The sequence below is a fragment of the Eutrema salsugineum genome, unplaced genomic scaffold (assembly GCF_000478725.1).
Source record: "Eutrema salsugineum unplaced genomic scaffold, Eutsalg1_0 scaffold_17, whole genome shotgun sequence".
Classification (NCBI taxonomy): domain Eukaryota; kingdom Viridiplantae; phylum Streptophyta; class Magnoliopsida; order Brassicales; family Brassicaceae; genus Eutrema; species Eutrema salsugineum.
In genome coordinates, this window is record NW_006256852.1 from 1,266,451 (window position 1) to 1,320,747 (window position 54,297).

Genomic DNA, 54,297 nt, shown 5'->3' on the forward strand with positions numbered 1-54,297 from the left:
CGGAAAATTTACCGGCGGTCCTTATCAGTTTTGCAGCGGCATCAAGCAAGACTTATCTCTTTAGACACATGTCTGGTCTTCATGCTTCATATGTTCATGTTTCTTTACATGTGTTTAATATAATTGGATCGTTACTGGGCTTCGTTTGTACTATGTACCACCTTTAATTGCCCTTTCGGCTTTCCAATATATGGAATTGCAGAAAAAAAAAAATTATATATCTGAATGTTTCAAAATTGTTAACTCATCTGATTGGGAGATATATCAAATCAAAGTTAAAAAAATAATAAATTTGATCAATAAAAAAATTTAAAATTTGAATAATTGATTCAGAATCAGTATATACACCTGAATGTTTCAAAATTGTTAACTCATCTGATTGCTAGATATATCAAATCAAAGTTAAAAAATTATAAATTTAATTAGTAAAATATTAATAATTGATTCAAAATCGGTAAAATACTAAATTTATCCTAACATAAAAAATTAATATTAAAAAAAATCTTAGTTTTTCTATTTGATCAAGGAGATTAATCCTAACAATAAAAATACTCAAATTTTTTACTTCTATATAAACCACCACAATTTGATAGTATGTCAATCACACATCACAAAATTGAAAGTTCAATAATTGTATTCAAAACTATTTACTTCATTTGTTTCTTCAAATATTTCTTTCAAAAATATATATTTTTTCATCTAACTTTGTTTATAGATTATGTATTATATATTTTTATAGGTAACTTAATTTTTTTTATAGTTTACAGAATATTTAATTATAAACCTGCATACATGCGAGTACTTATCTAGTTTTTGGTAACGTATATGTATGCCTTATGGAGCAGATGTACAATAGTTATGGAAACGATTATTGGGCTTTGATTTTTTTGTATATAATTGACATTCTATCAAATTGTTTATATAAACATGAGAATTAATTTTATTTTTTATTTTTAAGGTTGGTAATTCATTGTTTAATATTTTTAATCTAAATAAAAAAAAATAAAGAAATTTTTTACTTTTTTAATTAACTTTGTATAGGTAATTTTTTTTAATTTACTAACTAATTTATCAATTTTTCTAAACTTTTAAGTTTTTGAAATGTTAATGATTTTGTTATATTGAAATTTTTTTTCCATTATTAATTTTTTTCCTATGTTTATTAACTTTGGCTTTAGGATAAATTTACATTTTTATGTTTTTTGTTTTGTTTAGTAACTTTAACTTTTTAAGATGAGAAATCAATGATAAATTTAGTTTTTTTTTTATTTGTCAATCAATTTTTGCTTCTAAAATTTACATGTTTTATTTTTTCTATTTTAATAATTTTACCTTTTAAGATTAATACTGATTATCAATTTTGCCTTTATCGTTAATAACACGTGCCAATATTTAATTGAAAATTTATTAAATACATGTTAAAATCTGTGTGGCAATAGTTAACAATTTAAAATATGTTTTTTTTTATATAATAAGATCAGACTCTGAACAGATCACACTTTGACTAGCTCTTCGAACAATAAAAAAGTAAAACAATACCTGAGTGACCGAAAGATTCAAGAATTTGGCATCTCCACAAATAATTGCTTGGACATGCGTTGGCAAAGAAAATTGTTCTGTATTTTAAACATATCCAACTTTATATAAACTTTACATGTAAATATTCTAGTAAAGTATGGTGACAAAACTAACCTATCATAAAGTAATTTGTAAATATATATTAAAAAGGTTTTATTATTATATTTATTTAAAGTTATATAGATTGTTCTTTATATAATTGAGAAAAAAAAATTTAATATTAAAATTGATTTTTACACAAGTTACCCCCAAAAACAAGTACAATTTGTTTAACAAATGTCTAAAAGCCTAACATCTTTCTCTGCTGAATTTTCCGACTAAGTTCCTCTGCCGATGGGATACCGTCACCGCCGTCACCACTTCTTCGGGCAATTTTTTCGGCGCTCCGCCACCACGCCTTCAACTCCTCCTGCTCAGGTAAACAATACCAAAATATTCAGATATGAAAACATATAAACAAGACAAAAACAACCAGTTAAACTCATAAGTGATAATACCTCAAGAAAGTCATGGTTTGAGATAAACTGAGACTCAACAAAGCAAGTCATCCCTCCAACCTTAACTGAGATTGAGCTGTTCTCTGAATGTTTCCTTGAGTTTTGTCCCTCTGTAGCACCTGGACATGTCGCCAAAACCAACATTGAGTCACAAGGATTCAAGAATTAAGCGATTTCAAGAATTGATTAATATGAAAATTTACCATCTATGCGGGCTACATAGTAACCGGTTCCTCCAAGCCCTTCTTCCCATTTCCCGAGCCTTAACCGCAAGAAGAACCCTTCCAGACCCGATACAGACTTCTTGGTGTTTATCCATCTAAAATGAAAAGTGAAACATCACAATATGGCAGGTGAAACGGTCTTTGAAGTGTGAACTGGACCTTACTTGAGAACGTCTGTGCGGGTCAAGCGAAGCACTTGAACAGCATCAAAGACCGCCTTTGGTGCGTCTGTGAAACCACTTAAGGGCAGCTTCGTGCCAGAGGTAGAAGCTAAAGCGTGCTTCATCGCTCTGTCTTCAGCTCCTGAACTGTAAGGTGGAGCATTCGGGCATGTTGCAGCCCAGTGACTTAGCTGAAAACATCTAATGCACAGACTTGACCCTTCCTCTCTTCCGTTGTGAGAACTTATGTTCTGGACTAGATCTCTGAGCTCGGTGTCAGTTACTTCCAAACAATCCTGTAAACGATGACCCTTTTTCCCGCAGTAGAAACAGACTAGATTCGCTTGTCCCTCCTCTTCGTTCTCAGCTAAAGAACTTGAGGGCATGATGTGTTTCATTGCTTCTAATCTTCTTGCAAACAAAGAAGCCATTGCTTCTGAAGACTCTATTCTCAGTGAAGAAACTATGGGAAGGATAGTGTTGGGATTATTGTCAATCAGCATTCTCTGCGAATCACGGGTTTTAGCCGCCTCTGTGGCTGAATCATTGGCCACTTTAGCCACTTCATTGGTGATTCTCTCATGAAGATTCTTTTTCTGAGGGGAAGAACTTTTAGAAGAAAACCGGCTAATCCACAAACTTTCAAGACCAGAGTTTCTGTTGGTTAAACATTGAGTAACCTTTTCATCAGCTTCACCACAGGCCTTAAGCTCTCCATTAGTCTTAGACTTACTAAGAGACAACAAAGAGATGTTTGGCTCTTTGTCCTCATGTTTTTTCTCGGAAGAGAAAGTTTCACTTGTCTTGTTAAACCCAACTTTTTCAGATGAAATGTTGTGTTCAGTCACTGGGCCAATCTCATTACCAGATGAAGACAAGTGATCCCCTTTGGTAATGAGACACAGTTCCTGCAAAGAAGCCACTTTAGCGTCATCCGTGGAATCCATCTCGACGGCATCTTGACTTCTTTTCTTAGGACAGTATATAGAATGGAAAAAAGACTGGAAACCGGTGTTTCTGCAACCACTGTTTTCCTTGAGACTCAGTTGTTGTTGATCAACAATCGCATTAACTTGACCATTAGCATCTGAGGTGGTGGTAAGAGCTACAAAAGGAGAATTATCTTCTTCTTCATTACCTTTCCAGATTCCTTTTGTCATGTTTGATATCCAATTCATGAAAGAACTATCTTGCTTGAGTTTTGAAGTTGACCCCAAACATTCTTGGCTTAGCGTTTTGAGCCGTTTGCTTCCAAGAATCAGCTGCTGCTCAAAGCCTGGTCTTTTCTTTCCTCTTAAGAGCAAACCAGCACTGTTGCAACTTTCCACACTCCCAAAACTCTCATCATCATCATCGGCATCATCAAAGTTTCCATCAGATAAAGCCTTTTCTTTCCCTTTAAGCTCTTTGGCACGACGCCTGTAGGAACCACTAGGTCCAGCCTTCTCGACATCTGTCTCATCTTCCGCCAAGCATTCCTCTTTGCTCTCAAATACCACCAGATCCTTACTAGCTGCAACAGCAACAGTTTCCAAGTTGTTCTCACCTGTTGCTTCTTGAGATCCAGCACTTTCCAACCTCAACTGTTCATTAGCCAACAAAGCTTCAGCTTTTCCTCCAATATCTCTCGGGCTATCTACTCGGTATCCAAAAAAAACAAATAAGAAACATAAATCTCTACTTCTCATAAATGAAATCTGATGAACATTATGTAACTTCATGTAATCATTTTCACCTAGAGATCTTTTGGAACTTCCTACTCCTCTCCCGGCTTCTTCACTCTCTACATCATCATTGGTTTCAACCTTATCCTCAACCATCTCTTCTTCTCTTTCAGGTTTCAAATCCTCAACAGAATCACCAACCCCTGAAAACACACAAGAACTCTCATTACCTCAGGGGCCATCAAAAAAAAGAACGCTCAATATCGAAAATCGATTTGGTTATATATCATTTAGTAACCTGACAATGGTCTATTCATTTCATTGCTCTTCACTTCATTATCTTCATCTTCTTCTTCTTCTTCGATAGCTGTGCTTTTCGAATGAACCTCCATGTTGTTGGTTTGTCCTATATCAGCAAAGAAATTAGGAGAGAGTAATTTTCCCTTTCCCGTGAAACTGAAATCTGCACATCTTAGGCTTAGACCGTTGCGAGGAGACCAGACTAACTCTGATAAAGCATCCACCGAAGCAAATTTCATCCTTGCTTCTGCATTTGCGCTACGGCTCGAAGAAGAACGTCTTAGCCCTTTACTTTGCTCATCTCCATCAACCATATCTCCTGAAACCAACCACCCTGAAGACAATAACGAACTAGGATCCATACAATAACTGACCTAAACGACCAAAAAACTAAACTTGCTTAACTTAAAAAACAAGAAACCACAGGCCCTTAAACCCATCAATAATAAAAAAAAAACTAAAAATTTAATCAAAAACCCAATATTGCTTCTTGAGATCAAAACCCAGAGAACAAATGATTACCTCTAGTTCAAGCAACCACTCTAAACAAAAAAAAAAGAGATATCTTTAGAGTCAAGTTGTTCAATTTACTGAAACCCTAAACCTCAGAAATCCAGAGTTCTTAAAATCAAAACCCAGAACAATCAAAAAGCAAGAATTTCAGAGTATTATACCGAGAACACCAAAAAATAAAGCTTTTAATCGAATCCAAGTTACCTCCATCGAGGAATCGATTTTCTACTTCCAGCGAATTCTCCACTGAGAAAAAAAAGAAAGAAAAAAGAGAGAGAGAGAAGACGAAGACGAAGACGACAGCGCCAAGCGGCTATGGCTAACGATGTGATTTTAAACTTGCTTCAAAAAGCTTTTCATTTTTACTACATTTTTGTTATAAGGTCCCTAGACCGCCACGTGTATACATTCCTCTCCATACATTTCACACTTCGGACATGTCATATAAAAGAAAAAGTAGTATACTTTTTTCTTCTGTTTCCGGCTATAAAACGATACAAATGTTTTAGAACTTAGCGTATGTTGTGTAATATAACGATAATAATCATCTAAAAGATTTTGTAGTAATGCGAGATATTTTCAATTGAAATATTTTATTCAAATGCAAGCAAACAAACTACAGTATTTTATTCAAATACAAACAAAATACAAATAAGAAATAATTAGTGTATCAGATAAATCGATAACAGTATAAATATAATATATGTTTAAGGTTTGAGACACTCTTTTTAACTGGAACTAAACTAGTGATTTACTGATTTTGGTGGACAACAAAAATAACTAGTGGTTTTCAATATTTATTTTCAAAACCACATCCTCAACTTAGTAATTAACTTTTTTTTTATCTAGAGATTTTTTTTAATCCTAAAACCTATATTATGAAAATCACATAAATATGTTATATGTATATATATTTTTTGTTTGATAAAAAAAAGACACGGTGAGTTTAGATCACGGTGTGGATCTATTTTGAACAAGTGATATCCAAGAAAAAGCCATTCGTTATCGACATCAGGAAGTGTTTTCACACCATTGACTCATCCAAATTTTGAAGGAAGAGATCGACGATCCCAAATTCTTTTATTCCACTCAAATATATGCATTTCGATTAGGATCGTATTCTATGGTTACGATTCAGACTTTCTATGGCAGATCCGACAGATATGAAATTATTTCATTCAGTCCATAATAATTTTAAGCGGGAAATATAAGGTTTTGAATCTTGGTCTGAGAACCTACAGAGAAATATTAACTGGATATTCAATCTTAATACGTTATGTAAATTATGTCTTCGACTAATACGTTATGTTCTCTTCCGCTGCATATTATTTTTTACTTAGCTTTAGTAAAATGTATAAATACTATATATATATATATATATATGTAAATTCCATTAGCTAACAAAAAAAAATTCTTCCAATGTGTTTGTTTTTTTTTTTGAACAAAAAATAGCCCAATGCTGATAGTATAACACTGATGTATACATATATGCATATGACCCGCGGGTTCGGCCCAAGTAAAACCGTAGTGGTGCGGGCTTGGACACCATAAAATTTGTCCAAATAAAAAGCGGGTTTTGCGGTCCAAACCCGCGTGGACGTTGGGCTTTTGCGGGTCGGATCAAAGCGGATCCGCGGGTTTGCGGGCCAACCCGCAAAATTTGATGTTTTCTTGTAAACTTCGAAAAGTGAAGTATTTTGTCATTTTTGATTAATAGATTTCGAAGTAGTAGTTTCATAGAGTGAATCGAAGCCTAGTGGAATTATACTTCAGCTATTGGGCTTTGTGATAGCTTCATTTCAATGAGATCAAAGAATCATCAAACTAGTATATGTTTTATATTCGATTCAATTCAGATTCTGTGATTGGATTTTTGAATTTGAGAGAAAATCTGGTCATTGTCTTCAACTAAAAACAAGTAATTTTTTTTAGAGTTTTAATTAATTTCAGTTTAGTGTCATAAGTTTGCTTGTTTTTTGTTGGTTTTGCTCATCGACTATATCACGGACGTGGTTTTATTTTGTCTGCAGCGATGCAAAGGTAATTTAGAATCGCTTAAATCTTGAATTGACAATAAATAGTTTTACTTGAAAATCACATTTGTTTGTACGCTAGACTAACAAATAAGCTTTGTTCATATTTTTTATTATTTATTTTATATGTGAATGTCTTGTTGCTTGTATCTTGATGGTTATTTAGCTTAAATTACCAGTTTTTATGTGTATCATTATTTGTAATTCATTTATTTGCTTTTCAAAACTAAGTGTCTATTTTTACCGTTAAATTGATTTTTCAAATCTTATGGTATCCTAGGGTTAGGAGTTTTGTATAAGAGGTTTATCGAATTCATTTGTTTGTTCATCGAATTTACTTAGACAAGAATTTTCTTTAGTTTTGTTTCTTATGCATATTGTAATTCAGTTACGAGGAAAATTTTATTCTCCTCTAGCAAATTTTCTGGTACTATAAATCTAAATGTCATAAAAACTTTAAGATGAAGAAGAAAGTATGAATCCGCAGGCCAGCCCGCAAAACCGCAGAATATAGGCGGGTCGGGCTTGAACACATCAATATGGGACCGCAGCTTATGATGGGCCAATCCGCCAGACCCGGAAAAAAATTAAACCCGCATCGGGTCGGGCTATTTGGACGCGGGTTAGCCCGTTTGACATCTCTAATATATATAGGCCACAAGTTTAGTTTTGTTTTGTCCAAATTGAACCGTTCGTATTCGTATAATGTACATAGTCTAGAAAATATCAATGGTGACATCGATCGATTTTTATTTCTTTTATTTCTTTTATTTTACAATTGAGTTCTTTCTTTTTTGTGTAATTTTATGTTTTCAATCTCATTCTCGACTATCCAAAACAGGGATCTCGTCCAAAACACTATCAGATTCCCAAATTTGGGCTACTTTGACAAAAGAAATTGAAATACTACTACTTTTTTTGGACGAATCGAAATACTATTAGTCTATTAGACAATTACTATATTTTGAACTATGTGCTTGACTCCAAGAGTCAATAAAATGAAGATTTCTCAGCTTTCATACCTTTTTATAAGATATGTTTGGTCTCTCTAATCTTTTTCGAGTGTGAAATTGTTAATAGTATCTACAAAATGATTTTTTATCACATCCTTTCTGGTTTTGGATTGAATATTCATTTGATTTTAGTGGAAGCTTCTACCAAGTAAAAGATTTATAATTTTTCATTTTAAAACGAAATTCTCATGATCCTCAATATTTTAGTTTTTATAAAGTGAAAATTCTAACGAACAAATTTATTCATGCCGAACATAATTCGACAATGAAATGAATAACGTATGACTTTTTAATTTCTCTCCGTGTCTTTTTAAAATTTTTTGGATTTTCAATAATACTAGAAAAATATTTTGAAGTGATCTGAGATGTATATTTAAGTGTTTTCTTTGTGTTTGTGTGTATCAGCTTTGTTTACTAAGATGTCAAAAAGTGTATATATGTTCCAAGCTTTACGTATAGAGTACAGACATTCCACATGCCAACTCTAGACATAAAGTCACTTCAAAATAGTTTTCCTGAACAAAATGCATATATTTCAATCATTCAGCTCAAGCCTAAATAATGTGTAGTTAAAATCCGGTTGAACCAATTAAGTTGAGATATTAATAGATGAATCTAATTTCTCTAAGCCAACCCTAATAATAATTTAAGAATTTTTGTGTTAAGACCTGTAGAGAAAAAACGGCTAGTGTTTTTTTTTTTTTTAAACATCTATATATTGTCTTAAACCAAATCGAAATTTACATTATTGTCAATGAAAATGACAACTACAACCAAAACATTATTTAAGAAGAATTTTGTAACGAAATAAGATTTGCTTTCTTTTTTAGATAAGACATCACTTAAATATATGGGTCTAAATGATAACAGTATTTTGAGTTGTGCAGGAAAAACGATTTAAGAGTGTGGTACGGATCAACTGCAGTACGTGCGAAAAAATATATTTGCTAAATAAGTGTAGTTTGTGTAAAACCAGTGAAACAGAGACGTATGTAACACACACTCGGGAATGCAAAAACCTTTTACTCTTTTATTAGAAATCACTTAGACAATCTCTTTAAGACTTGTCTAATCAGGATTACATGACCTTGTATACTGCAATTCAAGACTGACCAATTCCTAATCTACCCAAGTCCCACACAACAACAGTTGTGTCACACTAGCCTAGTTCGCTCACCAAGAACCCTAATTTCTCTCTCTTAGTTTCTTGTAAGCTCTCAATACAATCAGTGAACGGCCAACCTCTCTCTAGGTTTCCTTCACATATATATATCCCATTCCTCTCCTGAGTTGGCGAATATCCTCTTTCCTTTGTTGAGATCTTCAACGATCTTCCATATCTTCCACCTTGTGATTCGGTTTGCTCCTCACGTAATCTTTTTCTTCAACTCCAATCAGCTGTTGCCACGTTGTTCCTAATGTTCTCCCTCTTTACCGCGTCTTCCAGTTGTGTTACACATCGCGTCTTGATGTGTCACACAACCTCCAGAATCCTGATCTTACATTCTCACCCTTTTTGTCTGAATGTGTCGCTTCAAGCCTCCTGCAACAACACAGCCATAGAAACACAAAGAAGACCCACAAAAGGAACTAGGCAGCAAAAAAAACATAAGCACATGTCATTCCAAACACGCATAAGACATTGTTCAAAGCAACTGACACACCAAAAGAAACAAAGTTCACAAAACAAGTGACATGCTTAACACAGTACTAAAGCTAAACAGATTCATTCAGTCCTACACTCAAACACTCTCTTCGCTCTCTGTCTCATCTCCCTGCAGCTCCCCTTCAGTGTCCGACTCCTGCTCCTTTTCGGCATTGTCCCGTGAGCCATATTCTCCCCCTGCTTGAATGCACATTCAGATCAAAAATCATTCAAGAGGAAATACACATCCTATCAGATTACTTACCTCTAAGACGCAGTTGGATGCGCTTAACCCAGCATGCAAGCTGATCCAAATCAGCATCCAGAAAAGGGAGAGGCTCAGATTCTTCATCATCGGAACCTTTTCCAGCTTTCTTGTCCAGCGTGATCTTCAGAGGAAACCCTTGGAGCGGCTGATCACCACGATGACCTGGAATCATCTTCTGAAATTTCAACATCTGAAAGATCAGATTTGGAAACATCAGCTTGAGATTGACATGCTCAGGCGTACGTGCGATGGCAATGATCTGTTCATACACCAGAAGACCAAGGTTGAACCGTCGGCCTAGGATGAGGGAAGCCACAAACTTGACTCTATATTTCACCATGGTGGTGTAATTAGTCGTGGGGATCCAATTTCGACAGCAAAGCTTGTACAGAACCCCATACGTGGGTTGAAGATGTTTGGACCCAAAGCCCTCCCAACGATTCTTCCGGCCTCCGGACACAATACGAACAGCCTTATCAATATTCATCTTATCCCATTCACCAGACGACAGATCTTCCTTGAGCAGGAACATGCGATTGATGATGTCAGGTGTGAACTCGTACATCTGTCCTCGGACATAGATCAGATTAACCCCATTGCAATATTTCAAATCCGGCATATTCGCATAGAATTCGTGAATCACAGTCGGACAGTAAGGATCCACATATAGCACCGTGTAAGTCAGGTCCACTTTGTCCAAAATTCCTCGAACCTCATCCAGCTTGTGGTCATCCAGTGGAAAGAACTTCTGGTCATGAAAGGAGCGAAGACGCAAGGAGTCATACCTTTCCCGAGCCGCAGCAGAAGCAAAGTTGTCTCGCGAATAGCGCAGAGGACGAGTCAGCTCAGGATGCATGCGCTCATGAATGACAGTGGCTGCTTTGTTTGCACGGTAGCGAGTCTCCTGATCCTCATACAACGCACATACTTTAGCTCGATCATCATCGGAGCCACCACCCATCTTCTCATCACTGGATTGTGCGAACGGATTTGAGAACAGATCTCGAGGGTCCTCAAAGTGCGCCGGAGCATGGGAGGAAGCACCAGTGTGGTGACTGTCCTCATCGCTGCCAATTTCTTCATCGGAGATGACAACGTGTTCCTTTCCGGAACGCTGAACAGATTTCTTCTTCGCAGATAGGCGACGAAGAGCAGAGGCAAGAGTTTCCGAGTCCGCAGGTTCCCGGCGAGACGCTTCAATGGCAGAGGCCATAAGCTTGGAGGATTGGAGTCTGGTGGTGCGCGGCATTGTCGTGGAGATTGAATTCGGCGAAGTGAAAAGAGGTTCTCGATGAGTCGCACACAGTTAGGGTTTTGTGGCACACCAAACGTCAGCTGACCCTAATAAACCAGGGGGAAACCAAAAAACACAACTGAACAAACACATTAGCCCACCAACGAATGGGCTGAAAGCCCAAAAGAAAACTCATAGATTTCACACAAACTTATAAGCTACGTTACACACGCAGATCAATTTAATACACGTCAAGGCAAACACAGGTCAACACAAGGAGAGTCTCATTAAGGGACCCATGACAGAATCCAGCAAGCACATCTAGGCATCACAGACGAACAACGGACAAGACAATTCACCTATGTACAGAGAGATCGAGATGAAGGCCAATGTAGAATCAGATGTGAGCACAGATGAAAACATCTACCTGAGAGCACAATGGTGCAGCCAATCCTTCAGCCAAAGTGCTTTCACACCATTAGTCATTGACAATCTTCCTGCGTCAGCCCGTGTGAAGACCCATACATCCTTAACTTAAGTCACCCAAGAGTTCAAACCGAGTGTCTACTCCTCCACCACCAGACCATGAGACACTATACCTTGATGGATACACAGGAGTAACACTCTCCACTCTGAGACCTTCTACTCTTTTTGTGCTGCATTCCCTCATCTGAGGAGCATTCACACGTTTCTTTCAGGAGATAACAATACCATTTTTCTTTTCACATGTTAATTTGGGTCTCTAGAGTGTGATGTTAATCCGTGTTGTTATGACCATTGTCTATCCATTGTGCTGCCTTCCCTCAGCTGAGGAGCATTCACACACTTCAAAAACGTTCAGACTGGTATAGTGAAGTATCTCGCATTGCTCGGTCCTTACTCATAGGTGACTTTGGCCAATCCTGTCAGTGATCAGTGCCAGATTTGAAATGTTTCAGCATCTCAATCCCGCATGAGTGACAATCCTTTTGGCAGGATATCATAGCTCTCCATCAACTGGCATCGACAACCAAGATTCCCTGACACAACTTGCTCAGCAGGAAGTGTTAGTGATATATATATGAGACCCGATTATTTACATTTCTACATTAGGTATCACCTCGATTAGAGAGTTATTGCTCACACACACCCAAAGTCTTTCGCAAATAGAGAAAGGTATTGAGATCGAGCGGTTTGGTGAATATGTCTGCAAGTTGATGCTCAGATGCTACATGCTTGATAATGACAAGTTTTTCCTCAACTAAGTCTCTCACAAAGTGATGCCTAATGTCTACATGCTTAGTGCGTGAATGTTGTACCGAGTTTTTTGTGAGATCTATGGCACTTTTATTGTCACAATGCACAAGAAAGGGATCATTATGGATACCGTAATCCGCGAGCATTTGACGCATCCACAACAGCTTGCAACAACTTCCAAGAGCTATGTACTCTGCCTCAGCCGTGGAGAGTGACACACAGTTCTGCTTCTTGCTATGCCACGAAATCAAGTTGTTTCCCAGGAAGAAACACCCTCCAGACGTGCTTTTCCTGTCATCAAGACATCCTGTCCAATCTGCATCACAGAAACCTGCAAGATTTGTGTTAGTCTCAGTGGAGTAGAAGATACCATAGTCAAGGGTACCTCTCACGTATTTGATGATACGTTTGACTGCGGAAAAATGGGATTGTCGAAGGCTTGCTTGATAGCGTGCACACAACCCGACACTCAGACACAGATCAGGCCTGCTTGCGGTCAGATACAATAGGCTCCCTATCATGGCACGGTACAGTTTTTCACTCACTGTTTGTCCCTCTTCATCTTTTGACAGCTTGCTGGTTGTGCTCATGGGTGTTTTAGAAATATTACACGTTTCCATCTCAAACCTCTTCACCAGATTGCGAGCATACGTACTCTGTGAGACAAAGATTCCATCTCCCGATTGCTTCACTTGAAGTCCAAGAAAATAGCTCAGTTCCCCAACCATACTCATCTGAAACTCTCTTGTCATAGTTTTGATAAATTGGTTCACTAGCTCTTGATGTGTTCCGCCAAAGATAATGTCATTGACATAAATCTGAACCACCAGCAGCTTTGACCCTTCGTTTTTGAGAAACAAGGTCTTATCAACACTGCCTCTCAGGTAATCAGCATCAAGCAAGAACTGAGTTAGACGTTCATACCACGCCGTGGGAGCTTGTTTCAAGCCGTACAAGGCACATTTCAGCTTATAGACATGGTCTGGAAACTGCGGATCTTCGAATTCCTTGGGTTGGGACACGTAAACTTCCTCCTGTAAGATGCCATTCAGAAAGGCACTCTTGATGTCCATCTGGTAGAGTTTAATCCGCAGCCTGCAAGCAATTCTGAAGAGCAATCGAATGGACTCCAAGCGAGCGACTGGTGCAAAGATTTCATCAAAATCTATGCCTTCTATCTGTGCATATCCATGAGCGACAAGTCTTGCTTTATTCCTGATCACGTTCCCATCCTCATCTGTTTTGTTCTTGAATATCCACTTGGTACCAACAACATTCACATGAGCAGGTTTAGGAACTAAATCCCATACATCCAACCGAGTAAACTGTTCCAGCTCCTCATGGCATGCTGCAACCCAGAACTCATCATCAAGTGCCTCATTCACTGTGTGTGGCTCAGTGAGAGATATGAAGCATGCAAATTTTGCCAGTTCCTTGAAGTCTATTTTCTTTCCACGTGTGACCCGTCCATCATACACATTCCCAATCACATCGTCCAGTGAGTGATTCTTATGCATGTGCGGGCGTGTGTCTTCCACATCTTCTTTGACCGAAGTGTCCTCATCATGTGTCTCCTCTGTCAACTGAACGTCATCCTGGATCATTGTGTCACACACAGATGTGGGAATGACTTTCTCAGCTGAGTAGCTACTTTTATCGTCAAACACCACATTGATTGCATCTCCAATAAGTTTGGTACGTTGGTTGAAAACTCTGTAGGCTTTGCTGTTAGTTGAGTATCCAAGGAACATGCTGACATCACTTCTGGAATCAAACTTACCAAGATTGTCTTTATCATTTAGAATGTAGCACACACACCCAAACACATGGAAATAGCTTACATTAGGTGTGTGACCATTCCAAACCTCATATGGTGTCGTCTTGGTACCTGGCTTGACATACACACGATTGATGATATAGCACGCAGTGTTAATTGCTTCAGCCCAAAATCTTGTGGCTACATTGTTCCCATGCATCATAGCTCTAGCCATCTCTTGCAGAGTTCTATTCTTCCTTTCAACCACTCCATTCTGTTGTGGTGTTCTGGGTGCAGAGTACTGGTGCCTGATACCTTGACTGTTACAGAATTTTTCAAATACTTCATTCTGGAATTCACCACCATGGTCACTCCTGATCTGAACAATATTCCCTTTCTCGGTCTTTAACTGCAGGGCGAGGATCTTGAAGCTCTCAGCTGCTTCTGATTTCTCGCGAAGAAACCGTACCCACGTATACCGAGAGAAGTCATCTACCAACACAAAGATATATCTTCTGCCTCCAATACTCTCAGTTTGAACAGGACCAATCAAATCCATGTGAATGAGCTCTAGAATTTTGTTCGATCTGATTTCTGCGACAGCTTTATGTTGCACTTTGATTTGTTTGCATTTACTGCAGGCCTCACAAAACGGTGTTACCTGGAGTTTCAAGGTCAGGGATACCTCTTACAGCTTCAGCCTTTACCAATCGACTCAGCCCGTGAACATTCATATGTCCCATTCTCTTGTGCCACAGTTCAATCTGAGATTCCTTTGCTGTCAAGCATTTGTCCGAGTGACTCCACAGATAGTAGTTATTTCCAGACCTTATTCCCATCAGCACAATGTTACCATTCATGTCAACTGCCTGGCAGTCCACCTGAGTAAAAATGACTTTAAGTCCTTCATCACATAACTGACTCACACTGATCAGATTTGCCTTGAGTCCTTGAACATAGAAGACATTCATGAGTTGAGGTTGATCGTCTCTTTCCAAGTTTCCAACACCCAGAATTTTTCCTTGTCCACCATCACCGAATGTGATCTTACCACCTTTCACAGCATTCAATGAGTCAAACCAGCTTTGGTTCCCTGTCATGTGTCTTGAACACCCACTATCAAAGTACCAAGCGTCTCCTACCTGTCCCTTGGATGAGGTATACGCAACATTGGCTACCGTTTCTGGCTCCTCAAAGTGAATCCGGGCTAAGTTGCACACAACTTCCTCTATTGCCTCTTCAGATTGGGTTGTGTGATACAGATCTTTCTTGGCAATCCAGACTTTACCAAAGTATTTGGGTTCAACGAAACATAGACCCCTTTTCCATGCACCTCTAATTTTGTTTCGGAATCTGTAGCACCTAACTTTCTTATGGCCTGGTCTGTTACAGAAGAAACAACAGGGTTTCGAGGGTCTTATGGTTCTTTGCAAACCCTTACTTTTAGCATCACCAACAGCAGTCTGAGTTTGAGGGTGCTGGTTCAGGACTGACGATGGATTACCAGTGACGTGATGTGAGACTTTCTGTGGTATATCAGCTGGTGGTTCGGTAAACTCACTCCTTGATGTGCTTCAATACACAAAGTTTGACATATTCCCCAATGTAGTGGAACTTGTACCAAAATCTCCAGTATTTCCAAGACCCCAGTTCTTCTTAGGAGGCAATCCCATTGGCAGAATTTTATCCAGATTCTCAGCACCAGTATTAAGCATCCTGATCTTCTTGTGGTTTTCGGTCAGTTGAGCTTGAAGAGTTATTCACTTGTCCTTCTCCAGTTTGCACACTTCTCTCAAGTTCTCGAGTTTACCTTCGAGTTCGATATTCCTCTTCCTCTCAACTTCAAGAGCATCTGAATTAAGTTTCTCATCTTTGAGATCCTCCAACTTTTCAAGAACTTCTTCGACTGGATCTTTTTCCATCTCCAAAATGTTAATTTGAGCCTTCATTAAGGCTTTATCTTTAACCAACTGAAGATTTTCCTGACTCAGTTGAACCCAATTTTCATAGAGTTTCCTGTATTCAGCTTTTGCATCAAAGTCACCATCCTCATCTTCACTGTCAGATCCAGCAACTTCTTCGGGTTCCTTTTCAGTCTGTTCTTTTCCCTCAGCCACAAAAGCGACAAAATTCAGCATCAAGTCTTCTTCCTCATCGTCTTCATCACTTCCAGACTCTGATTCTCCCAAGGCAACTAAGGATTTATCTCGAGACCTTAAAATGGTTGGACACTCGTTTCGCGTGTGCCCAAACCCCTTGCACTCTATGCATTTCAGCTCCTTCTGCTTAGCCAGTGGACACTCATTCCTGAAGTGTCCATATCCCTCACATTCATGACATTGCAGATCTTTCTTCTTTCCAGAGCAAGCTCCATCGGTGTGAGTACTTCGAGAGTTATTCCTATCAAAGTCATTCCGTTGGCCTCTAGTGTTCTTATTTTGGCCCTTCTCAACCCTTTTCAACATTTTGTTGAAGTTCCTGGCCAGAAGACCCAGATTCTCCTCAACTTGATTGACTCTTTCATTTTCGGTTGCAGCTGCAAATGCAATGTCTTTTTGCTTGGCTGTTTCGTCAGCAGTTACTTCTAGTTCTTCAGCCTTAAGCATACCCACCAAAGTATCAAACTTCATGTCATCAGTGTCCATTGAGTACTTAACAACAGCTTTGTGAGCAGCGAACTTTGGTGGAAGACACCTCAGCAATTTTTTAACCAGTTTCTTGTCTTTGTATTTCTTTCCAAGAACATCAGCTTCATTGGCAAGAGTACTCAGTTTTGTAGTAAAGCTTCCAACGGATTCGTTTTTATCCATTCTGAGATTTTCAAACTGTGACGCAAGATGATCAATCCGAGTTCTTCTCACACTAGTATCTCCTTCAAAATGATTCACCAGAGTGTCCCACGCCTCTTTAGCCGACTCACATCCCTGAATGATACTGAATTCATCCAGATCGACTGCATCGAAGATTGTCGAGATAGCCTTTGAGTTGAACTTCGACAAGTTTTTGTCGACCTCAGTCCAGGTAATTTTAGGCTTGGCTATCTGTATCTTCTTTCCATCTTTGTCTTCTGATGCCACGGTAGGATCGTACCATCCTGTTTCAACTGCAGTCCTAGCGTCCTCATCAATACTTTGGATGACATGTCTCATACGTGCTTTCCAGTGTCCGAAGTTTCCAGCATCCAGACGAAGTGGTTTATGAAGTGCAATGAACTTCGTAGTCTCCATTTCTTCCTCAGGATCTTCACATGTATATAGATATAGGTATCTAGAAGGTGATTCTGCTCTGATACCAAATGTAAAACCAGTGAAACAGAGACGTATGTAACACACACTCGGGAATGCAAAAACCTTTTACTCTTTTATTAGAAATCACTTAGACAATCTCTTTAAGACTTGTCTAATCAGGATTACACGACCTTGCACACTGCAATTCGACACTGACCAATTCCTAATCTACCCAAGTCCCACACAACAACAGTTGTGTCACACTAGCCTAGTTCGCTCACCAAGAACCCTAATTTCTCTTTTAGTTTCTTGTAAGCTCTCAATATAATTAGTGAACGGCCAACCTCTCTCTAGGTTTCCTTCACATATATATATATCCCCTTCCTCTCCTGAGTTGGCGAATATCCTCTTTCCTTTGTTGAGATCTTCAACGATCCTCCATATCTTCCACCTTGTGATTCGGTTTGCTCCTCACGTAATCTTTTTTTCAACTCCAATCAGCTGCTGCCACGTTGTTCCTAATGTTCTCCCTCTTTACGCGTCTTCCTGTTGTGTTACACATCGCGTCTTGATGTGTCACACAACCTCCAGAATCCTGATCTTACAGTTTGTATATAATAAACAATACATAATAATGTTTGATTGATGAAAAAACAGTTTACGGTCTATAATAAAATGTTTGAATGGTAAAAAAAATAATAAACAGTACAAATTATAGATTATAGATAAATATTTTAGAAGTAAATATATAATAGTTAGTATAATTTGTAATTACATTTTTTATTTTAAGAAACAATTTTAGATTTGATATTTTGTTTGAAAGAAGTCGATACTTTTTTAAAAATGTAAAATTTTGTAATTTTTAATTTTTGTAAATGAGAGAAAAAGGAGAGTCAAATAGTGTGTGAATGTATTACATAAATAAATATTTAAATAAAAAATAGTTATTGGTCAATCTTATTAATTTGTGCGAAATTCGTTAGACCACTACGTAATACCAGCAGTACAAAATTAGAGTGCGGTTCAACAAATCTAATGTATTTATCTCTCTTTTGATATATGTGAGCATATTTACTTTATGTTTCTGAAAAACGCAAATTATAAGAAAAAAATACTGATTGGTAACACATATGTGGTTTTGTAAATAAATGTAAAAAACGCACCACACTTAAGTCACCATATAATCATATTTGTTGTGTTTTATCTGTCATCATTCTCAATATGATATAATTTTTTTTTTTGGCTATCTTCATTGAAATTAAATGCCAATAACTCTTTTAGAAGATTTTTGATTGAGATCCATCTGTTTTGCTGCAATTTAACCCAAACACTCTCGCACCAGGAGATGTAATGTATGGTGGTTGCAATCGATTTCCATATTTAAATTTTTTTTTCTGATTTGAGTTATACTATTTTTTTGGAGTTATTCCTTCGAGCCATTTACTCTGATTGTTTCTCCAAATTTTGATACTGCTCAGTTCAAATATTCAAATACTCAAACTATGGCAATTGAAATTTGCCCAAAAGAATAAAAACACATCAGCATTTTCTCTGGAGGGCGATTTGAAGGTGATTTAGGATTTTAAATTCTGCCGCACGGTAAATCTTTTGCGGCCAGCTACATCATGTTGGAGGAAAAGGAGGGCTCTCCTTCGCCAGTCTCTCAGTCGCAAGAGGTTCAGAGTGAGGATTCATGGGTCAGTGTGGTGAAGAATAAGCAGAGGTTATCTAAACATGTATTCCAAGTTTCAGAAATTGAAGGTTCAGAAAAAGTTATCGTTCTGGCAGAGGTTCAAGAAGGTGCACTACACTGGGAAGATCTGCTCGTCAGTAGATTCGTATTAACGGCGCCGCATGTAGCCAAAATCCATAGTTAACAAAATTTGGCCATTAGGACACAAAATAATAAAATAGATGTATTTGAAATGACCACAGAGTCGGTAAGTTCATAATAAAAGATGCAGCAGTCTAAGTAAGGGTTCTAAGGATCCCAATGGTTGTTACCGATAATTGAGGATACGTAGCCGGAGCTCAAAACGATCCATATGTGGGTCATTATCAAAAATGTCCCTCATTCCATGTTCTCATGTAGATGTTAGGGTTTTGATGTGGATGGGTGTGGGGTGTCAAATTCTACCCTAAATGAAATCAATAGCCGCAAGTGCATAGTTGATCGATTGTAGTACTTAGGGATCGAATCCATAGGGAAGGAGATTCTTTTCTGCAAAAGCCTTCAAAAAAAATATAAAGAAATGAAGTCTAGGACTAGATGATTTTTGGAGGGGTTTTGGTGGTGTCTTTAAAACGTAAAAACTAATCTGAACAGGAAAATGCGGGAACTAAAATGACCTAATAACTAAACCTAATGAAATCGACTAAAAACGATGAAAACAGCTAGACCTAATTGCTTGAATGAAAATTGGCTGGAATAAAGAAAAATAACCTAATTACTAAAGCTTGTATGAAAATCGGCAAAAACTTATAAAGACGAGACACTGGATTTTCAGAGAAATTCTCTCCGGCGGATGAACGATTCAAAACATTGCTAAAAAGTAAATTAAAAGATCATAGCTAAAACTTTTAGAACTCGAGTCACGAACATATGAATATGCAACTGTCGTTATCATAAGCAACTATCTCTCGCAACCCTGACCAGTAGGTTTTCACTCTGGCCCTGGAAGGGAAAAGATGCAAGTTTGCTTAAGACTCGTCAACATTCACAGTTCTCCCATAGGTAGGTTTGGTTGTTCTGCTATTCTCAAACTAGATCTGGCCTCAGATGAATACTTTCGCAACACCAAGGACCGATATCAGATTGTAGTTCATGACGCAACTCCCATGCATTAAAATAAGTTTAAAAGAAAAAGTTCTAGGATTCAGCTTCAATAGATAATGTAATCCTCATTGAACATATATAGCCCCCATCAAAAATCCCTTAAACCCAACAATAGAACTACTCAGACATGATTAAAGAAAGCAGAAACATTGTATTGAAAAGCTGAGTAGAAATTGATATTGAAGAAGAAACAAAGAAGGTTCAAGAGATAGATCTCTATCTCCTTAAACCTAAAAACTAAGAAAATGAAAGACAAAAACTTAAAAGCTAGTAAAAGAGAAATCGCATATAGTCTAGGGTTCTTAAAACATGTATTTATAGTGCTCAAGCCATTTCTGAGTGTCACTTTGGGTTTCTCCAAATAAGGGAATCATTTTGGGCTTGAAAATGGGCTTCGAGGTCTGACAGACCATTCTCCGTGGTCAAGAAGGACGGGACCGGTGCAAAATGGGTGTTGACGCGGGTAGGAATATTTGCTGGCTGGTTCACGTGATAACTTGCTCTTCGTGTAACTTTTGAATGAACTGTTGGATTGCCATTCTGTAAAGTGTGATGGAAATCTAGTAGTTCCATCTTTGAGGCCTCCAAGTTTGAGCTGGATCAGACGGTGAGAAGGTCTTCATTTGAGGGTGAACTTCTGACGGTTTGACTCTGAGCTGAATCTGGTCTGTGAGACCAACAATGGCAGAGAAGATAAAGACGATATTTTGTTATCAACAATGGCGTAGAAGCTGAAGAATTTTGTGAGAACAATCACATTAATCCAACCATTCAGGAAGAAGAAGTGAACTATGTAGGAGCACAAGCACCATATCCAAATTGCTTCAACAACGATTTCAACAACAACTTCTGGAATGCCAACTTTAACAATCTCTCTTACCGGAATCCAAATATAGAGAACCCTCAGGACCAGCATTACCCACCGCAGAAAAGACCATTCCAAAAAAGTTTCAAAACGGAAATTTCAGAGGAAATGGAGCTTTCCAGCCGCAACAACCATATAACTATCAAAGTACGGGATTCAATAGTCAATATGGACAACAGCAGGGAGTTACAACAAACCAGCTAGCTTCGCAAATTGGAAGACTTGAACAGTCTATTCAACAGCTTGTCATGACAAATGAAAAAGCATCTAAAGACATGAACGTGAAGGTGGACTGCATGTACAATGACCTGAACGGGAAGTTCGAAGCTTTATGTTCTCACGTCAAAAAGCTAGACGTCCAAGTTGCCCAAACTGCCGATTCTATGAATAGACAAAATGGAGCTCTTCCCGGGAGAGTTGAAGATAATCCCAAGAGGTTTTGCAACGCCATCACTACACTGCCCGAAGAAGGAGCTGCAGCCGATGAAGAGAACAAAGAAACCTCAGCTTTCATACCCCCTCTACGTGAATGGCGATGCAAAACAATCACCCTTTAAGGTATCCCAACATTCCCCATTTCAAAGACTTACCAAAGCCGATGATCCGGGACGTTTCTCTTTCTAATGTTTTATTTCAGGAATCAAGTTCACAGACTGTTTATGCGATTCCGGAGCCAATGTCAACATCATGTCTAAGACATTTGCTACGAATTGGGGATAAAAACATTAAAGAAATCGACGGTTAAGGTAATCTTTGGAGATTCTTCTAAAAAAGATACAGAAGAGTGATTCAAGACCTGCAGATTCTAGTTGGAAACAAGATTGTTCCAGCACACTTCCAAGTTTTAGAAATGGATCAAGATAAAGAAAGACCACTCATATTTGGCCGACCATTTCTAGCGACAGTAGGAGCAGTCCTATCCCACCGTCAGAGACGAAGTCCCAAACGTCAATTAGGAAATAAGGGGAATCGACCAAAGGATAAAAACAAGGAGAAGTCAAAGCCTTTTTCAAAAATCAAGATTATAATCCCACCAGATGTAATAGAGTCTAACGAGGAGCAGATCCAAGAGATTATTGAGAGCACCAAAAAGGTTTTAAGTAACGTTAAAGTCCGCAAGAAGAGTAAGGGAAAGAAGTTGGTACTACAAGGAGAAGAAGTCAAATTAACAACGCTTGGTAACGTTGAAGGCCCATCAAAAGAAGTGCCGTGTCCTCCTACCCCGATTCCCTTAACCTAAGTCGAGCTATGCAATTTAAAACAAAAGCGCTTAATGGGAAGCAACCCATTTAGATACATCTTATAATTTTTTTTCCCTTTTTGCAATTTATATTTTTTTTCTTTTTTAGTTTCAGGTACTCTTATTAAACAAAAATCCAAAAAAAATCAGAAAAATAGAAAAAGTCAAAAAGAAGTACAGGTTTTTAGCTGCTTGGTCCAGCAAAAACCCGGAAGAAAGACGTAGGCCGCAAGAGGATTGGCCGTGGTCACGACAAACTGACCTGCAGCCAACCTAGCATCGACTGCGGTGGCAAGAAGAAACCCACGGCCGAGCCTGAAATCACCGCGATAGCGTGTCTCCTGACCATGGCCGTTGCTCGTTGAGATGGAACACCTGATTTCCGGTTCTTTTCAAAGATTCCTGGTAATTCCCGACAATTCCTGGACCAGCTCATTTCGATTTCCCATAAGTTTTTAAAACTTCCTCAATTCCTGATTCCGTAACCAATAAGTAATGTAAGTCCCCGTAACTCCTTTTTGCCACAAAAACAGTTTTTAAAGAAAGGGAAAGACACTTTTTGGATCAAAACTCCTTTTTATTTTCTCTTCCAAGAGACTTGGAGATTTAGGAGATAGAATATCTTTTTCAATTCTTAAGCTTTTTAAGAGATTCTTGGACCAAACCTCACTCTTTTTCAATGCTGATTTCAAATCTATCATCAAATCTTTCTTTTTAACAAGGTATGAAACTCAAACTCGCCATTTTTAATTGATTTCAGAATTTAGGATTTTCTTAAGAGACTCAAATCTAGGTTTATTATTGGTGGAGATAGCTTAAGAATAATGGATCAGCCTTCTAGGTTGTCTGGAAATCTATTTTGACACTTGATTTAAGAGGATTTGAGAATTTTGAATTTTGGAACCTATATGCTTTGTGAAAAATGAATTTGGATTAGTAAAATTGATAAATTCAATCAAGTCTTGTCTGATTAGTGATAAATATTAGGTAACCTATAGATTTTGCATGGAAATTCCTCAATTAAACTGATTTCTAGAGAATTTTTATGTCAAGAACATCACAAATCCAAATCTGGTCATGAACTACTCGATTTTCCAAATTGATATCAATTATGCTTGCTTGTTTTTTTAGCTAATCTCTTGATACTCTGATTTGTATCGCTGATCGCTAATGTGTTAAACTCAGCATCCATATTCACTCTTTTCCGAGAATTACATTGTCTTGTAGGGACATGGATCAAACCGAGTCTCGAAGAAGCCGTCGCACTGGTGACAGCTCTGAGATAGTACCCGATGATAGTACTCTGGGAGAGTACATGCTGACCCGAGCTAGACCGAGAACAAGAGGACAAGTGATGAGGCTGCTCCAACACTCACGAGAAGCCCATGCGATTCCCGAGCCACAAAATATCAGATACATTGGGAAAGAGATGAACCCGAGCGTCAACTATGCAAGGCAGTTTAAGAAGCTGAACATCAAACCGACACCTTTCATCGACTATCATACCCTCGAGATACTGGGGATTAGAGAGGATATTATCTGGTACATTGATGCTCTTGGACTGAGACCATACATGGAGCTGAACCACATGCACTCTTGTTTTCTATTGTCTTATATGCAGATATATGCAAAAACGTTGGAGAGAAAGAGGAACGACGCAGTTTTCAGTCACCAAAGACAAAGACCTGCGATTTTGCCGGAAAACTTCCCGGAAGGATTCAACACATGAGGAATCTCAGTTTGCCTTAGAAAAATCTCAAATTTTGGTACAATCTCGTCCTCTAGTCTCTCTCTCTCTCTCTCTCTCTCTCTCTCTCTCTCTCTCTCTCTCTCTCTCTCTCTCTCTCTCTCTCTCTCTTTAAAAAGGCATTTCCCCTTTCTAAAAAAAATCCAAAAATCCAAAAATATGAAAGAAAAGGAAATAAAAGTCTTAGAGAGTCTAGAGAGGTCAAATTTTAAGTCCAAAGGCAACTAGATTTCTATTTTATGGAATTTTTGGAGATCATTTTCTGATTCCCGGAAAGAATTTAAGTCTGGGGGAATAGCTGTTCACAACGAAAGAGGAAGGATTATGCAACAACATTGGACAAGAAGAAGAGACTGAAAATTGCTGTCATCAATAGGTCCTTATCTCTCTTGCGGTTTTACATATTATCTTGCATCCTCCAGATTCATTAGGTAACCCGAAACACTTTAACCCCACCACTTAAACAGCCTTTTAATGCCAAACGCCGTCTACCCTGGATGATGTCTTTAATGAGAATTCACTATTGCTTTTAATGATTGTAGAGAGCTAGTCGACTGAAACCGAGATTTAGATTATTTAAGTTTTGCATGACGGAAAAGTGGACTAGTATCTTTTATGTCTTGGTGAGAATTTTCTAGACTAAGTTGTGGATTGATGCACAATCCATGGTTCTAGTTTAGGAGTTCATGTCTCTGAGATTTGTGCATTTCCTATTTTTGTTTTCACTTAGCCAGTTTAGACTTTTGCTTTTTTGGGGACAAACAAATGTTTAAGTCTAGGGGAGTTGATAACACCGTATTTTGATAACTTTTATGGATAGTTTTGAAATATTTTTTCTATGTTTTTTTATTGTTTTCAAGTACTTTTATTATGTTTTTCTAGTATTTGTAGTTCCAAGACTCTTTTCAGGAAACTTAGGGAAAAGCTTAACAAAATGGATAGAAGACCAAATTTTCAGCTCAGAGTCAAACCGTCAGAAATTCACCCCCGATTGAAGGCCTTCTCACCAGCTGATCCAGCTCAAATTTGGAGATCTCAAAGATGGAACTATCAGCTTTCCATCACATTTTAGAGCTTGGCAATCCAATAGTTCAATCAAAAGTTACGCGAAGAGCAAGATGTCTCGTAAACCAGCTGGCAAGCATTTCCACTCACGGCCAACAGCCATTTCACCACGGTCAGAAGCCACCCAACCGCGGCCAAGCATCCATTCCCCCGGCCACGTCCCTCCGACCGCGGCCAGTCACCTCCGAGTTAGAAGGCCCATTTATGAAGCCCAAATCATTTTGTTAGCCTCAATTCCAGAACCCTAGACACCAAGGAGCATTGGAGACTATAAATACTTATCATTTAGGTCGTTTTTAATAGAGACAAAATACTTCAGAATAGATTCAACTTTAAGCTTTTGTTTTTAGGTTTAGGCAGAGAGAGATCTATCTCTTGAACCCTCGTTCTTTCTTTTTCAATTTTGATTATTACTCTATTTTTTAGTACTATGTTTTTGATTTCATTCATCATGTCTGAGTAGTTTTATTGTTGGGTCAAAGGGATTTTCGATGGGGATTTATATTTTCGATGAAGATTCCATGAGCTATTGAAGCCGAATATTAGAACTTTTTCTTCTGAATTTACTTTTAATGCATGGTAGTAGCGTCATGAACTACAATCTGATCCAGATGCTTGGTGACACGAAAGTGTTGATCCGGTGTCAGATCTAGTTTGGGAGAGCAAAACAAACATAGGAGTGGAAACCTACCTATGGGCGATTTGTGAATGCTGACGAGTCTTAAACATAATGCTTCTTTTCTCTTCCAGGGCCAGAGTGGAAACCTACTGGTCAGGGTTGAGAGAGATAGTTGTCTATGATCACGACAATGGCGTATTCATACGTCCGTGACTCTAGTTTGAAAATTTTTAGCTAGGATCTTATCAAATTTACTCTTTAGCAATATTTTGAATCGTTCATACCCTGGAGAAAACTTCCCTGAAACCTAGCGCCTCTTTTCTATAGATTTACATCAATTTTATTTCAAGCTTTAGTTCATCATCTTCATTCTTTTAATCGATTTTTATTTAAGCAATTTGGTTTAGCCGTTTTTCTCGTTTTTAGTCGATTTCATTAAGTTTAGTTATTAGGTCATTTAATTCTCGTATTTTCTCGTTAAGATTAGTTTTTATGTATTAAAGATACTACTAAAACCCTTACAAAAATTGCCTGGTTCTAGACTTCGTTACTTTATATTTTTTTCGAAGGCTTTGCAAGAAAGATCCTCCTTCCCTGTGGATTTGATCCCTAAGTACTACAACCGATCAGCTGTGCACTTGCGGCTATAGATTTCATTTTGGGTAAAACTTAACACCCTCACCACACGACACATCAAGTTCCTAGCAACCGTCACTCTTCACCACACGAAGAGGAAGAGCCCCAGAGCATCCGGCGGTGTTCTATTATTTTTTATCCACAGACAGTCCTACTCACTCACCATTTTTGCACTTTGTGAAGCTCTTAAACTTCCATACATTGATGGCATTCATCTCGAAGAAGAGCCTGATTTTGACTTATGGAGAGTGATGGGTCATGGTGTCTATGATAGTGGGAGTTTCAAGTCAGCCCTTCATACTCATCTTGCGGTGAGAGTGGTGCACAAACTCTTGGCACACACGATTTTCTCTTGAGCCAACACGGGGTGTGTCCTGAAGACCGAGCTTATTACACTTCAGATAAAAATTTTGAACAACCCTCGACTTGCCTGCTTTGCCTGGATCATCGCACATAACATGGTGAAAGTGAAACATGATTTACATGGATGTCAGATGCATCTACTGCTTTTGGCAGCGCTATAACAGCCATACTACAGGCTGTATGATCTGATTTCTCATAAGATGTTCCACTTCCCGAAATCTGGTATGACCTACTCTATCTCTCTCATGTTCACACTATCTATCGTGCCATTTCCGATCAAGACAGGTTCGGTTACAAGTATTGCACTGGCACCGAGGAGCACTGAGTTTGTTTACCTTCAGCATCAGTTTCAAGACTGTGCGACGGAGCATGACCGCAATGGACTCCAGGGCCTGATGAGTTTCTACCTTTTGTACCTCGCTTTCCACTCACTATCGGGCAATATATAGTTGCTAAGGCCAAGCGCGACGCAGCTGCAGCACGTTCTCGCTATCAACCATCAGTTTCTACCGACCATACTTCATCATCTACATCATCACGTACACAGTCTTACCTGGATCGCAGAGTTGAGAGACATGGACAACGTTTTGAGCGCGTCGTCACCTTCATGCTGGAGCAGCACCAGAGAAAGATTGATTGATCAGCACTTCATTGTCATTTCAGCACCCCCACGGTTCTATCATCATTTTCTATTCTTTTATTTTTAGACTATCTTGCTTTTCTTTACCATCTTTTCACCAACTTTTTTACACTGGGGACAGTGTGATTTAAGTTTGGAGGAGGATGTCTATCTGTACTAATCGTTTACTTGCTTTATTTTTTATTTTTATGTACTTTTTAAATCTTTAGATGTAACGTATGCGACTTTTAGTATTTTCCAGGAATGTTTGACACAAAACTATGATGATTTAGACCCGCATGCTTTTACACAACGCACGATAGCTCATTTGTGGTTAGCACTAGACTAGGCGGTAGCTAAAGTACTTGCACTACGAACTCCCACCAGAGGACTTCTATTCATGGAGATTCTTTCTGACAGGATATACTAGCTCGTTTTATTTGACCTTATATTGATATTTAAATTTCTCATCATTGATTATTGGCAGGCATCAAGATATACATCTAGGACATTCTTTTCACCTATTTTGCCACTCTTTGTTGTCCTAGGTGGCCAGTTCATCTTTAGCTGGTAGCATACCCTAAACCCAAACTTTTATTTTCGAACTTCATGCATTCTCTCTTTAGTTTGTATCAACAGATATGTGAAAAAATGTCGGAGAGAAGAGGAATGACTGATAACACCGTATTTTGACCACTTTTATGGATCATAATTGTATCTTATGCAAGTGTTTTAACTCTGTTTTCAAAGGTTTTTAAAGTGTTTTCAATGTTTTAGAGTTTCAAAAGACTTTACAGGAAACTTGGGCAAAAAATATGAAATTTGGAACAAATGAGCAATTTTAGATAAATGCAGACCGTCAGAAGTATGACAAGCGATGAAGACCTTATCACCGTCTGATCACCCCCAAAATCTGAGACAACATAGAGGATCCAACCAGCGTTCTAATGCACTTGGTTTGGAGACAATCCAACGGTTAGATCTTCAGATACTCCCGATGCAAAATGACAGAAAATGCAGTTCCGAAAGAGAGCATGGCCGGGACCGCGGCCAACACCTGTTTTCCCGCGGGTAGAGCCACCGCGACCGCGGAACTTGGTCGTTCAATTTCCTGACGATTTAATTAAAGCACAGATCAATTCCTTTCGTTATTTTTGAAGCCCTAAGTGTCCAGAACAACCCCAGAAGCTATAAATACCCCCTTTAGGTCATTCCTAAAGGGGGGAGAGACGACATAAGATAGAAAGAGAAAGAGATTTCGTGTGGGTGCCTCACAAACCCTAGAGAGGCCTCCGCTTGAAGGAGGAGCCGCCGCTGGAGGAAGACATCGCCCCTCCATCTGCTTCTCCGTTCTTCGTTCTTCTTCCTTCTTCTCTTTAATTTCCTGCACCTTCAATTTTGTTTATGATGCTTTGTTACAATATGTTTGAGTAGTTATCCATTGGGTTTAAAGGGATTTTTCAAAGGGAATTTCATGTGTCCTTGCTTATGAATTGATAGATTTAGGATTTATAATCTTCTAGATGTTCTTCGTTTGCCTTTAATCTTATTGCGTGATTCTTTGCTGGCCACTTAGAAGCCGATCTGATATGATATGTTGCGAAAGCTTTCATTGATTGTCTGAACTAGGGTGAAACGAGCAATTCTTCTATAGGAGTGGAAACCTACCTGTAGTTGAGTTGTGAATGTTGATGAGTCTTGTTCTGCTATTGCATCTTCTCCCTTCCAGGATCAGAGTGGAAACCTACTGATCAGGGTTGCGAGAGATAGTTGTTTAGTGCTGCAAAAGTAGGCTATTCATACTTCCGTGCCTCGAGTTTTAGAACATACATAGTTGATTACCTTTATCACTTGTTTAAAATCGACATAGCTTAGTCCATGAACCCCTGCGAATTACCCTTGAGCCCCAACCTTTGTCTTTAATTGGTTACAACCTTAGATTTCCATTCTGCTTATTCGCTTGTTACTTGCTTTCATTCATAATCGATTTTTACTTGCTTTTGTTTTCTTTTAATTGCTTTTACTTGCTTAGCTTTCTAGTTTAAATTTAGTGACAACCAAAAACCCAAAACCAAAACCCTTTTAATTCTAATCTGATTTAAGCGTTGCAGTGAATTCGTACTGAAACAACTAAATCTCTGTGGATCGATACCCTAAGTACTACAACGCACATCTGTGCACTTGCATACATTTAAGGGTTATAAATTTAAAACATGAAGCTTAGTAAAACGAAAACAACAAACCCCGTTTACAAATCGCTCATCAAGTTTTTGGCGCCGCTGCCGGGGACTTTGATTTGTTTCGTTGCGAAATCCAGCTTAAATCCATTAGAACACTTGTTTACTTTTACTTTTTCTTTTGAATTTTTCAGGTTTCTCTGCGATGAGAGACCGAGAACATGTTCCCGGAACTCTTGGTGATCCACCAAATCATGTGGATGGTGATCCAAGCGATGATGACCTGACTGATGATGAGTTTGAAGAACCGATTTATGATGACAATGAGCTAATCGGATCGACAAAACGTGAAGATGATGATGAACTGATTGGAAGTTTCGATTCACTCGAAAAGTTCATGGGAGATCAAAGAGCTATTCAACCAGCCTTACCTGAGGATGGCAAAACCGAAATTAAGGTACCCCATATCTATTTAGTTCAACAAAATCAATTCTCTGGTTATTCATTCGAAATCCCGATAGATCATATCGAGACGTTCGAAGAATTATGTGTAACCATTACAGCAAATGGGGATTACCACAAGTGTAGTCTTTTCCCATTCTCTCTTAGAGATAAGGCCAGAAAATGACTAAAATCTTTGCCACCTGCTTCACTAAAAACGTGGGCAGCGTGTAGAACTGCTTTCCTAAATCGTTTTTACACTAGAAATCGTTCAAATCTCTTAAGAAAGAAGATAAGAAGTTTTAAACAAAAAGAAGATGAAGATCTTTTAGATACTTGGGAAAGGTTTAGGGAATAGCAAAGAGATTGTCCACACCATGGATATGCCGAGGAATACCTGCTAGGTATCTTCTATCGCGGTATAACTCCAGAGTTGCGACACTCTTTTGATATAGCAAGTAATGGAGATTTCACAACTAAATCTGTAGAAGATGCTCACGTTTTCATTAAAAATTTAGGAAACAGCATCCGAAACCAAGTAACCTTTGGTAATTCTGCACTTCCTGAGAAGAAAGAAGAAATTTCGGAAGTTATAAAATGTCTCCGTCACATAATGAGTCATCTTGGATTGCAACAACCAAATAAGGTACACAATACGTGTAACTTTGATGGTTGAGACAACCCAATGGATTCTTATGATCAAGGGATGGTTAACACTACAGAAGTCTATCAAATTCAAGATTTTCCATTCGTTTCTGACCACCGCGGGTCCATTCATCCGGACCGCGGCCAAGCAAGGTTTCACCGCGGTCGTGGCTGTTCTGACCGCGGCCAAGACATGTTTCACCGCGGTCGCGAGCAACCTGACCGCGGGAAACCGTCTTCCGAATCTTCCTGGACACCACCTCCCGAACAAATCTTAGGTATTCAATCTAATCCTGTTTCATACCCTAGTTTTCCCTCTTTTGAAGCTGAAAACCTAAACAAAAAGATTCTAGAGCTTGAAAAATCTAAGTCTAAAGAGATTAGTGATCTTAGATCTGAACTAAAAGAGATGCAGAAGGATTTCGATGAAAGATTATCCACCCTCCTTAGCATAATGGTCAAAACTAATTCTAAAAACTTAGAAAATTCTGAAGAGGAGCCAAGTGAAAATTCTTTCGAAAGCTCAAGTGAAGCAGATCCCTCCGATCATGTGAAAGCTATCACACTTAGGAGTGTATTAGCTTACAAAGAGCCTGAATTTCCTAAAGATCCTGAGGAAAAGGGTAAGGAAAAGGAGAAAGAAAAAGAAAGAATCACGAATGAAGATGTTGAAAAAGAAATGGTAGGAGAAAAGGATGGAGAAGAAGTAACAAAAGATTCATCTCGGGAAATCCTTGGAGAAGACCCAATTCCTCCTCCACCAACTCGTGTCTATAAACCTAAACCTCCATATCCTAGAGCCTTAAGAGCCCCTAAGAAAGAAAAAAAAAGCTAAGCTTAAAGAGCTAATCGATCAGTTAAATGTGAGATTACCTTTTGTAGAAGCTTGTGCTATGATTCCTACTTTAAGAAAATACATGAAGGGTATTCTAACAAATTCTTTAACTTTTGAAGAAGGCGTTATGATGATAACCCATGAATGTAGTTCTATCTTGCAAAGCCGAATCCCTGAAAAGAAAAACGATCCTAGAAGCTTCGTACTTTCATGCACCATCAATGATGTAGCTTTTGAGCGTGCTCTCTGTGATTTAGGATCTAGCATTAACATGATGCCTCTTTCAGTAGCAAAACGTTTAGGACATCACACTTTCAAGCCCACTAAAATTTCTTTAGTATTAGCTTATCGTTCTGTTAGACAACCAGTAGGTATCCTAGTAGATGTTCCTGTAGAAATCGAAAAATGTTCCATCCCCACCGATTTCATAGTTCTAGAACTAGAAAGAGAACCTAAGGATCCAATTATTCTTGGACGACCATTCCTATCTACAGCCGGAGCCATAATCAATGTTCCTGAAGGAAAAATTGACCTTCATCTGGCCGGCCTAGTTATGCAGTTTGACATGAACAAAAGTTTTGATAAACCAACTTTAGATGGCAAAATTTGTTGGGTTGATGAGTTAGACGGAATTATTGAGGAAGTCTATGAAGATCTGCTTCTAGACGACCCTTTAAGTGTCACGCTTTCACCCGCAAAAGATGAACGCAATTTCCTTGAAGAAATTTCAAGTGAGTGCACACGTATGCTTGATAAATCCAAAACTTATAGGAAACCTCTACACTATCTAGATCTTAAGGACCAAACAAACCTTCCTACACCTCCTAAAGACACTGCTGCAGCAATTAATGATCCTTGGAGCGAGCTTAAAGTCCCTAAAGTCGAGCTTAAACCTCTTCCCGTCGGACTTAAGTATGCTTTTCTTGGACCAAATTCTACTTATCCTGTCAAAATAAACTCTGATTTGACGGAAGAAGAAACCACAATGCTGTTGACTGAGCTGAGAAAGCATAGAAAAGCCTTAGGATATTCACTTGATGACATACCTGGAATCTCTCCAGATCTTTGTATGCACAAGATAAATCTAGAGGATAATGCTAAAAACTCAATCGAAAGTCAAAGGAGACTGAACCCTAATTTCATGGATGTTGTCAAGAAGGAGATTATGAAGCTTTTAGAAGCTGGAATAATCTTTCCTATCTCAGATAGCACTTGGGTTAGCCCAGTTCATGTTGTTCCAAAGAAAGGAGGAGTCACTGTCATTAAAAATGATAAAGATGAAATGATCGCTACAAGAACAGTAACTGGACATCGTATGTGCATCGATTACCGGAAACTGAACGCAGCAACTAGGAAAGATCATTTTCCACTTCCCTTCATAGATCAAATGCTAGAAAGATTAGCTAATCACCCCTACTATTGCTTCCTTGATGGATACTCCGTATTTTTCCAAATTCCTATTCGACCGGAGGATCAAGAAAAAACGACATTCACTTGTCCATATGGCACGTTCGCTTACCGACGTATGCTTTTTGGATTGTGTAATGCACCTGCTACCTTCCAGCGGTGCATGATGTCGATCTTCACAGACTTTATTGAGGATTTCATGGAAGTGTTCATGGACGATTTCTCTGTCTATGGATCTTCTTTTGAAAAATGCTTAGGCAACCTTGGTAAAGTTCTGCAAAGATGTGAAGATAAGCACTTAGTATTAAATTGGGAAAAATGTCACTTCATGGTACGAGACGGAATCGTGCTTGGGCACAGAATTTCCGGAAAAGGTATTGAAGTTGACAAAGCTAAAATCGAAGTCATGACCAGCCTACAACCTCCCACAAACGTAAAAGGAATTTGTAGTTTCTTAGGACACGCAGGATTCTATAGGCGATTCATTAAAGATTTTTCTCAAATAGCTAGACCTCTCACGCGTTTGCTTTGCAAGGAAACGAACTTCGAGTTCGATGATGAGTGCTTAGCCGCGTTTCATAAGATCAAAGAAGCCCTTGTTTCCGCTCCTGACGTGCAAGCACCTGATTGGGAACTCCCATTCGAAATCATGTGCGATGCAAGTGACTATGCAGTCGGAGCAGTGCTTGGCCAACGAAAAGATAAGAAACTGCAAGTAATCTACTACGCAAGCAGAACTCTTGATGAAGCTCAATGCAATTATGCTACAACAGAGAAAGAACTTCTAGATGTCGTATTTGCATTTGAGAAATTCCGTTCTTATCTCGTAGGATCTAAGGTCATAGTTCATACTGATCATGCTGCAATCAAGTATTTAATGTCTAAGAAAGACGCTAAACCTCGGTTGATAAGATGGATCCTCCTACTGCAAGAATTCGATATCGAAATTCGAGATCGGAAAGGAGCAGATAATGGAGTTGCAGACCATCTTTCACGAATTCGAGTTGAAGAAAGATTGCCTCTAAATGACAGTTTGCCAGAAGAAAAAATCTATGCAATAGATACTACCCCCACCAATTCCAATGCCGCACCACCACGTCCACTAATGCGACGAGCAGATGCTTTCAACACCCCATGGTTTAGGCACATAGCAAATTACCTAGCAGCTGATGTAGAACCACCACAATTCTTTGGTTATAGGAAGAAAAAGTTTCTGAAAGACGTAAGACATTCTTTTTGGGATGAACCTTATCTCTATAAGAGATGTGCTGATGGGTTATTCCGAAGATGCGTAGCAAAAGAAGAGATGGAAGGAATTTTATTCGGATGCCATAGCTCGTCTTACGCAGGACACTTTGCAACTTTTAAAACGGCTTCAAAGATCTTACAAGCAGGTTTCTGGTGGCCTACTTTGTTCAAAGATACTCAAGCTTATATATCGCGATGTGATAAATGCCAAAGGATGGGCAACATAAGCAAAATGAATGAGATGCCTCAAAATTTTATTCTCGAAGTCAAAATTTTCGATGTCTGGGGAATAGATTTTATGGGACCCTTTCCTACTTCTTTTGGAAATCAATACATCTTAGTAGTAGTAGACTACGTCTCTAAGTGGGTTGAAGCAGTCGCTAGTCCCACCAATGATGCGAAAGTTGTCATGAAGCTGTTTAAATCTGTTATATTCCCGCGTTTTGGAGTTCCTAGAATTGTGATAAGCGACGGAGGATCGCACTTCATCAACAGAGTTTTCGAAAATCTTCTTAGAAAGAATGGAGTTACACATAAAGTTGCTTCTCCATACCATCCCCAAACCAGCGGTCAAGTAGAGATCTCAAACAGAGAAATCAAGTCGATTTTGCAGAAAACAACTGCAGTTCATCGCAAGGATTGGTCTACCAAGCTTGACGATGCATTATGGGCATATCGAACAGCATTCAAGACACCGTTAGGAACAACACCATTCAATCTAGTTTACGGAAAAGCATGTCACCTTCCAGTAGAACTCGAGTATAAGGCGCAATGGGCTATCAAGGAGATGAACATGAACCTGAAAACAGCTGGAGAAAGAAGACTACTTCAACTTCATGAGTTAGAAGAAATCCGACACAATGCTTACGAAAACTCGAAGATCTACAAGGAGAAGACTAAAGCATATCATGATAAGAAGATTATTCATAGAACTTTTGCTCATAACGATAAGGTACTTCTTTTCAATTCTCGTCTTAAGCTTTTTCCAGGAAAATTACGTTCAAGATGGTCAGGACCCTTCACGATAAAGGAAGTCAAGCCATACGGAGCCATAGTCCTGTGGGACAGAACCGGAAACTCATTCACAGTGAATGGACAGCGTGTAAAGCCAAACCTGGCTGAAGAAACCGAAGACGAAAGAGAAGTGATGTTTTTGATTGATCCATCATCGGCCAATGATGAGACCAAAGAGTGTCACGACTCCGGTTAAGTCTAATCGAGCAACAATGTCAAGCTAACGACTTGAAACAAGCGCTTAGTGGGAGGCAACCCACTTGGTATTTTATCTATTTCCCTTTGACCTTTATTTTCTATTTTTATTGCTTCGCTTCTGTTTTATTTAAATTCAGGTTTTCAATAAGGAAGAACAAACACAAAAGACGAGCAGCACTCTCCAGTACGATAAGTACTCTTAAACATTTCAACTTTTCTATTTTCTTTACCATTCTTTCCAAGATTTATCACACTGAGGACAGTGTGAAATAAGTCTGGGGGAGGATGTTCATCCGTTACTAATGAAATTTGATTTGTTTTGAGTTTGTTTTGGACACATAAATTTTTTTAAAAAGTTTTTCAAAATGTTTTTCATAAAAATTTTCAAAATCGTTTTCAAAATGTTTTTCAAAAAAAAGTTTTCAAACCAGGAACACAATAAAAAATACTATGATGAATTAGACCAGTGTGCTTCTACGCTATTTCTTCGTTTTTTTGCTCTTTTTGTGATCTAGGCCTAGACTAGGCGGTAGCTAGAATACTTGCATTACGAAATCTCACCAGAGGACTTCTATTCATGGAGATTCTTTCTGACAGGATATACTAGCTCATTTTATCTGGACTTAATTTTGACTTAATTTTCTCATTGAAGCATTAGATCAGGGAAACGAATCATACATTCAGGACTCCTTTACCTTTTACCACTCTTTGTTGATCCTGAATGGCTAGTTCATTTTTAGCTAGTTCCCCACCGAACCTAACCTCTTTCAAACCACATACATTCTTGTTTTTCATTGTCCTATATGGAGATATGTGCAAAAACGTCGGAGAGAAAGAGGATCAACGCAGTTTTCAGTCACCGAAGACGAAGGCCTGCGATTTCATTGGAATGATTCAACAAAAGGAGATAATTCAGTTTGCCTTGGAAAAACTTCAAAATCTTGGTACAATTTCGTCCCTTACACTCTCTCTTTATAAAAGGTTATTTCCTCTTTAAAAAAAAAAAAAATACGAAGGGAGAGGAAATTAAAACCTTAGAGAGTTTAGGAAAATCGAATTTTATCCTTAAGGCAAACTTGATTCGATTATATGGAGATTTGGAGATCATCTTTATGATTCCCGGAAAAGATCTAAGTCTGGGGGAACAGCTGTTTACAACAAAGGAGGAAGCTTATGCAGCAACATTTGGCAAAGGAGAAGTGACTGAAAATCTGCGGTCATCAACATGTCCTTCTCTCTCTTGCGGTTTTGCATAATATCTTGCATCCTCCATATTCTTCAGGTAACCATAAACACCTAAGCTCCACCACTTAAATAGCCTTAATGCCAAACGCCGTCTACCCTGAATAATGTCTTTGATGAGAATTCACTACTATACTTAATGAATGTAGAGAGCTAGTTGACTGGAAGTTAGATCTAAGTTTGTAGATTTTCGCATGACGGATTAACGGACTAGTTTGCTTGTATTTTGGTGAGAATTTTCTAGACTAGATCCAAATAGATGTTTCACGAAAAGTTTTGGTTTAGAAGGACGGTCACTGAGATATTGTTTAGTTCCTGCGATTTTTAAAATTCTTTCCTGACTTAAGTTTGTTTGAGGACAAACAAAAAGGTAAGTCTGGGGGAGTTGATAACACCGTATTTTGACCACTTTTATGGATCATAATTGTATCTTATGCAGATGTTTTAACTCTGCTTTCAAAGGTTTTTAAAGTGTTTTCAATGTTTTAGAGTTTCAAAAGACTTTACAGGAAACTTGGGCAAAAGATATGCAATTTGGAACAAATGAGCAATTTTGGATAAATGCAGACCGTCAGAAGTATGATAAGCGATGAAGACCTTCTCACCGTCTGATCACCCCCAAATTTTGAGACAATATAGAGGATCCAACCAGATTTCTAATTCACTTGGTTTGGAGACAATCCAACGGTTAGATCTTCAGATACTCCCGATGCAAGAATGACAGAAAATGCAGTTCCGGAAGAGAGCATGAGCCGGGACCGCGGCCAACACCTGTTTTCCCGCGGGTAGAGCCACCGGAATTATTTGAAACAAAAGCCTAATGAGTCTTAGATTGTCGAAATTATTTGAAACAAAGGCAACCATTATTCATCTATGGAGCTGTGATTTTGTAAGCTAGACAAAAATATAAGTCTGAGGGAGTTACGAGAGAACCTGAGGAAGAAGACCAGAGATTTATGGTAAGAAGAAAGTGACTGGAAACTGTAGATATCAACATGTTCACTCTCTCTTGCAGTTTTTCATAGTATTTTGCATCTCTCAAATCTACAGTTTAGATCGCCTTGTTTAGGTAACCTAGAAACACTTTAAACCTCACCCCTAGAAGAACCCCTTTTGATACCTAGTTTAGATCGCCTTGATCGTACTTTCTTTGATGAGAACCACCAAATTTTTTAATGAATGTTAAGAGCTAGTTGACTGGAAGCTAAATCTAAGTGCATAGATTTTTGCATGACGGATTAACGGACTAGTTATACTCGTATTTTTAGTGAGAATTTTCTAGGCTATCCCAGATTGATGCATAATGATTGATATTAGTCTAGAAGCATGGTCTCTGAGATTTTGTTAGTTCATGCGTTTTCAAACCTCTCATTGAGATTTGATCTTTGTTTTGTTTGAGGACAAACAAAAGTCTAAGTCTGGAGGAGTTGATAACACCAGTTTTTACCTTTTTTATGGATCATTTTAATATATTTTGCAGGTGTTTTTACTCCATTTTCAAAGGTTTTTAAAAGATTTATATGTTTCATATTTTAAAAGATTTTTCAGGTAATCTGGGAGAAAGAAGTGCAAATTAGAACAAAAAGATTCTTTTGGATAAATTCAGACCGTTATAACTCTCATGGAGAGACCTTCTCACCGTCTGATCACCCCCAAAATTGGACAATTAACAGAAGACTCAACCAGCTTTCAAAAGCACTTGGTTTGGATACATTTCAACGGTTGGATCTCAAGATATTTCATTTGCCCCGGAGACTTTGAAGACGGCCGGCAAGCCACGCGATCGCGGCCAACAGCCCATTCATCACAGACAGAGCCACACGACCGCGGCCAAGCCCCCATTCCCCATGGTCACACTTCATGCAACCACGGCCAACTGCCCATTCACCACAGCCAGAGCCACGCGACCGCCGCCAAGCCCCCATTCCCCATGGTCACGCTTCACGCGACCACGGCCATACATCTCCGACTTAAGAAGACCAATTTCTGAAGCCTAATTCATTTTCCAACCTCAATTCCGGAATCCTAGAGACCTTGGAGTATTGAAGACTATAAATACTTTTCATTTAGGTCGTTTTTAGATATAACCTTTCATTCTTTTACAGAAACCCTTTTTCCCAGCCGTTTTATGCAATTTTTAGAGAGGATTCTCCAACTTTGAGTTCATCAATAGAGAAGCTTTCTTTCATCTCTTTTCTTTACTGTTTTTGATTGCTTTTATTAAAACCAATGATGATTTCGACCTCAGCCATGGCTGATCCCGAGTTGGGTATAGGGTTCCCAAAAGGGGCTCTTATAATCGAATAAGACATCTAGGTTTTTAGATCTGGGATTTTTACTATGTTCTCTGTTTATTTTTAGTCTTAATGCATGTATGCATGATTGATCACCTCGTCTCTGATCTAGATAGTTAGTGTTGCGAAAGTTTTCATTAAGTGTCCGACCTAGAATGAAACAAGCGATTTTTCCGTAGGAGTGAAAACCTACCTACAGCGAAGTCGGGAGTACTGACAGGTCCTGTACAAGCTCCTGCGTCTTCTCCCTTCCAGGGGCAGAGTGGAAACTTAATGGTCAGGGTTGCGAGAAACAGTTGGTTATGATCGCGACGGTGATGTAGTCATACCGCCGTACTCTAGCTCTAGAACCCTAATATTTTGATATCCGTCAATCCCAATCTAAGATCCCTAGTTTTGAAACCGATAATGATCCCTGTAAAGTTCCCGAAAGTCCAGCATTTTTATTCATTGTTTACAACCTAATTGATTTACATTTGTTTCTTTTAGATCTGCATTTTACTTGCTTTAGTTCGAACTCCTGCTTGTTTCATTGTGCTTTCATTCGATTCTCTACTTGCTTTCTAGGATAGATTTATTTGCTTTCTTTAGTTTTAATTTAAACCGTAACGAACACCAAAACCCTTTAAACCCGATTCAGTCTAGATATAAATTTAGAAACCATAGAAAAATACTAGGCTGACAAATCCCTGTGGATTCGATCCCTAAGTACTACAAGTGATTAGCTGTGCACTTGCAGCTTTCATTTGTTTTTATTAAGGGTAAAACTTGTTTCCGCACACCTCATCTGTATCAGCAACACCTAAGTACGCTCTCTTCACATGGCTAATGCTAAACAGACTCTCCACCGGCGATAGAATGAGGCAGTGGATTATGGGAGCAAGAAGTGACTGCATTCTCTGTGGTGATCCTGATAAATCACGGGTCCATCTGTTTTTCATGTGCAATTATTCAGCTGCAATCTGGCAAAACCTCACTCAAAACTTTCTAGCTGCAGACTACACCAACACTTGAAATGGTATTGTCTCTCTTCTTGAAGGATTAGGCAATGGGAGAATAAATCTTTTCTACTAAGGTATGTGTACCAAGCTACTATCTATCACATTTGGAGGGAAAGGAATAGACGTAGTGATAACGCCATATTTTTACCTATTTTCACCATTGATTTCAAATGCTTTTTCAAAGGTTTTGATCAGTTTTATGAACTTTTACTATGATTTCTCTATATTTGTAGTTTCAAGGTTCTTTTCAGAAAACTTAAGGAAAAATATGGTAAAACAGAAGAAATCCACATTTTTAGCTAAGAGTCAGACCATCAGAAGTTCAGCCTCAAATGAAGAATTTCTCACCATCTGATCCAGCTCAAATTTGGAGACATTCAAGACATTCAAGAGGAGACAATCAGCTTTCCATAGCACTTTACATCAGGAAGATCCAACAGTGCAATCAAAAGATACATGGAGAACAAGTTGACAAAATTCACCAGTCCCGTAAGTCTCTCACCCGCGGGAAATATGTATTTTGCCTGCCCCGGAAGAATTTCACCCCCGGTGGACCATTTCCGAGCCACAAGGCCCAAGATCAAGGCTCATTTCGCCATTCCTCTTCAGAGAAGCCCTAAATGAGACCTGAAAGACCTTAGGACCTATAAATACATTTCTTAGCAGCCCTAAACAGGTGTGTACTCCTGTAATGAGATTTTGAGCCACCAAACTTTGTTTTTCTAGGGTTAGGCGATGAAGAAGGGAATTCTTCCCTAGATCTATTGTTCTTTCTCCTTTCTATCTAATTAATTTTTCTGTTTCATCTTTTGCATTCTTTCATGTCTTTTATCATTCTTTGCATCATGTAGATCTGTCCTAGAGAGTCAAGTTGTTGAAGAATCATCGATAGGTATACATGTTCAATTAGGATTTCTAAGTTTCTATACCATATTATGGATCTCATTTTAAGTTGTTCATATTGCATGAGAGTAGATTCATGACCTATTCTCTGAGCATAGGATCGATCAGAGCCATGAGAGTGCTGTATAAGATCATCCATACCTAGTTTCAGAAGAATATAGTCACTACAGGAGTCGAGAGCTACCTGTAGAGAAGATGTGAGCAGACGAATTCAATAGTTAATGCATGAATCTTATTTCTGTCATGAGAGCGAGAGTTAATTGTCAGATTTGAGTGAATAGTTGATTAAGATGGCGAGAGTTGGTTAAACACATGTCTATTCTAGTTCCATACAGATCCCAGAAATAGATGAAGATTTGCCCAGAGACTAATTGGAAATGCTTTGACATCGATTACAGTAAACCGGAGAAGTCTAAATCGCAACCTATGAGTTTAGAGTCTGTAGTTTGAGTCGACATCCTTGAGATATTCTTTTAACAATTAATTTGCATTACATTTTATTTCCTGTAAATATTATATTAGGTCTAGTTTAGGAATCTTAACCAAAAATCCCAAATCCCATGAGTTTATGACTTTGCTTATTCTCCCAGTTTGATTTCTTGCAGATTAGACATCTTCCATGTGGATCGATACCCTAAGTCCTACAACGTACATCTGTGCACTTGCAGACACTAGGGTTTTATAAATTTACAACTTCAGGACCAATGGGCTTGTTAAAAAATGACAACCCTAGGCCCGCACCCATCAATATTTTTGCGCTGTTGTTGGGGAAGATTTTAGTCACTAGAGGTCTAAACCCAGGAGGTTGAAGCCGCAGAAGACTATATATATGTCGACTTTCTGCCAAAACACCATAGGAAATAAACCAAACTCATAAACACCCTAACTTTCTCTTTTTTCTGCTTATTCTTTCTTCTGTTTGCCCTAGTTTCAGAATCCTTGAAGCATGGATCATCCGAGAAGAAACCCTAATCCTGAGCGAAGGTCTTGCAACCTGTGTGAAGCTCCCTGCGCATGTGAATCACCATTTAGGCGTGATTCCAATCACCTGGATCGGAACCTTCATCCGAACCACCACCATGGAGACTCGCGAGCTCCGCACCACCGAGATGAGTCCTATTTGACACACCTGGTGAACCGTCAACCATCTCATCCCCTACCTCATCAGATTCTGCACCAGAGCAATGAGACTGATCGATTTAGGCTCCAACTAGATCGATTAGACACCAAGCTGAATGAGTTTCTTGATTTACAAGCTATTTATGAGTCTAACCTCTGTTTGAAATTGGAGTCCATCCATTGATTTTAACAGGAAGCTTGAATGTCTATCTGATCATATGAAGACTCTGAAGGAGCAAAAGCTCAAGGATTATGCAATTCTAGAGCAGAGGCTTAAAGACGTTGAGGAAGGAGAGGCAAAGAACACAGCCACCCTCCATCATGCACTTAAAGAAAGACGAGGCTGTAATGTCCTGATCGAAGATTTGGAGAGAGACTTCACAGATAGCAAATGGTACTCTGACGGAGACAAGTTAGAGATGAATGAAGAGATGGCAAAGATCACAAACAAGACGGGAGAGCTTGATGCTACTTTGGATAGAGTTGTTTATGCTCTAGATGAAGTAGAAGAGAAAGTTGAAAAACTTTCTAAAGATCATAAGGAGTATGATCTGAACACTGGAACCAATGATTTGGATACCCAAGACATGCCTGACAATCACTGAAAGCAAGAAAACAACAATGGAGAAGAAGAGATTGAAGAAGCAAACATGGTGAGTCGGGAGAAGCTGACCGCGGATGCGAGCACTTCACCTGCGGCCAGGACCACTTCCATCGCGGCTCAGAGCATTTCACCCACGGCCGAGCCTGATTTTTCAGACTAAGAGTCCTTTCAACCTCTTTCTGCAACCTGTTCAACTGAAGACCGACCCCTTGTGACCAGCTCTCGGTTGTTTGATCAAGCTGTCTTCTCAATCACTGCACAAGCATCAAAAGAAAAGAAGGAATCCAACACTTATGCATCTTGTAACATGGTTTACACTTGTGACGATGAGCTTCTAGAGTAATTCGCAGAAGATGAAGAGTATGGTTTATTTGTTAAAGATCTAAACCCTAGGGACAATTCATCTAATGACAATTCAGAACCAATAACCAAGAGCATATCCAGAGAGAGACTAATCGAATTCAACAAATTTTTGAAGTCCATTCCTCTATATCTCGGATTCAATGACATCTGGAAGCAAGGCTGCCTTCAAGTTTTCTTCAGATACATCAAGGAGACTAAGGAGAACATCTCTACCTATTTCAGAAGAGCCAGGTATCTATTTTTTCCTAGATCATTGCCTGATGCAGTTGTTTACATGATCCATCTCAAAGACCCCCAAGAAGCCAGTGATTACACAAACAAGATTAGCAAAGAAGCACTTGAAGAGTTCAATCAAGTAGTTCAGACTCTGCCCAAAGGAATTTCATTTGCCAAAGCATGTAGAGATTACATGATCGGACACTTCTTCTGTGATAGCAAAGAATCTATCCAAGAGATGAAAGATTTGTTCACACACACCCAAGAAAGTAGACCAGTTCAAACTCTGCACAAAGTTCAAGACAAATGTCAATTTCTTATCTCTTGTGACATTAGACGTGAAAGATTCCTCAATATTCTTTGTGATTCTGGAGCTTGCATTAACATAAAGTCCAAAGCTACTGCTTTGAGACTTGGCATTAAGCACATTTCAAGTCCCAAGAAAAAGATTAGCTTAGCAGATGATTCAAGTGTAATCGCAAGAGGGATAGCCTGAGACATTCCTCTAAAGATTGGAGATTGCATAGCACCTGTCGATCTATACATAGTGAAGACCAAAGATGACTCATATTCAGTTATCCTTCGATGGCCCTTCTTAGCAACTGCTGGAGCTATCATGGATTGGCCCAGCCGGATAGTTTCTTTTGCAAATATCGACAAGGACAACTTTTATGAAGCTACACCACTTAAGAGCAAAAGAGGAAAGCATAAAGCCTAGACATTTGAAACAGAAGAACTCTGGAGTGATGAAGAACCTGCAAGATAGAACAGGAGGATTTTTAAATGGACTTGTCTTAGGACAAGATTTTATTTGAACTAAGTCTTTTTCTTTGCAAAATCTAGCTAAGGACACCAAAGCGCTTGATGGGAGGCAACCCATTTAGGTACTTATTTGTTTCAGTTTAACTTTCTTTTTCTATTGAAGTTTTATTTTTATCTATTACATGCCTTAGTATGCATCTAAAAAAAAGAGAAGAAAAGGGAGCTGACCGCGGCCAGCAAGTGTCCCACCGCGGCCGCGACACCTTGGCCTCCGGCTAGCATCAATCCGGCCACCCTTGGCCACTTCCACCTCTACCTTGATTCAAATCAATCCAAATTTGATCAAGCACCACTCCATATCAACCATCATCCACCGTTCAACATCCTACCACCTTTACAACCACCTCACAATCCATCACCAACACCAGATAAGTTTTTTTTCCTTCATCTTTTAAAATTTTCACATACTCTATTTCTAATCCTTCCCTGATTTATTTCACACTGGGGGCAGTGTGATTTAAGTCTGACCACCTTTTCTTGCATGAGCGCTTGCATTTTGCATTTTTCTTTAAAATTTTTTTTTTTTTCGGTTTTCTTAAAACTTTTCAAAAGTCTTTTGAGTTTCAAAAAGTGTTTTCAAAAGTCAAATACCTTTTCAGGGAATAATGACAAAATCAATGATGATAACCAACCTGACTGCTTCTACACCATCAATTCATAGAAAGCTCTTTCAAGGTTTAGTACTAGACTAGGCGGTAGCTAGAGTACTTACACTACGAAATCCCACCAGAAAAATTCTATTCATGAAGATATTTTCTGACAGGATATACTATCTCATTTTACTTGGACTTAATCTTGACATCTAATTTTCTCATCAATGGTTTTAAGAAGGCATCATGATATACATCTAGGACATATTTACTTTATATTCTTTGTTGTCCTAGATGGCCAGTTCATCTTTAGCCGGTACCTCACCCTTAACCAAAACCTTCAAGTTCAAACCTCATGCACTCTCTCTTAAGTTTATGTTGACAGATATGTATAAAAACGCCAGAGAGGGAGGAACAACATAGTTTTCAGTCACCAAAGAGAAGGACTGAATAAAAGCGGGAAGGAAGTGTACCATGCAATCGCAGTAAGCCTCTTGATGTCTTAAAAAGCTCATTCTTAAAGGTAATTTTCGTGCTCCCTAAAACTATAAGTCAAAAGGCGGTTTTCCCTTTCCAAAAAAAAAACAAAAAAATGAGAAAAAGAAAGAAAGGAAAGGAAACCAAGAGCTTAAAGAGTCTTAGAAGCCAAAATCATTTGAGCAAAGGCAATAGGTATTCACTTAAGGAGTTATGGATTCACAACCTGGACAAAAATCCAAGTATGGAGAAGTTATAAGGAGAACCTGTAGAAAAGAGATCAGAAATCTTGAAGCAAAGAGAATGTGACTAGAAACTATGGATATCAACAGCTCCATCCTCTCTTGTTGTTTTGCATAATATCCTGTCTCTCCAGAAAAAGGTAACCCTAAACACATCAAGCTTCACAACTAAAAAGCCTTTTGATACCTAGCCTTGAATGTCTTGTTTAATATCCTTTTGATGAGAACCACTGAAACCTTTAATGAATGTTAAGAGCTAGTTGACTAGAAGTTAGTTCTCCGTGTGTGGATTTTCACATGACGGATTAACGGATTAGTGATGTCTGTATTTTGGTGAGAATTTTCTAGACTTGATCTGATTGATGCATTGTCCATAATTAAAGTCTAGAAGTATGGTTGCTGATATTTTTGAGTTCCCTCTCATTTCTATTGAATGATATTTTTTCCAGATTGGATCTTGTTTTGTTTGAGAACAAACAAAATCTAAGTCTAGGGGAGTTGATAACACCGTGTTTGTACCCATTTTCACCATTGATTTGAAATGCTTTTTCAAAATTTTTAATCAGTTTTAGAAACTTTTATTATGATTTTTCTATATTTGTAGTTTCGAGGTTCTTTTCAGGAAACTTAGGGATAAAATGGCAAAATGGAAGAAATCCGCATTTTTAGCTCAGAGTCAGTCCGTCAGAAGTTCAGCCTCAAATGAAGACTTTCTCACCGTATAATCCAGCTCAAATTTAGAGACATTCAAGAGGAGACAATCAGCTTTCCATAGCACTTTACATCAGGAAGATCCAACGGTGCAATCAAAAGATACATGGAGAAAAATTTGACCAAATTCACCAGTCGCAGAAGACTCTCACCCGCGGCAAACATGCATTTTGCCTGCCCCGGAAGACTTTCACCCCTGGTGGACCATTTTCGAGCCACAAGGCCCAACATCAAGGTCCATTTCGCCATTCCTCTTCAGAGAAGCCCTAAATGAGACCTGGAAGACCTTAGGACCTATGAATACATTTCTTAGCAGCCCTAAACGGGTGTGTACTCCTGTCATGAGATTTTGAGCCACCAAACTTTTTTTTTCTAGAGTTAGGCGATGGAGAAGGGGATTATTCCCTAGATCCATTGTTCTTTCTCTTTTCTATCTTATTAACTTTTCTGTTTCATCTTTTGCATTCTTTCATGTCTTTTATCACTCCTTGCATCATGTAGATCTGTCCCATAGAGTCAAGTTGTTGAAGAGTCATCGATATGCATACATGTTCGATTAGGATTTCTAAGTTTCTAGACCATATTATGGATCTCATCTCTTCTAAGTTGTTCATACTGCATGAGAGTAGTTTCATGACCTATTCTCTGAGCCTAGGATCGATCAGAGCCACGAGAGTGTTGTATCAGATCATCCATACCTAGCTTCAGAAGAACTTAGTCGATACAAGAGCCGAGAGCTACCTGTAGAGAAGATGTGAGCAGACAAACTCAATAGTTAATGCAAGATCTTATTTCTGTCATGAGAGCGAGAGTTAATTGTCAGATTTTGAGTGATTAGTTGATTAAGATGGCGAGAGTTGGTTAATTATACACATGTCTATTCCAGTTCCATGCAGATCCCAGAAATATATGAAGATAAATCGCACGGAGGCTAATTGGAAATGTTATGACATTGATTAGAGTAAACTATAGAAGTCTAAATCGTAACCTATGAGTTTAGAGTCTATAGTTTGAGTCGACATCCTTGAGATATTCTTTTAACAATTCATTTGCATTGTATTTTATTTTCCGTAAATATTATACTAGGTTGAGTTTAGGAACCTTAACCAAAAACCCCAAATCGCATGAGTTTATGACTTTGCTTACTCTACCAGTTTGATTTTCTTGCAGATTAGACATCTTTCATGTGGATCGACACCCTAAGTCCTGCAACGTACATCTGACTAGAGTTTTATAAATTTAAAACTTCAGGACCAATGGACTTGTTAAAAATGACAACCCTAGGCTCGCACCCATCAAGTAGGAACGGCGTGCAACCAACACCATACGAGAGGCTCACTAGACTTATTGATGAAAACGTCTGAAACAGGCTCAGCTCAATCATAATGAAAGGAGATTATTGCTATGATGAGGGGGTAACTATATTGTTTGCTTCAAGACCAACTCAATACGTCTGAGACACTAAATCCCTAGATTTTCTAAGAAACCGATTATGATCCCTGTAGAGTTCCCGAAAGTCCAGCGTTTTTAAACATTGTTTACAACCTAATCGATTTACATTTTTTTCTTTTAGATCTGCATTTTACTTCCTTTAGTTCGAACTCCTGCTTGTTTCATTCGGCTTTCACTCGATTGTCTACTTGCTTTCTAGGATAGATTTATTTGCTTTCTTTAGTTTTAGTTTAAACTGTAACGAACACCAAAATGCTTTAAACCCGATTCAGTCTAGACATAAATTTATAAACCGTAGAAAAATACTAGGCACACAAATTCCTGTGGGTTCGATACCTAAATACTACAACTAATTAGCTGTACACTTGCGGCTTTTATTTGTTTTTATTAAAGGTAAAACTTGTTCCCGCACACCACATCCGCATCAGCAACACCTAAGTATGCTTTCTTCACATGGCTAGCAATGCTAAAAAGACTCTCCACCGGCGATAGAATGAGGCAGTGGATTGTGGGAGCAAGGTGATCCTGATAAATCATGGGTCCATCTGTTCTTCACGTGCAGTTATTCAGCTGCAATCTGGAAAAACCTCACTCAAAACTTTCTAGCTGCAGACTACACCAACACTTGAAATGGTATTGTCTCTCTTCTTGAAGGATTAGGCAATGGGAGAATAAATCTGTCTTCTAAGTTATGTGTACCAAGCTACTATCTATCACATTTGGAGGGAAATGAATAGACGTAGGAACGGCGAGCAACCAACACCACACGAGAGGCTCACTCGACTTATTGAGGAAAACGTCTGAAACAGGCTCAGCTCAGCTCAATCATAATGAAAGGAGATTCTTGCTATGATGAGGGGCTAACTATATTGTTTGCTTCAAGACCAACTCAATACGTCTGAGACACTAAATCCCTAGATGCTCTAAGAAACCGATTATGATCCCTGTAGAGTTTCCGAAAGAACAGTGTATTTTAATCATTGTTTACAACCTAATCGATTTACATTTGTTTATTTTATATCTGCATTTTACTTGCTTTAGTTCGAAGTCCTGCTTGTTTCATTGTGCTTTCATTCGATTGTCTACTTGCTTTCTCTGATAGATTTATTTGCTTTTTTTAGTTTTAATATAAACCGTAACGAACACCAAAACTCTTTAAACTCGATTCAGTCTAGACATAAATTTACAAACCGTAAAAAAATAATAGGCACACAAATCACTGTGGATTCGATTCATAAGTACTACAACTGATTAGCTGCGCACTTGCGGCTTTCATTTGTTTTTATTAAGGGTAAAACTTGTTCTCGCACACCATATCCGCATCAGCAACACCTAAGTACGCTTTCTTCACATGGCTAGCAATGCTAAACAGACTCTCCACCGCAATAGAATGAGGCAATGGATTGTGGGAGCAAGAAGTGACTGCATTCTTTGTGGTGATCCTGATAAATCACGGGTCCATCTGTTCTTCACGTGCAGTTATGCAGCTGCAATCTGGCAAAACCTCACTTAAAACTTTCTAGCTGCAGACTATGCCAACAGTTGAAATTGTATTGTCTCTCTTCTGGAAGGATTAGGCAATGGGAGAATAAATATTTTCTTATAAGTATGTGTACCAGGCTACTATCTATCACATTTGGAAGGAAAAGAATAGACGTAGGAACGGCAAGCAACCAACACCACACGAGAGGTTCACTCGACTTATTGACGAAAACGTCTGAAACAGACTCAGCTCAGCTCAATCATAATGAAAGGAGATTCTTGCTATGATGAGGGGCTAACTATATTGTTTGCTTCAAGACCAACTCAATACGTCTGAGACACTAAATCCCTAGATGCTCTAAGAAAGTTTTAAACTAGTTCAGTGATTCTTTTATCCTCAGAATAATGAACCATGTTTTTTTGTAAAATACAATTTTTTTGGTGAATACAGTTTTATATTTATTAAAAAAAAAGAATACCCAAATTATATCTCCGAATAAAATGGTTAAGAGGGAAAATTTTGAGAAAACACGATCTGGTCTTCTATCCCACAGATAGAGAAGAAGAAAAATTGGAACAATCAATTTGACATTATTCAAAATAGGGAATCGATTGCAGAAATTACAAACCTTTAATAGAGGATAATAGAACCGCCACAACGGATTCCTACATTTTTTTTTTTGTTATTCCCTACTATACGAAAATTCACCATCTCTGTAACCATTTTTTTTCCAACAAAAGTTTGAAGTCTCTATAGACTTAATTTTTTTTTTCATAAACAATTAGTTTAAACCTTAGATGATGTATATGCCATGTTTTAGGTGTTAATCGGACGTTTAAATTGCGGAAAAGGAAATTAATATCGGAGATATACATTTGATATTTTTATCTAGAAACATATATATTATCACATCTGTACAAATATAAATTAAATATGTGCAACTTATATGTTGATAACACTTGGTGTAGTGGTTCTTGTAGTTACTTCTATTCCTTGATTCAGAAGTCTGGTAGAAAGGAAATACTTTTTCTTTTCTTCAATTTCCTTGGTTTTCGGTTTTACTGAATGACAATATGAGGAATATACCCTCGTCTTTAACTTCATATCTGCGATTTTTATGACCTAATTTCTCCTGCCTTTCTTATTTCTCCATGATTTTATCATTTTTGTTTCACCTAAATATAATAATCTATGACTTACCATCTGATTTCAAACTTAAAATCTATAAATTGATGAATTTTCTTAAATTTTCCGATTATGTGGCTGAGTATGGTTGAATCATGGCAGCTGTCAGTCCTCTAGTGTTTAATCGTTTTGATTAAGCAATTGTGGCAGTCGCGTTTTCAAATTTGGTGTTTCTGTAGGGTGCAGAAAAAAAATTTGTTAGCTACAACCTAAAATCAGTAACTCCATGACTCTAGCCTTAATAAAACATACCCTTTCTTCAGGATCCTGTAAGACCGAGAAAATCCGGATTGAACTCACAAAGATAAACGATATTTTAAGGAAAACGAGTAAATTGAGACTTTGAAAAGTAGAAGAAACATGGAACCGAGATATGATCTCTTTCCTTAATTCAATAAATCACCAATAATGTGTGACCGTATGAAGCGATTTTTGAATCTCAGGATACAATCGTGATAAGAATATTATGCAACAGGTTATACCCATAATAGAATCTGCGAACTGAAATAACTACGTTATAGCCCTCAAGACACTTATGATATCAAGAGAGGATTTGCTGGAAAGAATTGTTTACTGTGTTTTTTAGTCTGTGTAATGCGAAGAATCAGCTTGATCTGCAAGGAATAAGTTTTGGCAAAAAAAAATATTCGTGAGATATTTTCCTTTTCCCGCAAGTAAAGATTGGGAAATTTTCCGTAATTATCTGGACTCAATCTTTTATTATTTAAAATTTATTTTTTCTTTTGCAAAAAATTATCCCGAATGAACTAAGAAATTTGCAATCCACACCCAATTATTTATAGCCCTAGAGTCCTAGAGCCCTAGAGCCAAATAAAAATGTAATGAGCAATGAACATGATCACGAGCCCGGCGCAAGCATAAGTGTTTTTGCATAATGTTATTTTACTTTTACAAAGCTGTTTAACCCTAATTTTCTAGGAAGGCCATATATATGCAATGTTTTCCTCTTATCTAAGTAATGTGAGACTTTTACGCTTTCATTTTTAATTATAGCCAATAAGAACATTTTATTTTCATAGGTTCAAAACCCAAATTTCAAATAAAATTATAAAACATATTTGTTTATTAAACTTCATTTTTTTTTCACATACAAACTCAATATTACAAAACCAATTGCTTATTAAAACTGAATTTCAACAGATCCAATGATCCGAAAGAGAGAAAAAAAAAAGACAATGGAGCAGTTGGAGATGAAACGTCAAAGGATTATGAAGTTTCTTTCATCATAAAGGCACTGTCTCGAATTTTGTCTTCATTTAGAAAAAAAAAAAGTCTATTCGAAAAAGTAATCACGAGTCTTGCTTGTAGTCCATTTAATATTCTCATAAATAAATAAAAATAAGAGGTTGGATTAACATGGTGAATAATAAATAATTTTTTTTTGAAAAATTATAAACTTAATTGTGGAAGCTGTCGAATTAAAAAAACAGCTAGCAATAGGTCCTAAATATTTAATACTTGGTTATTGGTGTTATACCGACCTATTGTCTATGTCAACTACGTAACTATATGAAAACATATGAAATCAAATGGTTGCGATAAATCATAATTTTTGCAAAATTTTCAGAGTACTGATTGACCATCAAATTATATTAAACATACAAATATACTAAAAAGAGTATTAGAACTGACTTAAAATCATAGTGTATTGCAAAAGGATCCACTACTCGAATGAGTAAGAGAATGCACGGACCAGATTTTCATTCGAATTTATAACAAACAGCTTTACAAATCTTCTTCGTTCTTTAGTTATGTCCATAAGCAGGACTATTCAGTAAGTGGCTAGCAAATTTAAATATACTATCCACTAAAACTCGCGTGCATCTTAAGAATTAAGTTTCCTTGCCACATGTTCGTTTAGTGAAACCTTTGACGAAATATCGTGATTCTTTAAATCACCCTATTGTAAACAATTATTTTGGAATTTTGCTCAAATCTCAATAGTTTTCAGCTCAATTTCTCTTGATTTGTTGAGCAGAACACCGAATGAAATAAGTTTACTTCAAAATATTTTACTCTAAAGTGGTTATCTAGTTACACCCGAAGTTCTGTTATATAAAGCGGAGGAGGAAAAAGTGAAACAAGGTAAATAAACTAAATAACCTTGCTATATAAATTATCTTGCATATTGAATAGAAAATTATAACACTCATATTTGATCTCTATCATTTCAAAGTCCATTTTATCAAATTGGTTACAAAATAAAAAAACTGTAGATTTCGAAAATGTGGTTGTAAGGACACTTTATTATATTTCAAGAAATATATTATCATTTAAGTTGATTTGTGAAAATGTATATATATGAATAACTGTTTAGGTATACATTACATTGGTTTATATAACCAAAATTAAAAATTCTAATTCACAATATCTAGCATATATTTTTTTATTTTCTATTAAAAAGAAAAAATTTAAAGATTTTGATCAGTTAATCAAATCACTTTCGCCCTATTCGAACTACTATGCAATGCATATAACTACTCTTACAACATTTTGGAGATAAAAAATAAAACTAAATTAAATATACAATCCTCAGATAAATAATGGCTACACACTAAAATCATCTGTTTCCAGATTTTTTAGGGAATAAATAAATGTGGACAAAAAAATATTTACTTCAAACTTCTGTGATCTGTAACGAGTAAAGTTTCGTTTATGATTGACTAGCACTACAAAAAAAAGAGTGTTTTATATTATTTATTTTCTATACTTACATCGGTTATAAGTGATATTAAAAAAATTTATATCATTTAATAAATGATTCTGAAAATGGTAATGCAAATATTTACATCAATTGTATAAATATTTTACATTAATTTAAGCAAATGATGTAAATATTCGCATCAATTAAAAATGATGTAAATATTTGCATCAATTATTGTAACCGATATTAATTTGTATCGGTAGCAAAAAAATGATGTTCAGGATTTGCATCAATTAATATAAGTGATGGTAATACTATATAATAATTATCAGTTTTAAATATATATATAATAATTTAAAATTTATATTAAATTATTTAATTTATTTAAATATTAATTTATAATTATTTTATAAATAATATAATTTTTTTTACTTATGATAATACATATTTTACTTATGATAATACATTAACATTAATTTTTAGAGTTATTTATAAGAAATCAAACTTTTCACCTTTTCTCTTAGTTGTCGATGTGGGACAAAACATCAAAGTTAATTAACAATTTATTAGCATCATTTTTTTTATTGATGTAACATTTGTATCATTTTTCTAAATGATGTTAACAAAAAAGTATAGTTACATCAATTATCTAAGTGATGTACATTCATATTTTTTATCACTTTTCATAAAAGTAATATAAATTATTAAAAATTTGCATCATTTATTATTAGAGAAATTGCTAAAAATAGGCCACAATTTGAATCCAAATACAAAAGTATACCCTAAATTCAACCTATTGCAAAAATAGGTCAGAGGGGTAGAGAAATTACTATTATCTCCTACATGAGTAAACAAAAAAACGGATGGCTCAGTTATGATTTTAACCCTGCAAAATCTGTAAATATTAATGAAATCCTCTCCGTAGACTTATAAAGAAGTCTGCTATATTATTAAATCTTATATTCAAATTTGAAAATTATATAAAAACAATTTCAACAAAAATTTATTTCTATAAATCAAATGTCAACAAGTATGATATATATAAATTAGAATTTAATAAAAATGAATCATCTTAAACCATCTAGATAAACATCAAAAGTGAATAATTATAAACTAGGGCTGCAGACTTCTTTATAAGTCTGCTGAGCAGACTGTAAAGAAGTCTGCTATATTATTATATCTTATATTTAAATTTTAAAATTATATAAAAATAATTTAAACTGAAATTTGTTTCTATAAATCAAATGTCAACAAGTATGATCTATATAAATTAGTATTTAATTAAAATGAATCATTTTAAACCAGCTAAGATAAACAATAAAAGTGAATAATTCTAAACTAGACTTCTTTATAATTTATAAGTCTGCTGAGCAGACTGTAAAGAAGTCTACTATAAATGTAAACTGTATATTCTAATTTTAAAATTATATAAAAAATTTGTGAGCGGAAATTTGTTTTCAAAAATCATATATAAGCAATTATGAGGTTTATAAATAAAAATATAATATAACCAAATCAATTTAGAACAACAAATATAAACTTATTCAAAATGGTGGTTTAATTTTGGGTTTGCAGACTACGGATCGTAGTCTTTTCGAACCGGAACCGAAATCAAAATTAAATA

The 54,297-nt window shown here is 37.5% G+C and overlaps 2 protein-coding genes and 1 non-coding gene across 8 annotated transcripts; all 3 read right to left on the bottom strand.

The window, feature by feature from the left end:
- Window positions 1–1,777: 1,777 nt before the first annotated feature.
- On the bottom strand, window positions 1,778–5,257 carry LOC18020512. 6 transcript variants are annotated; one of them, XM_024157474.1, is made up of 8 exons: window positions 5,142–5,257; window positions 4,609–4,743; window positions 4,423–4,530; window positions 4,196–4,327; window positions 2,464–4,096; window positions 2,279–2,394; window positions 2,076–2,194; window positions 1,778–1,987 (listed from the first exon to the last, which is right to left on the bottom strand). In XM_024157474.1, the coding sequence occupies exons 2-8, from the start codon at window positions 4,736–4,738 to the stop codon at window positions 1,859–1,861; spliced, it is 2,367 nt and encodes a 788-aa protein (XP_024013242.1). In that variant the 5' UTR covers window positions 4,739–4,743; window positions 5,142–5,257; the 3' UTR covers window positions 1,778–1,858. The 6 variants fall into 6 exon arrangements, with proteins under 6 accessions (XP_024013242.1, XP_024013244.1, XP_024013245.1 ...); XM_024157476.1 differs by having other exon boundaries at window positions 4,632–4,743; window positions 5,142–5,251; XM_024157477.1 differs by having other exon boundaries at window positions 4,632–4,758; window positions 5,142–5,251.
- A 9,509-nt stretch (window positions 5,258–14,766) lies between these two features.
- LOC112087604 lies at window positions 14,767–17,349 on the bottom strand. The gene is made up of 2 exons (XM_024157546.1): window positions 15,887–17,349; window positions 14,767–15,694 (listed from the first exon to the last, which is right to left on the bottom strand). Exons 1-2 carry the CDS (start codon window positions 17,347–17,349, stop codon window positions 14,767–14,769), a joined length of 2,391 nt encoding a protein of 796 aa, XP_024013314.1.
- Window positions 17,350–30,233: 12,884 nt separating this feature from the next.
- On the bottom strand, window positions 30,234–30,341 carry LOC112087629. The gene has a single exon (XR_002900177.1). It is a non-coding gene; the product is annotated as a small nucleolar RNA R71 (small nucleolar RNA).
- Between the last annotated feature and the right edge of the window lie 23,956 nt (window positions 30,342–54,297).

What these genes read in the sequence shown, in the direction of transcription:
- LOC18020512 (XM_006403151.2), bottom strand. Translation starts at nt 4,738, where the DNA reads ATGGTTGATGGAGATGAGCAAAGTAAAGGGCTAAGACGTTCTTCTTCG. An exon ending in ACCCGCACAGACGTTCTCAA is followed by an intron (nt 2,395 to 2,463) that starts GTAAGGTCCAGT and finishes TTTTCATTTTAG; the next exon opens with ATGGATAAACACCAAGAAGT. An exon ending in CTATGTAGCCCGCATAGATG is followed by an intron (nt 2,195 to 2,278) that starts GTAAATTTTCAT and finishes CGACATGTCCAG; the next exon opens with GTGCTACAGAGGGACAAAAC.
- LOC112087604 (XM_024157546.1), bottom strand. Translation starts at nt 17,349, where the DNA reads ATGGAGACTACGAAGTTCATTGCACTTCATAAACCACTTCGTCTGGAT. An exon ending in TGCAAACTGGAGAAGGACAA is followed by an intron (nt 15,695 to 15,886) that starts GTGAATAACTCT and finishes TGTGTATTGAAG; the next exon opens with CACATCAAGGAGTGAGTTTA.